General features: G+C 38.8%; 2 long non-coding RNA genes across 3 annotated transcripts; both read right to left on the bottom strand.

Annotated features, from left to right (window-relative positions):
* Positions 1–25030: 25030 nt before the first annotated feature.
* On the bottom strand, positions 25031–26053 carry LOC140803114 (uncharacterized). Its single transcript, XR_012111774.1, has 3 exons — positions 25925–26053; positions 25743–25783; positions 25031–25171 (listed from the first exon to the last, which is right to left on the bottom strand). It is a non-coding gene; the product is annotated as an uncharacterized lncRNA (long non-coding RNA).
* A 6659-nt stretch (positions 26054–32712) lies between these two features.
* Positions 32713–33759, bottom strand: LOC140803998 (uncharacterized). Of its 2 annotated transcripts, XR_012112007.1 has the most exons (4): positions 33702–33759; positions 33495–33565; positions 33128–33298; positions 32713–32964 (listed from the first exon to the last, which is right to left on the bottom strand). It is a non-coding gene; the product is annotated as an uncharacterized lncRNA (long non-coding RNA). The 2 variants fall into 2 exon arrangements; XR_012112008.1 differs by lacking the exon at positions 33128–33298.
* Between the last annotated feature and the right edge of the window lie 38330 nt (positions 33760–72089).

The raw sequence follows: 72089 nt of genomic DNA, 5'->3' as shown, positions 1-72089 counted from the left end.
TTTTATTGTTGTTCCCTTGTATAGTCGATTGATTTTTTTCATCAAGCACCTCATCCCTTCTTTGTGGTAGCGTGAATATCACTTGTCTTTGAACTTCCTGAACCTGTTCCTAGATTCTTGGGCTGGTCACTCCCTTGATTTATCTCTTTGTCATTAGCAGGGTAGTGAGATTGAACAATTGGTGTCACATGTCTTAGAATTCCCTACACATTTTTTTTTTTGTTTCCAAGTCCCTGCACTTCTTTCCCATGATTTTTCAATCTTTCACATCGTTGCACGTGGGATTCATGGTTAGTTGTGAGTCCAAATATTGGTCAATCTTTCAACCAATTATCCGCTCAATACCTTTTACCCTAATGAGCCTAAATATTTTCTTACTTGTTGGGCTTTCATTCACACTTTCTTGATCAATAACTTATTTTTAGTAAAAGTAAATGCATTTTAAGTTTCTATGCAGAGGAAGATACAATATATGTGCACATAAACACATACAAATGTGTGGATAATTTCACTTTTCTGATTGCATTCTATAATTTTTTTTTGTAATTAACCTCCTAATTTTTGAATGGATTTATTACTGAATGATGATGATTTCATCATTAGATTTGCTTGCATATTGTAATACAAATTAATGCTCAATAATTCATACAAATATGGATACAAATATAATTTAATGGCACTTATGAACAAAAAACCATTTTTCCACAAATAACATCCCATATACATTTTTATCTCTCAAGGCATTAGTCAAAAACCTTTTTAAAAAATTTAAATCCATTCTCAAATCCCAAACTACCCAGCATTGCATTTTTTTAAAGAGTATTTTGTTTTTGTTTTAAAAATGCTTTTGTGTTGAAGTATATTGAGTTGTGTGCCCTCAACAACGAGAACATTTATATTTATAAATTATATTATTAAGTTTGAGAAATATATAATAAATAAATTAGATGTCATGGTGAATTTTTAAAATACCAATGATATCTCTTTAAAATTATAAAATACATTATTTTCATTTAATAAAAATAGGGTAAAAAACTATTTTAGTAAATTTATATTCTCTTATTGTGAAGACCCGAAATCTTGAAACTGTAAGACATGTATATGTCATTTCAGCTTATGTCATAGGAAATTTCAGCTAATTCTGGCACATCATTTTCGAGTTACATACAATCATAATATTGGAAATTTGAATAATCATTTTCCTTTCATTATTGACTATTTATCACCATTTTAATGACTAATTTAAACCCCAATAAATCAACAATTAAACTACCTATATTAAGAACAAAATAATGATAATTAAGAGGAGGTTAATGATCATTAATAGATGTTTTTAATATGAGGTTAATGTCCATTAATACGTGTCATTAAAAGGAGGTTAATGACCATGAATAATGACATTTAATATGAGATAAATGACATTTAATTGAGTGATCCTTCACCTTACCCTTGAAGTCCTATAAATAGTGGCTTTGGTTCAGTGTAAAACCACACCAAAAATCATTCTAAATCACTCATAAATCTCGACCACTTCAATTAAAGAGAAGATGTTGCATTCAACCATTGTAGTGTTGTCCGAGTGTTGCCATATATCTTGTTCTTCATAAGTGTATCCAGATTTGCACAAAAATAAATTATTTATGTTTTATTGAAATTCGATCGACATATCTGGTTCCTTCGATTTTCTAAATGATATTTAAAAGCATGTTTGAAAAAAAAATTGAAGGCACTGTTATGATTTGAATTTGAAATGGTCAGGAAATTCCGACATTTGATTTGATTTGTTTTTTCCTTGATGTGGTGAGATATAATAACCGATATTATAACCTCGCCCCTTAAAGGATATAACTTAGGGAATTGATAAGTTAGCCACGTAAAATATGATTATTTTCAGTGCAATTTGTTATATTTAATATGATTTGAACATGTTGTCTGTATTCGAATGATATACAATATTATATAAATATATATATATTTATATATATATGCATTTTTTTTGTGAACTATGACCGATTGGCTCCCATTTGCTGAGTGTTTCCCAAACACTCACCCTTTACTCTAGTCTCTCAAGATAAGAACGAAGATCAAGTATACGAAGATGAATGAAACATGTTTTGGGGCTGATGATGAAGTTTCGAGATATGAAGATTAGTCGCTTATGTTCTTCCTAAGTTTTGATTCAAGTTGTACAACGCATTGCACATTTTATTTCGTTTTAGAATTTATCGTTGTAAGACAAGATTATTTTGAGTTAATTATGAAATAGACTGGTTTTTGTTTATACTGAACTACGAGGTTCGTTGTTTGGCGATTATGTGATTGTTGAACAATGTCGGTGTCGACTAACCTCGGTCTGGCGGCATAACATTTAAGTGGTATCAGAGCCACCAGGTTCATAATTCGACTGGGGATTTTGATAGACAAAATTTTACAAAGTCAGATTTTGGCAAAAACTTAGTCATTCATATATACCTCAATCTTAGATTTGGAACTCGTGACTTCCCGTAGGAAACTCAAGAATTCGATTCCATTAATTATTTGGAACTGATCTCGTCATATAATCTTCAAATCATATGTCAATTCTCGAATTTTGCTTCTTTGAGAAAATATCCAGAAAAACCTTTTCTGAATCAAATCTCGAACGAAATGACTGTAAATTTTACTGTTTGATGTTCATTCACGACCTTATCATTTTGTAAGCGTTCCATGATTTTTCAGGAAATGACTTCCTACGCCCCTTGTAACCACGCTCAGTTTTTGCCATTTTGGGAAACTCTCGTAGAACTTATAACTCCACGTAGAAAACTCGAAATCCAATTTCACGTGGTCGGAAAAAATTAAGATATGATTTTTGGAATTTATACGAAATCAATTTTGAGACTAGTCTTTATATTAAATGGTCAATAGAAAATTTGAGATTTTTATTTTTCGGATTTATGTTAGAATAATTATGGGACTATTATCTGTATTAAATCATCGATAGAAAGTTTTAAGTCCTGATTTTTTGGGTTTAATTTAGATTGATATTTAAGTGAGAAGATGATACTCATGACTAAATTTTCAATACAATTGATAAATTATATTTAGGATTTTAAGAAAATATATATACACATATGAATACATGTTCTTGACTTGAAAATATATGTTCTTAATTTTAAACTCATTATCGATTCTATTTTGTTAATGTCAAAATTTTAAAAGAATTTAGCCATCACATTCACCCATGTATTTTTTTTTCTGAAATTTTGAATCTTTCTTAGCCCAAATTTCGAAAATTTCATCCCATGATTTTCATGTGATTAAATGTTTCTTATTTAAAAATGCAAAAACATTCATTGACACAAAATTCAACACTCATTTAAGTACTAATTATAACAATTAAAATTGAATTAACGGCCTTAAAAAGGTTACCATACGTCTTCTCCAAAGAATCTATATGAATACCTTCTCATAGATGAAGAAAGTCACACCAAAAAAATCGACAATCATCTCATATTTTCGAGCCATCCTTCAAACAAGTCTCGAACAAACCTAAAGATTCTCAATGTTTTGTTCGCAAATGACAACACAAGCCAAGACCTTTAGGGACCTCGAGCTCAAAATAAAGCATCTCAAAGGTACCATTACAAGTTTACTTCATGACAAAGAGGAATTGAAGGAAGATAGGGATCACCTTCAAGTCAAAGTGGGATAACTCACTTTCGACAAGAAATTTGCGGAAAAACAACTCAAAGATTATAAAGAAGAGTTGCAAGAGTCATAAAAGTATGGTCAACAAATGTTTGCCACCTCTGAAGCTTGGTGCAACCACTATCACGCTAAGAAATGGTTTTATGACCAACTTCAACAATTAAGAGTTCAATGCATATCGTCATGAAATGGAAAACCATGTGCAATAACTTGAGCCCAGCAACCAAAACTTGAGTGCAGAAATCGCCAACCAACAAATTGCACTCGAGCATATGCCAGAACTACTAAATACACAAGGAGAAAATGCTAATAAGGAGTTAGGAGACGGAAACGTTACTAATTAGATTAAACTCTCATAAGCCTTTTGGAATAAGGACACCCTCGTCCATATTTTTTTTGAATTTCACTACTTTTTTTCAAAATCTACCATATTCGCATTATAGGATTCAATTTTACATTTTCCTTGAATCAATTGAACATGAACCATTTATCATTCAAAATATATTTAAATTTCGAATTTATCAATCCTTTTATATCTACATCGAGTTAACTCAAGTTTCGAGGACGAAACTTCTAATAAGGAGGGAGGGATGAGAAGACCCGAAATCTTGTAACGGGAAGACATGTATATGTCATAGGAAGTTTCAGTTTATGTCATAGGAAATTTCAGCTCATTTAGACACAATATTTTCGAGTTTTATGCAATCATAATCTTGGAAATTTAAATAACCATTTTCATTTATCAACATTTGAATGACTAATTTAAACCCCAATAAATCAGCCATTAAACTACCAATATTAAGATCAAAATAATGATAATTAAAAAGAGGTTAATGAGTTTGAATAGGTGTTTTTCATATGAGGTTAATGGTCATGAATAGGTGTCATTAAGAGGAAGTTAATTACCATGAATAATGACATTTAAGATGAGATAAATTATATTGAACTGAGTGACCAATCACCTTACCCTTGGAGGCCTATAAATAGAGGCTTTGGTTCATTGTAAAACCACAGCAAAAAACTTCCCAAATCACTCATAAGTCTCAACCACTTCAAGTAAAGAGAAGAGGCCGCATTCGACCATTGTAGTGTTTTCCGAGTGCTGCCCAAACCATGACCTAGGTGTGGACTAATTTCACCCGAATTGCTGCCCATGTTCGACCCAAGCTTTACCTAAGTATCTTAAGTTCTAATAATACATTTGAACCAAGAGTAACTAGGCTTTTGTTATCTATAATTCTTCGTAAGGGGATTTTTGCTATACTTTTATGTACACTTGCATTTCGTAAGTGTAATATATGATATATGATATATATATATATATATATATATATATATATATATATATATATATATATATATATATATATAACCATATTTGTTCTTCATAAGTGTGTCCAAGTTTGCATAAGAATAAATTATATATGTTTTATAGAAATTCGATTGACATATGTTATTCCTTCGATTTGCTAAATGATACTTGAAATCATGTTTGAGAAAAATATTTTTGAAGACACTCATATGATTTGCATTTGAAATGGTCAGAAAATTATGACATTTGATTTGATTTGGCCCTCATGCGGTGAGATATAATAACCGATACTATAGCCTCACCCTCTTAAAAGATATAACTTAGTGAACTAATCAGTTAGTCATGTAAAATAAGATGATTTCAGTGCCATTTGACCGATCGGCTCGCACATGCTCAGTGTTTCCTCACACACTCACTCTTTAATCTACCCTCTTCAGATAAGAAGGAAGATCAAGTATACGAGGATGAATAAAACATATTTTGGGGTTGGTGATGAATTTTCGAGACATGAAGATTACTCGCTTATGTTCTTCTTAAGTTTTGATTCAAGCTGTACAATGTTTTCGCACACTTTATTTCGTTTTGGAATTTATCGCTGTAAGACAAGATTATTTTGAGTTATTTATGAAATAGACTGGTTTTGATTTATACTGAACTACGAGGCTTGTTGTTTGGCGATTAAGTGATTGTTGAACAACGTTGATATCAACTAACCCCTGTCTCGGGGCTGGCAGTTATCACTGTTGTAGTGACCCGTTCCAGAATCACCTACTAATCAGAACTTAAGCATGCAAAATTATCATTTAAAACTGAATCAGGTAAACAGCGGAAAAACAATAATACAACCCAATCGAATCTGTAAGTACAAAATACTTAAACAACCAGATCGAACTAAATTCCAAGAACAAATACCAACAACTACAGGTCAACCTCTGCCAGCTCCCTGTCCACTCCCTCCTGGACCGTCTAACCTGAGACCTGCCCCATCGAATAGGGTGTCCAAAACAGAGATAAACCGAGGACGTGAGCATAAAACGCTCAGTACCGAAAGCATGAGTATACAAGACTATGACATGCATGTATGCAAAATGTACTGGATACCAGGATCTGGGTATAACGAAATACTGCTCAGACAAATGACGTCAAGGTATGTAGCACTCTGCGCCGTCGCACCAGGAGGTGGCTCCCATACCAAATGAACCTGTGGATATACCGGTGACCTGACCACCGTCGGCCAACGGGGTCCAACCATCCACAACAAATGAGGGCTGAGCACCCTCTCAACAGGCTATCTCAAAGATAATCAGGCTCAACATGATTATGCAAATGCCGCATAATAAACCATGCATCATATGACAGATAATAATGCAACATATAAACATGCAACACATAGTAAAGCATACTCAATCCTGCTATCTCGGATAGTACTTTCGTACCTCAAACCAGTAGATCCTAGCAATCAGCCCTAGAATCAAGCCTACAATCCAAGTGATACCATATCACTAAACCACATCTAAAAGCCTTAACTAGACTAATAGATACTCCCAAATCTCAAAGGGAACCCAGAACTATACCTGCGTCCGTAGTCAGCCCACTGATGCCGCTAGCCCCCAACTAGAGCACAGCTCCGCTACAAAACCAGTAGCTCCCCGCTAGTGCCCGAACCTCGGGAAAAGACTAGAAACCCATCAGAAACGACTAAAACGCTCTGGAACTCTCGGAATTGGCGAGTGAAAAGTGAAGCCTCGCGCTTCTATTTATAGACAACGATCGGACGATCCGATCCACTTCGGACGCTCCGATCCGGTACACTTCGGACGATCCGATCCACTTCGGACGATCCGAACATTGCATGTCTTCCACGTGTCCAGCCACCTGTCTTCGGACGATCCGAACCCTGATCGGACGATCCGAACTCTGACATGACATGACTCGTCTGACTCCGAACAGAACGGTCCATCCGAACCCACTTCGGACGATCCGAACCAACTTCGGACGATCCGAACTCGGTTCGGTCCTTCCGATCCCACCGAAATACAATTAATCCAATAATTAACTCAAATTAGGCATCGGGCTACTACATTCTCCCCCTCTAAAAAGGATTTCGTCCGCGAAATCGAGTCTGAAGAATGACAATTCTGAACAACAATACATTCAACTTAAGAATGAATTACAACTGAAAGCACAACTGAAATTACAATCATAACTGAAAATACTACAACTAGAACATCTCTGGATGCTCTGACCGCATGCGACTCTCTAGTTCCCAAGTAGCTTCTTCAGTACCTCGGCGCTGCCACTGCACTAAGACAAGAGGAATAGTCTTATTCCGCAGTACCTTATCCTTCCGGTCTAAGATCGAAACCGGTCTTTCCACAAAAGACAAATCCGGATTCAGCTGAACTTCTGTTGGATGCAAAACATGAGACTCATCCGCTACGTATCGTCTCAGCAAGGACACATGAAACACATTGTGAACACTAGACAGATACGGTGGCAAAGCTAATCTGTAGGCCAAATCTCCCACACATTCTAAGATCTCAAAAGGACCAATGAATCTCGGAGATAGCTTACCCTTGAGTCCAAATCTCAGAATCCTCCGAAAAGGTGATACCTTGAGAAACACTTTCTCGCCTGCATCAAAATGAAGAGGTCTGCGCTTGGTGTTCGCATAACTCGCTTGTCGATCCTGAGCAGTCTTGATCCGCTGTTTGATCACAAGAACTTTGTCCATGGCCTGCTGAATCAATTCTGGACCCTCGACCTGTCGTTCTCCGACTTCTTCCCAGAACAGGGGAGTACGACAACGTCGACCATACAATGCTTCAAACGGAGACATACCAATACTCCTATGAAAACTGTTGTTGTATGCAAACTCTATCAGTGGCAGATGATCCTGCCAAGCTGGCCCGAAATCCATCACACAAGATCTCAACATATCCTCAAGAGTACGAATAGTCCTCTCTGACTGACCGTCAGTCTCTGGGTGATATGCAGTACTCAAACTCAAGGTAGTGCCCAAAGCTTGCTGAAAGCTGCCCCAAAATCTAGATGTAAAACGAGGATCTCTGTCACTAACGATACTCACAGGCACACCATGAAACCGTACAATCTCCTGAATGTACAACCGTGCCATCCGATCGAAAGTGAAATCTCTGTTATACGGAAGAAAATGGGCAGACTTAGTAAGCCGATCCACTACCACCCAGATAGCATCTCTATTCCCCACAGACATAGGCAAGTGAGTCACGAAGTCCATCGTGATATGCTCCCACTTCCACTCCGGAATAGGAAGATTCTGTAACAAACCTCCGGGTCGTCGATACTCAGCCTTCACTTGCTGACAGACTAGGCACTTGGAGACATACTGATAAACATTACGTTTCATACCCTTCCACCAAAATCGAGTCCTCAAATCTTTATACATCTTGTTGCTCCCTGGATGAACACTCAACTTGCTACGATGAGCCTGGGACAAAATCTCCTCCCTCAAAGTGTCATCTTCCGGTACAACAACACGACCAGATAAGCACAAAAGACCCTCGGACTGATAGTGGAATCCAGAAGTATTATCTCCATCAGCCAACCGAGCTAATTTCTGAACCTTAGAATCAGACATCTGAGCATCTCTAATCCGAGAATACAAAACTGGCTCGGACAAAATAGTAGCTATACGGATACTCTCTGTTCCCTTCCGATGCTTACAATTGAATCCCATCGAACAGAAATCCTGAATAATCCCAGATACAGCACAAGTCTGAAGAGCAGATAACCTCACCTTGCGACTAAGAGCATCGGCCGTGAGATTCGCAGATCCTGGATGATACTTGATCTCACAATCGTAATCCTTGAGTAGATCCATCCAACGATGCTGACGCATGTTCAACTCAGCCTGAGTGAACAGATACTTCAAACTCTTATGATCAGTGAAGATCTCAAATCGCTCACCATACAGATAATGGCGCCAGATTTTCAAAGCAAAAACGATCGCTGCTAATTCCAGATCATGAACAGGATAGTTTTCCTCATGAGGCTTTAACTGTCTCGACGCATAAGCAATCACATGCTCATTCTGCATCAGAACACACCCTAGTCCCTGTAAAGAGGCATCGGTGTAAACACTGAAACCACCAGATCCAGACGGTAAAGTCAAAACAGGCGCAGATGTCAAACGTCTGCGAAGTTCCCAGAAACTCTCTTCGCACTCTGATGTCCACTCAAATGAAACATCTTTCCGAGTGAGCTGAGTGAGTGGCTTAGCAATCTGAGAGAAGTTGGCAATGAAACGGCGATAATACCCAGCCAACCCCAGAAAACTGCGGATCTCGGCTACTGTCGTCGGACGCGACCAGTTCAATACCGCTTCCACCTTGCTCGGGTCAACTGAAACTCCCTCGCTAGAAATGACATGACCAAGGAATACAACCCTGTCAATCCAAAACTCACATTTACTTAGCTTCGCATAAAGCTGATTCTCGCGAAGTGTCTGTAAAATAATCCTCAAGTGTTGTGCGTGTTCTTGCTGATCATGCGAATAGATTAAGATATCATCTATAAACACCACAACAAACTTATCCAAGAAATCCCGAAATACCCGATTCATCAGATCCATAAAAACTGCTGGTGCATTCGTCACCCCAAAAGGCATAACCAGAAACTCATAATGCCCATACCGGGTCCTGAATGCAGTCTTCGATATATCTCCCTGATGAACTCGAAGCTGATGATAACCAGACCTTAAATCAATCTTGGAATACACAGAGGTACCTTGCAGTTGATCAAATAAATCATCAATCCGTGGCAACGGATACTTATTCTTTATCGTCGCACGATTCAACTGCCGATAATCTATGCAGAGCCGCATAGAACCATCCTTCTTTTTGACAAAAAGAACTGGTGCTCCCCACGGGGACACACTGGGTCGAATATACCCCTTGTCAAGAAGATCCTGCAACTGCTGTTTCAATTCTTGCATCTCCGATGGAGCTAAACGATAAGGAGCTCTAGAGATTGGTGCCGTGCCTGGCACTAAATCAATGCCGAAATCTACTTCCCGAACAGGAGGAAAACCAGGAATCTCCTCGGGAAAAACATCCGGAAAATCGCAAACCACTGGAATGTCACCGACACCGATACTATCTGCGGACGAATCAATAGCATAGATAAGGTAGCCTTCCCCGCCCGACTCTAAAGCACGACAGGCTTTCAGAGCAGAAACCACAGGCATCGGGGGTCGCGCTCCCTCTCCATAGAAAAACCAACTGTCGCCCTCAACTGGACGAAACTGCACAAACTTCTGATAACAGTCCACAGTAGCTCTAAACACAGTCAGCACATCTATTCCCAGAATGCAATCAAAATCCTCCATCGCAAGAATCATCAAATTAGCAGTTAAAACATTACCCTCAAACTCTAGAGGACAACCCAAAACTAGACGTTTAGCTAGCACCGAATGACCCATCGGTGTGGAAACAGATACCACAACGTCCAAAGAAGTGAAAGGTAACGCATGACGCTTAGCAAATCTCGCCGATATGAATGAATGCGATGCACCAGTATCAATGAGAATGTAAGCAGGTAATCCACATAATAAAAACACACCTGCGATAACTCTCTCGTTCTCCTCAGCCGCCTGATCCTGGTTAAGAGCAAAGACCTGCCCTTGAGTACGCGGTCGGAGGTTAGAACCCTGAGTAGACTGTCCCTGCTGTGGCCTCTGATGAACTGAAGCCTGAGAACCAGATCCTGATCCTCCGCCCGTCTGTGGACAATCTCTCTTCATGTGGCCCATCTTACCGCACTTGTAACAAGTACCCGCAACCCTGCGACAACGCTCCGTCGGGTGATCCTTCCCGCAGTGCTGACACGGGCCCCTCTTCTTCCCAAAATGGTGAACTCCTCCAGATCCAGAGGAAGAAGAAGTAGATCCAGCCTTCTTAAATGCTTGGGCGCGGGGACCCAAAGAACTAGTAGGACGAGCAGACTGCATGGCTCGACCTCTCAACAAACTGCCCTCAGCCTGGCGACAACGATTTACAAGGCCCTCATACGATGTCGGATCATCGCAGACAACAACCCGATCATAAATCTCCTGATTGAGGCCCTGAAGAAAATGGTTATACTTGGCCATAGCATTGTCACTGACATGCGGAACATATGGAAGCAACTCAAAGAACTTCTGCTGATACTCATCAACAGACAAACTTCCCTGCTTCAGATTGATCAACTCAATCGCCTTGGTCTGCAGAAGAGCTGGCGGAAAGTAAAGCAACATGAAAGCGGCTCGGAAATCGGCCCAAATAACTCGACCCTGTCGCTGAACTATCGGTGCAGAGGTAGACCTCCACCACTTGCGCGCACCACCCTCCAGCAATAAATCAAGGGTATCAATCTGCTGCTCCGCCGAGCACTGAAAAGTCTTGAAGCAGCTCTCCATCCTCTCAAGCCAGTTCTCCGCAACATCCGGAGTCTCACCGCCCGAAAGAGGTTTCGGCCCCATCTGCAAGAACCGATGCATACTAAAACTCCGAGGCTCATCACGACGGTGTTGACGACGTTCTCGATGCTCTCGACGACGTTCCCGATCGTCGCGGTCTCCCCAGCGTCCAACGCTGCCATGACTACTAGCATCGTCGTCAAAACAAGACATCTCTTAGCTACAAAAGTTACCAGAGATTAAACCCAAAAGAATAGTTCTAAATCCCAAAATCTTAATGCATGCTCTGATACCATAAATGTAGTGACCCGTTCCAGAATCACCTACTAATCAGAACTTAAGCATGCAAAATTATCATTTAAAACTGAATCAGGTAAACAGCGGAAAAACAATAATACAACCCAATCGAATCTGTAAGTACAAAATACTTAAACAACCAGATCGAACTAAATTCCAAGAACAAATACCAACAACTACAGGTCAACCTCTGCCAGCTCCCTGTCCACTCCCTCCTGGACCGTCTAACCTGAGACCTGCCCCATCGAATAGGGTGTCCAAAACAGAGATAAACCGAGGACGTGAGCATAAAACGCTCAGTACCGAAAGCATGAGTATACAAGACTATGACATGCATGTATGCAAAATGTACTGGATACCAGGATCTGGGTATAACGAAATACTGCTCAGACAAATGACGTCAAGGTATGTAGCACTCTGCGCCGTCGCACCAGGAGGTGGCTCCCATACCAAATGAACCTGTGGATATACCGGTGACCTGACCACCGTCGGCCAACGGGGTCCAACCATCCACAACAAATGAGGGCTGAGCACCCTCTCAACAGGCTATCTCAAAGATAATCAGGCTCAACATGATTATGCAAATGCCGCATAATAAACCATGCATCATATGACAGATAATAATGCAACATATAAACATGCAACACATAGTAAAGCATACTCAATCCTGCTATCTCGGATAGTACTTTCGTACCTCAAACCAGTAGATCCTAGCAATCAGCCCTAGAATCAAGCCTACAATCCAAGTGATACCATATCACTAAACCACATCTAAAAGCCTTAACTAGACTAATAGATACTCCCAAATCTCAAAGGGAACCCAGAACTATACCTGCGTCCGTAGTCAGCCCACTGATGCCGCTAGCCCCCAACTAGAGCACAGCTCCGCTACAAAACCAGTAGCTCCCCGCTAGTGCCCGAACCTCGGGAAAAGACTAAAAACCCATCAGAAACGACTAAAACGCTCTGGAACTCTCGGAATTGGCGAGTGAAAAGTGAAGCCTCGCGCTTCTATTTATAGACAACGATCGGACGATCCGATCCACTTCGGACGCTCCGATCCGGTACACTTCGGACGATCCGATCCACTTCGGACGATCCGAACATTGCATGTCTTCCACGTGTCCAGCCACCTGTCTTCGGACGATCCGAACCCTGATCGGACGATCCGAACTCTGACATGACATGACTCGTCTGACTCCGAACAGAACGGTCCATCCGAACCCACTTCGGACGATCCGAACCAACTTCGGACGATCCGAACCCGGTTCGGTCCTTCCGATCCCACCGAAATACAATTAATCCAATAATTAACTCAAATTAGGCATCGGGATACTACAACTGTCGTATCTACTTTCTATAATTTTTATAACTACTAAAATATTTTCAATAACCTTTATCCAAATTTTTGAATTTTTTAAATGATTATATCATTCATAATATAAAACATTATCATTAAAAGTACTAAATTAAAAATAATTTTTTTTAAAAAAATATCATATATGTTAGATGTTTTTTGTTGGCTTTAGTTTTAAAATTATTTGTCAAGAAAATTTAAAATATTGATTTGGAATTTTTGAAGATAAGGAGATAATTAAAAAAGAATTGCTTGAACATGTTTTATGATATGTTGAAGATATGATTAATATATTAAATGACATTATTTTGAAAGATATAATGCAAAATTTAGAAAAAAATAATATTTAACTTGAACATGATGAGTTTTTTTTATATATAAAAATGAGTGTTCATTCATTTTGAAGATTGTCCAGTGTGACCATACATGGTCAAGGGACACCATGAGCTTTAAGTGTTATATTATTTTGAGAGAGTATCTGTAATGCCCGAGATTTAATTACTGTAATCAGACGTTGATTAATTGACAGAATTGAGGTTATAGGAACTCAAATGAAGAAGCAGGGCATCGTTACATTATAAGCCAATATGTTGGACCGAACATCTTGCGCCCGAGTGGTAGAAAAGAACCGCCCGAGCGCCAATGCACCATGAGTTTACTTCTTGGACAAAATGTTTGGCGCCTGAGCGGTAGAATATTACCGCCCGAGCACCAGTAGATGATCACCTGAGTATCTCGACAGAAACTTCCGCCCCGAGCGGTAACTTGTGACCGCCCGAGCGCGAGACGTGCAGAACATGCAACGAGCCACTTGTATCATTTCATGCAATATATATATATATATATATATATATATATATATACATATATATATATATATATATATATACACATACAATCGTTCCTTTCCCTCAGCAAACGAAAGAAGAAAAAGGAGAAAGAAAAGAAAAGCTCCAAGTCCGTACGTAGAGTTGAGAATACGCAGAATCCGCCCGTCTGATTTTGAATCCGAGTACAACCTCGTGTTCCTATCGACGCAGGCTACAATTGGACGTAAGTTTTATTAAGTTTTGACACGATTTGAAATTATGATACTGCCAGAATCAGATATGGTCCATATATGTTTTTCTTGCGATATCAAACATTGTATAATTGAAATCGGATCAAAGAACAGACTGTTTATACAATGGTTATGAATTTTCAGAGTTGATTTGATTGTGATTAGACCGATGTGATATCAGAATTGTGTTGTTATCGATTATGAGATGTGGGGATTGATATTTGATTGATATTGTATTGCTGGGTATATTGATATTATTTAGATTTAGATCAGATGAGTTGTTGATTCGAATATACTGATATTGTAATGCCGGTATTGCGAGACTGTACAGAATTGAGATTATGATTCGTATTGATATCGATTATAAATTGTATTATTATATATGTGATGTTGAGATTGACGGGGTTATCAAGATTGTATTGTTATGCCGTCGAAACATCAGTAGATTGACTTTGATTAGATTCAGTATTGATTTCGATTGTATCGTTATATTGTTGACATTGATCAGATTATGTCTCGAATTGAGTATTGATCAGAACAGGTCTTGAATGAGCTGTATATTGATATTGTGTCTATTCGATATTGTCATATCAGATTGTATATGGACAGATTTGACTTCGAGACTTCGACTTCGTCAGACCGAGAAGAGAAAAGTATAAATTGATGTTGATGAGAGATTGCACAACTCGAGTCCGATTGAATTCAGTTTCCCAAAATCACATACTTTACTTTATTGCATTGATATTTGAAATTGAATTAAATTGATATCTTTGATCTATTGATTCATGTATTGAGTCATAGGTGGACACGCCTAGGCAGAGACGATTGATCTCGTGACAGGGGTGCCTGATAGTGATGGAATCGTCACGGGTACATTGCACATTGTCACAAGATACTGAGTTGGCGAAAGTGCCAAAGTCTGTGACGGATAGGTCAAGACACCGGACGTTTGGTTATATCGAAGTGGATAAAATTGGAGTTTCTTCTATTACTGTTGTTCGATATGGAAAGAGCCAAAGTCCGTGAATAAGAACGTGCCACCACCCCGATCGGGAGTGTATGTGGGTGTATGTTCTTATTCAGATCGGGATCCCTAGATTAGGATGAGTCGAGTCAGAGTCTGTGAGTCACGGAGTGTGATTCAGAGTTTGTATGGATTTATGTTTCTCATTTGATACATGTTATGAATATCGATTTCATGATTTTATATCTGTTTATATGAAATGCATGTATACATGATTTATACGGGGAATATAATTCTCACCGGAGTTATCCGGCTGTTGTCTTGTTTGTATGTGTGCTTGACAGCAGATGGGACAGGACCAGGATCAGGAAGAGGATGAGAGATTATAGTTAGCGTGGAGATCCGGGCCCAGAAGCAGAATAGGATTCAGCACTGGATGTATAGATGTTGAACCTAGTTGAGATAGAGACATGTAGTACATGACTTGTACTTTTATATTCACATGTATATCCGATAGATTACTATTACGTTTCCGCATTTATATTTAAAAACAAAAAAAAACATTTAGTCCCACTTTTCTTAATTGTTATATTTGACTTTAATAATGATTAAGACATGAATTAGCGTCCGGGTCCCCACAGCAGGTGGTATCAGAGCAATAGGTCTAAAACTGTAGGTTCTTGAGATTGAAATAGAAGATAGTGAGCGGGGTAGAATGAGTTTTCTTTCCTTACATGTGATTGCTAGCATGTGATTACGATAATGTTGAATTACATTGTATATGGTAATATTACAGTATGTGTTTACTGTTTCTGAAGATACATGTTACCTGAATATCTCAGTTGATTTGGTAATATGTATTATTTGAGAATGGATCAGAACCGATTTTGATCAGAGGTAAGCTGATCAGAAAGGGACTGAGACGGATTTGTCTCATGTGATTGCTGACTTTTGTGATCATCAGATATCCCTCATCGAAGAATTCCAGAACGAGAAAGTAGGGTGACTGATCAGATGGATGTGTCAGAAACTCTGATGGAAACACAGATGATGAGGTTTTAGTCATTTCAACCGTTGATTCTGAGGGGTATTGAGACGACGAGTGAATGTGAGAGTTGGCTCGACGATATCGAGATGCTATTTTATTCACTTGATTATCCAGATGAACAAAGAGTTAAACTGATTGGGCACCAGTTACGGGAAGTCGCAAAGAGTTGGTGGATCGCAACCAAAGAAGTCCTAGAACAGCATGGTACAGTGATTACGTGGAAAATCTTTAAAGTTGAATTCTATAAAAGGTTATTCCCAGGTTCGTACCGAGAGGACAAGAGGGCAGAGTTTGAAAATTTGAAACAGGATCAGCTAAACATTGAAGAATATGTTGCTAAATTCTCTACTTTGCTAAGTTTTGCACCTCACGTGGCTGGAAATGATGAAGTTGTAACTGATCGGTTTATTAATGGATTGAATCCTGGAATACATGCGTTGGTAAATGTGTAGCGACCCTATACGTTTTCTGATGCCTTGAATAGAGCAAAGAGAGCCGAAGCAAGTTTGATTCGACAACAAGAAAGGCTGTATGTGATCCAATCTCAGAAACAACAACAATATCCAGACCAATTCCTACAATCCCCTTTGAAATTGGAGGTTGGTAGTAGTAGTATTGGGAAGAAAGAACAGTTAAAAGCTAGAAAGAAGCAGTTTAAGAAGTTAGGGAGCGGTTCATCTAGCTCCAGTAGTTCTAGCCCGAGTTATGCCGGGGTCTATTGTAGAACCTGTGGAGGAAGACATCTCACAAAGCAATGCCAAGGAGTGTATGGTAGTTGCAACATTTTCAAACAGCAAGGACACTTTGCTAGAGTTTGTCCACAGAAAGGTTCCCGAAGGTTCAAGGGAGCAGAGTCATCTGGATAGTGACTCAGATCGATAGATCATCTTCTGTTGTTCGCTCTTTCCAACCACCCTCTACTCAGTCTCAATTAGGGTCAGCAGGAAGCCAAAGTGGTGGTAGTAACCGAGGAATGAATCCAGGATGCACTTGATGATATAGTGGCAGGTAATTGATCTTTTATAATTATTCTGCGTACCTATATATTGAGAAATATTAGTACACACTGTATATATATGATTTTTGAATGAATTGCATTGATATATGCTTTGAGTATTGAGTTATTATATGCTGTAGTATTGATCTCTTTTCTGTTGGGGAGAGGTTTTGTATCCATGACATCTGTTAGATCTTGTATGCTACAGTATGACAGATATGAGATTGAGTTAGATGATATAGTACTTGGTGTCATTTGATTCTGACCGCATTATTGATATTGATGTGTTGGCCAAGTACAGAGCTATCGCAGATTATTTCCAGGAAATGGTAAGATTCGGACCTGAAATGGCCGAAGAATGAACATGCTATGGTAAGGATTCTGGATTTAGAATACCTTTGATATATGTGATGTTCATGACTAGATAATTATCGAAAGGAACAGAGTGATTCCTTATGCATTCAGTTGATTTACTGAGATGGAGCGTATCATTGACTGATTTGCAAGTGACATGAGCGTTGCTAAAGTCGTCTCAAATGAATCTTCCGGGTTTGCCTTTAATCAGGAAGATTGATTTCAATCTTGACTTGATACCAGGTACTGCTCTTATTTTAAAATTTCGTACAGAATGATATTGATTGAATTGAAAAGACTGGAAAGACCAGTTAGAAGATTTCTGCCTGCGAGTTACATCTGATTGAGTGTTTCTCGTTAGGGATGTATCAGCTATAGTGGTGACTTGATAAACTTTGTGTTCAGAATATTTTGATGATTCTCTGATTTTTTTTATCTATGATATTCTGGTATATTCGAAGGTTATGACTGATTCTGTTAAATATCTGAGTACTGTACTGAATATTCCGAGATGTGGTATACAAAAACTGTTGAATTGTGAATCTTGATTAAGGCAGATTGTATATAGGGCTTGTTATATCTGAAGATGATATATCTGTTGATTTTAGCAGAGTTAAGCCGTGATCAGTTGGCCTAGATTGACATCGGTGTCAGAAATTTATAGTTGCATGAGTTTAGCAGGCTATTATATCTGACTGTTGTTTAAATCCGATTGAGAATTGTTATTTTCTGGAGCAGTATTTGATACAGATTGTAGAAAGTTGAGACTTGATACCGTTCAAGCCGAACCAGAACTGATTTTGAGAGTTAAAACAGTTCAGAAAGTTGATCAGAATGGGCAGAACTTGAGTATCGATAGTCAGAGCAGGGTATCGATCAGAATAACAAGTTTGTGACAGTGTGTTATATGTTAATAATCGTATGTGTGCCGAATATTTCAGATCTTAAACGACAGGTATTGTTTGAAGTGCACAACAATTAATGCAATATTTATTCTTATGATCGAAAAGATAGTTTTAATTGAAACAAATGAGATTAGATATGGTTGAGTTTGTATTGAAATGTATGAATTGCTGACAAATGAAGACAGAAAGAAAGAAACCAGGAGATTGGTTATATAGCTTATCGATTCCTGAATGGAAATAGGATTACATTTCCAGGGATATTGTGATGAAGCTACCGCACTGCTCTCGGGATTAAGCATTGATTGAGTTAGGAGTGACAGACTGACCCAGTCGGCGAGTGCTAGCTCATACATGAAGACGTACAGATATGATGATATTACTGAGATTCTGTCTGAAAAGTGATCAGATTACACAGAATGTCGAGAGTTGATTATACCAAACCATGATTTTGGTTGACTTTGCATGTTTGGCGTAGTGTACAACAAGAGTAGGTACGAGATTATATATGATTATTGCATATTATTCACCGACTGACGGACAGTCAGAGTGGATTATCCAGATTTTGGAGAATATGCTTAGAGTTGTAGTGCTTGATTTTAGCACTAGTTGGCAGGATTTACGTCATGTCGTGAGTTTTCGTACAACAACAGCTATCAGACGAATATCGAGATGGCACCATTTGAAACGTTGTACGGAAAGAAATGCAGATTCCCTCTTTAGTGAGATGATATCTCTGAGGTTCCTGATATTGGACCTGATATGATTTGAGATGTGATTGAAAAGTGAAGCTGATCTAGAAGAAATGAAGACATCTTAGAATAGACAGACTAAATATACCAACGCCGGATGATGACCGGTGGTATTTGAGACAGAAGATTACATATTGAAATTGACTGGGATTGAATAGATTGATAGCAGATAATTGTGTTTATTTTTTATGAGCTGTTGATGGGTATATACGGATATTGTATAACCAGTATTTGAGATCGATTCTATCAGAATTATTTCAAGTGGTATTATGATATTATACTTCTTGAATTATTATTCCAGATTGAAATCAGAAATCCCTGAAAGAGAGATACTTCAGAATGAAGACTATTCTGCTGTTGGAAGTTGTAATGCCCGAGATTTTATTACCCTAATATGAAATTAATCTGAAATGATTTAGTGATTAATTGATGTGGTTATAGACGGAAAGGATCAGATCGGAAAAGACGAGAAAAGACACGAAATATGTGCGAGGGAGACGCAATTCGCGCACATGCACGATCTGGTGCGCACACATGCACGGATTTGGCAGAAGACCCCGTGCATATGCGCGGCGTGAGGGCGCGCATATGCGCAAGGTGTCTAGTAGCCAAAGTAAATGTCCAGAGGACCTCGCGCATATGCGCCGAGTGAAGGCGCGCATATGCGCGAGCTGCTGTGAGAAGTACGCACCCAGACTTAGTGTCTAGCGCATATGCGCCGAGGAGGGTCGCGCATATGCGCGAGACGTGTTGCACAAAGGTATGAGACACTTGTCCTTACATGCACGAGATGTATATATATATATATATATACACAAAGGCAAATTCCTCATAATAGAAAGGAAAGAAATGAAAGTTTGAAGAAAAGCTTACGAAGATTATAATTTGACTTGGTGAGAATCTGTTCGTCCGAATTTGAATCCGAGCACAGTTCTGTGATCTTCTCAGCGACAGCTACAACTGGACGTAAGTTTTGTTACGATTAGATCCGATTTGAAATTATGATATTGTCAGAATCGGATATGAATTATATATGGTGTTTCTTATATAGTAGACATCGTATAATTGAAATCAGATCGAAGAACATACTGTTTATGTAATTGTTATGATTTTCGGACTTAATTTGATTGAGATTCGATATCAGAACTGTATTGTTATTGATTATGAGTTCTGTTATTATATCTGTGATGTGAGACTGACGGGGTTAGCGAGACTGTATTGTTATGCCGTCGAAACATCAGTAGATTGATATTGATCAGATTCAGTATTGATTGAGACTGTATCATACTTTGTTGACATTGATCAGATTGTATTTTGATTTGAATATTGATCAGAACAGGTTCTGAATTGAGTTATATATTGATATTGTGCCTGTTCGATATTGTCATTGCCAGATTGGGTATGGGCAGAGTTGAATACGAGATTTCATTTTCATCAGATCAAGAAGATAAAGGCATAAATTAATGTTGAGTTGGGATTGCACAACTCGAGTGAGGTTTGACTCGAGTTTCCCTAAATCACATACCTTAGTTTATTGCAGTGATATTTGCAATTAAGGATATTGATGTGTGTGGTCTATTGATTCATAGACAATATATGTATTGAGTCATAGACTGATTCGTCTAGCTATCGACTGATTCGCCTAGTCACTGCCTGATTCTTCTAGTCTTTGGCTGATTCGTCAATTCTGTGGCCGATTCGCCCAGACACTGGATAAATGAATTATATCGATGACGTTTAGGAGTTGATTCATTTCTATCTACTGAGATTCGATATATTTGTCAATATCCAGACACCGGGATCTCTAGATTAGGACTGAGTAGAGTCAGAGTCGAAGAGTCACGGAGTGTGATTCAGAGTTTGATATCGAGTCATGTTTCTGATTTGCTACATGTTCAGAGTATGATATACTGTTGATATCGATTCATGTTTCTGACTGTGATACATGTTATAGATATTTGTTTATGCTTTTATATATGTGTATATGAAATGCATGTATACATGATTTATACTGGGAATGTAATTCTCACCGGAGTTATCCGGCTGTTGTCTTGTTTGTATGTGTGCATGACAACAGGTGAGACATGATCAGGGTCAAGAAGAGAACGAGACAGGACTAGATAGCGTGGAGATCCGGGCTCAGAAGTAAACTAGGATTCAACACTTGATATATAGTAATTGAACCCTAGTTGGACCAGAATTTATTTAGTACAGGACTTGTAATTTTAAATTTAATATGTATTTCGGATTGATTTACATTACGTTTCCGCATTGTATTTAAAAAAAAATTAGACCCTGTGTATTATAATCGATTGAACATTTCCAAGAATGATTAAAATTGGAATTAGCGTCCAGGTCCTTACAGAAGTACAACAAAGTCGTCAGAGCATTGAAGAAGCTAATTGAGAGACATAATCTAATATGATACAGCAAACTTCAGAATTGTTTCATTAGGGTGAGTTTTCTCTTGGCTTCTGTGTATCTCCTTCTTGTATCTGATTTGATATCTAATTTGATTGCCTGTGATTTCGGGGACAAAATCATATCTAAGGGGGGGGGGGGGGAGAAATGTAATGTCCGAGATTTAATTACTGTAATCAGACGTTGATTAATTGACATAATTGAGTTTATAGGAACTCAAATGAAGAAGCAGGGCATCGTTACATTATAAGCCAAGATGTTGGACCGAACATCTTGCGCCCGAGCGGTAGAAAAGAACCGCCCGAGCGCCAATGCACCATGAGTTTACTTCTTGGACAGAATTTTTGGCGCACGAGCGGTAGAATATTACCGCCCAAGCGCCAGTAGATGATCAGCTGAGTATCTCGACATAAACTTCCGCGCCCGAGCGGTAACTTGTGACCGCCCGAGCACGAGACGTTCAGAATACGCAAAGTTGAGAATACGCAGAATCCGCCCGTCTGATTTTGAATCCGAGTACAACATCTTGTTCCTATCGACGTAGGCTACAACTGGACGTACGTTTTATTAATTTTGACACGATTTGAAATTATGATACTGCCAGAAGATATGGTCCATATAAGTTGTTTCTGCGATATCAGACATTGTATAATTGAAATCGGATCGAAGAACAGACTGTTTATACAATTGTTATGAATTTTTAGAGTTGATTTGATTGTGATTAGACCGATGTGATATCAGAATTGTGTTGTTATCGATTATGAGGTGTGGGGATTGATATTTGATTGATATTGTATTGCTGGGTATATTGATATTATTTAGATTTAGATAAGAGGAGTTGTTGATTCGAATATACTGATATTGTATTGCTGGTATTGCGAGACTGTACAGAATTGAGATTATGATTCGTATTTATATCGATTTTAAGTTGTATTATTATATCTATGATGTTGAGATTGACGGGGTTATCAAGATTGTATTGTTATGCCGTCGAAACATCAGTAGATTGACTTTGATCAGATTCAGTATTGATTTCGATTGTATCGTTATATTGTTGACATTGATCAGATTATGTCTCGAATTGAGTATTGATCAGAACAACTCTTGAATGAGCTGTATATTGATATTGTGTCTATTCGATATTGCCATGTCAGATTGGGATATAGACAGATTTGACTTCGAGACTTCGACTTCGTCAGACCGAGAAGAGAAATGTATAAATTGATGTTGATGAGGGATTGCACAACTCGAGTCCGATTGACTTGAGTTTCCCAAAATCACATACTTTACTTTATTGCATTGATATTTGCAATTGAATTAAATTGATATCTTTGATCTATTGATTTATGTATTGAGTCATAGGTGGATACGCCTAGGCAGAGACGATTGATCTCGTGACAGGGGTGTCTGATAGTGATGGAATCATCACCGGCACATTGCACATTGTCACAAGATACTGAGTTGGCGAAAGTGCCAAAGTCTATGACGGATAGGTCAAGACACCGGACATTTGGTTATATCGAAGTGGATAGAATTGGAGTTTCTTCTATTACTGACGTTCGATATGAAAAGAGCCAAAGTCCGTGAATAAGAACGTGCCACCACCCCGATTGGGAGTGTAGGTGGGTGTATGTTCTTATTCAGATCGGGATCCCTAGATTAGGATGAGTCGAGTCAGAGTCTGTGAGTCACGGAGTGTGATTCAGAGTTTGTATGGATTTATGTTTCTCATTTGAGACATGTTATGAATTTCGATTTCATGCTTTTATATCTGTTTATATGAAATGCATGTATACATGATTTATACTGGGAATATAATTCTCACCGGAGTTATCCGGCTGTTGTCTTGTTTGTATGTGTGCTGACAACAGGTGGAACAGGACCAGGATCAGGAAGAGGATGAGAGATTATAATTAGCGTGGAGATCCGGGCCCAGAAGCAGAATAGGATTCAGCACTGGATCTATAGATGTTGAACCTAGTTGAGATAGAGACATGTAGTACATGACTTGTACTTTTATATTCACATGTATATCCGATAGATTACTATTACATTTCCGCATTTATATTTAAAAACAAAAAAAAAACATTTAGTCCCACTTTTCTTAATTGTTATATTTGACTTTAATAATGATTAAGACATGAATTAGCGTTCGGGTCCCCACAACATCAGTTGTTGTGAGCGACTTTTTGTGAAGAAAAACGAAGCTGTCAATTATATATCGTTGCACATGCTGAAACAAGCTACCGACATTTCCACCTTATCATTATGTTTTGAGATCTTTTAAATTGTTGGTGGTACACACATATTCCGAGTGCCACGCCCTGAAATCGAGGCGTCGGTCACATCCGGCATTGTTTAACAATTACTTGAAAAAAATTAAGCCTCGCAGCAAATGGTCAAAACCAATCTTTTTCATATAACAAAATATTGTCTTTACAATGAATGGAATAAAAATTACATCACAAATGCGGAAGCGAAATACAAAAAGAAATTGTAAATTCTTGATTCTCGTTCTTTTCATTCGATCACCATCCCCAAAAAGCTTCTTGTTCCTCCTCATTCATTTGCTCTTCATTCTTATCTGAAAGTTGTAAGGGGTGAATGTTTTGGGAAACACTCAGCAAGTGGGGCCGATCGATTTACAAAGATACATATAGAACTTAATTTTTAAAGCATCTCTTTAACAAACTTTCAAAACTTATTACTTTTGACTTATCATAACATAACCGAATCAAATACGAGACAAAATTAATAAGACGATTCAGAGCAAATCAGAACAAACATAACATTGTTACTCATCTTATTTTCCATGATTAAATTGTCCCAGATATGTTAGTCCTTTAAGGGGCGAGGCCAGAACAAAGTTTTATACCCACTGACGAGGGACAAAACACAGTTTTATACCCACTGATGGGGGCCGGACAAAATTACAATTATCGTCCCACATCAAATTCGAATTGTAACATTGTATCACAGAATTCATATTTATCGGAAAGAATTTATCAGAATTTTGAAAGGAATTCAGCGGAACCAAAGAATATCAAAATCAGAAAGAACATAACATTCATCGATCGATATTTTAAATTATATAAGCACTGATTTTCCAAAATAAGGACACACATACAAGCAAGTCATGTTATATTTACGCAAAGTTCAAATTATAAGAAAATACATAAAAAAAAACCCATTTACCAAAAGTTGAAGATGCAGTTCGAAACTTGCTTAAATTTGGGCGTACAAAGATTGCCGAATTCGGACCAGATGGTGACCAAAATTTGGACAGGGCCTCCCCACAGTGTAGACAATGATTTCCAGAATGAAAATGATGGCACATGTGACACCTCTGACCTCTTTAAATAAAATACGCAGCGGAATAAAAATTTTCTTTAAAATATGGAAGGAGTTTCAAAATACATTTTCTTTAAACATTTAACAACCAAAATAAATACATGATCATTCAAAAGGTATAATAAAATACAAAACATCAGTCCTATGATCATGCCATCAAAATCATCCTTCCAACGGTGCATGCATATGACTCCCTGTCCACAGTCAACGTCCCGGGCCTCCACTCTGATCTGCATCACAAGAAAATAACTGAAATGAGAATAAATCTCAGCAAGTGGAACTCTTACATAGCAATGATACATAGTATACTCTGTAAAACATGACTTTGAAATCATAAATACCATCAACTCTGAAAAATGAATACTGTAGCAATAACTGTAGCAATAGCAATAGCAATAGCAATAGATAGCAATACGATGGTATTTCTCTTTTCTCTGGTTGGATTGATATCAATAGTATCTCTGTCTGTGGTACTCGTATCCCAAATCGATATAAACCGATAACTCTGAGGGATACAAGCCTATGGGCGTTGATCAACTAATTGCATGCAATTCTCTGGCTATATATTTATCAATCCAATAGAAACATTTGAACTCTGAATAGCATTTAAAGCCGTCCTTTCACAATCTCATATTTTCTTTTGTATTCCCTTATTAACAATAGTGAGACATCAATGCCTCCAATAGATAATCAATGGAATCAATACATAACAATGAATCAATTGAAGGGAATATCACTTTGAAACCTTTAAAACACAATACATATATCATCATGTGAGCAAAGGGATGAAATTCCACTTACAACCCAATAGAACACCTCAAACTTAGCTCTTGGTTCACCACCTACAACAATAATCCATAAATAACACCAACATCAACTCAATATCCAAAAATACAAGTCAAATAATCCATTAAACCAACCAATACATCAACCTATAGCATCCCATTACCAAAAACCATGATAGAACTCAACCAAAAACTTACCTAAGCTTCCTAGCACCAAGGAGAACCTCGATCTCAAGTCGAAAATCGAACTAGATCCAAGAATCAAAGGTAGGAAATGAAATGAAATGAAGGAAACCCTTGTTTCTAGAGAGGAAAAACGAGAATGGAGGAAAGAAGAAGAGAAATGAAGTCAAATCATCCAAAAAGTTACTTTAAATCTCGACCATACCTCCAAAAAGCAAGACCGCGGGTGCGGCACTCCAAGGACCGCGGGTGCGCCAAGCCTACGACCAAAAACCATTTTCTGAACCACTGAGACCGCGGGTGCGGTCCTTACATGACCGCGGGTGCGCTCTACCTTCGGACCAAATCTTACTCTGCGCACAGCTTCTACAAAGATCGCCTCAGAAACGCCTCTTCCCGTCCGAATTGGAAAAAGTGGTAAACTACAAAGTTGTAGCTCTATGTCTTATCTTGACTCCCTCAAAATTTCAGATCATTTGGATGTCTGAGTAAAAAGTTATGCTAAATCTCCCAACCTGTGTCACTGGAGGAACGTCGAAACCCACAACACTCTTCGGGACACTTTTGGCTTACCTTCCGCAATGATTTGAACAAAACTCAAAATAAGAAAGTTATAGCCTTATGTCTTATCTAACCACTCCAATTGGCCTCACCGCATTTGGATCAATATACCATTTATCATGAATTTAATCGTAACGCCGCTACAAAAACACTGCACATCATCTATAACCAACCATACTAAAATCATAAATCGAAACTCTTAACATCCAAACTATACTTAAACTTACCCAAATAGCCAATAATCATACAAAATCTTAAACCATACCGTACACCGGGCTCGGCTATTACAATCTCCCCTCCTTAGAGGAATTTCGTCCGCGAAATTGACGTCACTACACGAACAACTCAGGATACCTCTCTCTCATCTCATCAATATCATCAATATTCAACTTAACCATGCTATCCACATCAACCATAGAAGCCAAAAACCCATCACAACCTCTACAGCTTTCCTCTTAGGTGGCATCCTCTACTCTACAATGTGCTCACAAAAGAAATATCAATAGATAACAATGGATAGATGCAAAGAAAACATACCCGGACAGTTGAAAGTAGACGAAGTCATATGCATTGGTCCGAAGAACACCGCTCTGATACCACTAAATGTGACACCTCTGACCTCTTTAAATAAAATGCACAGCGGAAATAAATTTTTCTTTAAAATATGGAAGGAGTTTCAAAATACATTTTCTTTAAACATTTAACAACCAAAATAAATACATGATCATTCAAAAGGTATAATAAAATACAAAACATCAGTCCTATGATCATGCCATCAAAATCATCCTTCCAATAGTGCATGCATATGACTCCCTGTCCACAGTCAACGTCCCGGGCCTCCACTCTAATCTGCATCACAAGAAAATAACTGAAATGAGAATAAATCTCAGCAAGTGGAACTCTTACATAGCAATGATACATAGTATACTCTGTAAAACATGACTTTGAAATCATAAATACCATCAACTCTGAAACATGAATACTGTAGCAATAACTGTAGCAATAGCAATAGCAATAGCAATAGATAGCAATACGATGGTATTTCTCTTTTCTCTGGTTGGATTGATATCAATAGTATCTCTGTCTGTGGTACTCGTATCCCAAATCGATATAAACCGATAACTCTGAGGGATACAAGCCTATGGGCGTTGATCAACTAATTGCATGCAATTCTCTGGCTATATATTTATCAATCCAATAGAAACATTTGAACTCTGAATAGCATTTAAAGCCGTCCTTTCACAATCTCATATTTTCTTTTGTATTCCCTTATTAACAATAGTGAGACATCAATGCCTCCAATAGATAATCAATGGAATCAATACATAACAATGAATCAATTGAAGGGAATATCACTTTGAAACCTTTAAAACACAATACATATATCATCATGTGAGCAAAGGGATGAAATTCCACTTACAACCCAATAGAACACCTCAAACTTAGCTCTTGGTTCACCACCTACAACAATAATCCATAAATAACACCAACATCAACTCAATATCCAAAAATACAAGTCAAATAATCCATTAAACCAACCAATACATCAACCTATAGCATCTCATTACCAAAAACCATGATAGAACTCAACCAAAAACTTACCTAAGCTTCCTAGCACCAAGGAGAACCTCGATCTCAAGTCGAAAATCGAACTAGATCCAAGAATCAAAGGTAGGAAATGAAATGAAATGAAGGAAACCCTTGTTTCTAGAGAGGAAAAACGAGAATGGAGGAAAGAAGAAGAGAAATGAAGTCAAATCATCCAAAAAGTTACTTTAAATCTCGACCATACCTCCAAAAAGCAAGACCGCGGGTGCGGCACTCCAAGGACCGCGGGTGCGCCAAGCCTACGACCAAAAACCATTTTCTGAACCACTGAGACCGCGGGTGCGGTCCTTACATGACCGCGGGTGCGCTCTACCTTCGGACCAAATCTTACTCTGCGCACAGCTTCTACAAAGATCGCCTCAGAAACGCCTCTTCCCGTCCGAATTGGAAAACGTGGTAAACTACAAAGTTGTAGCTCTATGTCTTATCTTGACTCCCTCAAAATTTCAGATCATTTGGATGTCTGAGTAAAAAGTTATGCTAAATCTCCCAACCTGTGTCACTGGAGGAACGTCGAAACCCACAACACTCTTCGGGACACTTTTGGCTTACCTTCCGCAATGATTTGAACAAAACTCAAAATAAGAAAGTTATAGCCTTATGTCTTATCTAACCACTCCAATTGGCCTCACCGCATTTGGATCAATATACCATTTATCATGAATTTAATCGTAACGCCGCTACAAAAACACTGCACATCATCTATAACCAACCATACTAAAATCATAAATCGAAACTCTTAACATCCAAACTATACTTAAACTTACCCAAATAGCCAATAATCATACAAAATCTTAAACCATACCGTACACCGGGCTCGGCTATTACAGCACAAGCTTTCCTTCTTCTCTCTTTCCTAGCGGCAGTCGAGGGCTTTTTGGTGAGGTGAAGGCCGAATTTTCTTGAGGCTTTTTGGTATGATTTCCTTCAGCATTGCATGCCCTATTTATAGGTGAATTTTTTCCCCTCGAACTACCCTTGGTTTTCCCTTTGCTCCCCAAAAAATCATTCACTTTGGTCAAAGATCCATCTAAGCATTAAGAGTCACCTTGGTTTTCTAAAGGACAATTCTTGCACCATCAATTTGTCTAAGTCTCCTTGCTCTTCCCTTAGCTCCATTTTTATTATTTTAGGACAAGGAGAGATGAGCTTCTTTGAGCTAAAAGATTGAGTCCTTGAGATGGGGGTTTTCTCTTCTAGTGAGGGCTCTTCGATTGATGTGGTTCCATATGGCGTAGATCTCTTTTTAATTCATCTCCGAGCTTTTGAACTAATTCATCGAGCTGTGTTAGCTGAAAAATTTAAGTTTTTAATTGAATTTTATAATTAAGCTTAATTTTTTTAGCTTAATTTCGAGTCTTTTTTTTCTTACATGATTGTTTTGGAAATTCCGGGTTCTCACATCCCACACTCTTTATTGGAAGTTTCATCCTCGAAACTTGGTTCAGCTAGATCTTTTAAAGAGGTGAGGATATTGAGTGCGCATCCTTTCTTCTAGTTCCCAAGTTGCTTCCTGTTCAGTATGATTTGACTACTGTATTTTTACGTATGGGATTGTTCGGTGTCTCAGCACTTGTTCTTTGGTGTCCACTATTCGAATTGGGATCTCTTCATATTTCAGCTCTTCGTTCAAGTGTCCTTCGATCATTAGTGGTGCAACTTTAAGGATGTGACTCAAATCTGAGACATATTTCCTTAGTTGTGAGATGTGGAAAACGTTGTGAATTCTGGACATGTCTGGTGGTAAGGCTAGTCGGTATGCTAGAGTTCCCACTTTATCCAATATTTTGAAGGGTCCAACATATCTTGGATTTAGCTTTCTGGACTTGCTGAACCGAACCACTCTTTTCATAGGTGAGACTTTTGCATAAGCTTTTTCACCGATCTACAATTCCAACGGTCTTCTCTTTAGATCAGCCCAGCTCTTTTGTCGATCGAGATGTCTTGAGTCTCTCTCTTATTATGGCTACTTTGTCAATGTTTACTCTAACATGCTCAGGTCCAGTGATAGTCTTTTCTCCGACTTCATCCCAATACAGAGGTGATCTACACTTTCGACCATACAGTGCCTCATACAGAACCATTTCTATATTGTTGTGATAGCTGTTATTATAGGCAAATTATATCAAAGGTAACCGTTCGATCCAATTCCCATGAAAGTCCAGAGCACATTCCCGCAACATGTCCTCGAGGGTTTGAATTGTCCTTTCAGTTTGGCCATCATTCTGTGGATGATAGGTCGTGCTGAGAGTTACTTTGCTTCCCATAGCTTTTTTAAATTTTTTCCAAAATCGTGATAAGAATCTTGGATCTTTTTCAGATAATATACTTGTCGGAACGCCGTGTAATCTCACTATGCTATCCATGTACAAGTTGGCTAATTTATCCAGGTTTTAATTCATTCGAACTGGTAAGAAATGGGCATATTTGGTCAATGATTACCCAAATTCCATCGTGACTTTGCCTTGATTTTGGTAGCCCAATTACGAAGTCCATGGAGATGTTTTCCCACTTCCACTTTGATATTTCTAATGGTTGTAGGAGTCCTCCAGGCCGTTGATGTTCCTCCTTGACTTTTTGACTGGTTAAACACTGGGAAACAAAGACAACTACGTCTTTCTTCATTCCATTCCACCAGTAATTATTTTTCAGATCTCGGTACATCTTGGTGCTTCCAGGATGAACTGGAAATTTTGATTTATGAGCTTCGGCATTTACTTCTTCCCGAATCCTATTGACGTCTGGAACACACAACCGTCCTTTCATCCAGAGGACACCATTTTCACCAGTCTGGAATTCTTGGGTCTTTCCTTCTTGAATTTGTTGCTTAATCTTCGTGATAGAAGGATCCTGGCTTTGTTTTAATTTGATTGATTCTTTAATGCATGGTTGCGATGATAGAGAAGATAAGCTTACTTTCCCAACATTCATCCAGCTCAAATAATCGGCTACTTTATTTGCTTTACCCCAATGGTAATTGATTGATAAATCATAATCTTTCAGAATTTCAATCCACCTTATTTGTCTCGTGTTTAGTTCCTTTAGGGTGAATATGTATTTGAGGATCTGGTGATTAGTAAATACTTCGCATCTTACCACATAAAGGTAATGTCTCCAGATCTTTAGCAGAAATACGATTGCCGCTAACTCAAGATCATGAGTTGGGTAATTTTGCTCATAAGGTTTTAATTGCCTTAATGCATAGGCAATTATCTGACCTTCCTGCATAAGCACACACCCTAATCCTCCCCTTGAAGTGTCACTATATATTGTGAAGTTCTTGCCATTCTCGGGAAGAACTAGTACTAGTGTAGATGCGAGTTTTGTCTTCAGGGTTTCGAAACTCTTCTCACACGCTTCATTCCAAATGAATTTTGAATTCTTCTGAGTGAGTTTGGTGAGAAGAATGGCTATCAAAGAAAATCCTTCCACAAATTTTCTATAGTAGCCAGCTAAACTCAGAAAACTCCTTACTTCAGTTACTTTTTTCGGTTGTGGCGAGTCCCTGATCTCCTATATTTTCTTAAGGTCCACCGACACCCCTAGTTCAGAGATTATATGGCCTAATAATGCAACACGTTTTAGCCAAAATTCACACTTTTTGAATTTTTCATAGAGTTCATTTTCTTGCAGTGTCTGCAAGGTGAGACGCAGATATTCTCGATGGTCTTCCTCACTTGGTTAGTACACAAGGATATCATCTATGAAAACTACCACAAACTTATCAAGGTATGGCTTGAATACTTGGTTCATAAGGTTCATGAATGCTTCTGGAGCATTTGTTAGACCAAAAGACATTACCGTGAATTCGTAGTGCCCATATCTTGTCCTAAAAGCCGTTTTGGGGATCCTCTGCTTTGACTTTCAGCTGATGTAACCTGATCTTAGATCAAGTTTTGGGAAAAAATTGCCTCCTTTTAGCTGATCGAAAAGATCATCTATTCTTGGGAGCGGGTATTTATTCTTTATTGTGATTTTTTTTAACTCTCTATAATCAATGCATAGCCTCATGCTTCCTTCCTTTTTCTTTACAAACAGGACTGGGGCTCCCCACAGGGATGCACTCGGCCAGATTTGTTTCTTATCCAATAACTCCTGAAGTTGCTCCTTTAACTCCTTTAGTTAATCTGGAGCCATTCGTATGCTGCCTTGAAATTGATGCGGCACACGAGACAAAATTAATTCCAAATTCCACTTCTCTATCGGGTATTACACCTGGTAATTCATCGGGAAAAACGTCTGGAAATTCTTGCAGACTGGAATTTCTTCCAACTTTGGAGCAGTTTCTTCTTTGACTTCGCTGATCATTTCCAGGTAGATTTCTTCACTGCATTTTATGGCCTTCCAGGTTTGAGAGACAGATATCAAAGATTTTCGTTCCTTGGACTTTCCATGGTATATGATTTCCTTTTGAGTCGGAGTTTGAAGTTTAACATTTTTCTTTTGGCAGTCTACCATGGTGTAAGGGCCCGTGCACTTAATTAATATTTAATTACAAAACAACAAGGATTAAATGATGTAAACAGTGAAAACGAGTTTAAAACGTTCATTTGGGCCTACAGAAATTTCGCATTACCTCCCCGTAAGTAGGACATCCCAAAAATTTCAAAACACAACAACAATATACGCTCGAAAATAACATCAAGTTCACAATCAACCCAAATAAATATCCTATAGCAGCACTGGCCAGAACTAGACGTAACAGACCACAGATAAAATCCAAAACAACATAAAAACATCATCATACAGCTACACAGGACATCTCCCTGGCAAATGTATCAACCCAGTATAACATATAAATATCTGAGACTTCTGACACAAACCAACTGACTACTGGGTACCACTCGCTGACGCTCCACCAGACGCGTCAAATCCCCTGGAATGACCTGCTACGGCATCAAAAACAACCACAACATAAAAAGAAAATAGGGGTCGGACCCCAGTACGACAAAACAAGTAAAATCAAGACGTATATAAAAGACATATAATAATACCAAGTAATTGCAATGGCATGCGATGCATGAATGGTAACAATGGAATAATGGATACCAAATGGAGTCCAAAAGAATACCATCATCAACAGTAACAGTGGCCACCTGTACCAGGAATACAGTATCAAATCGTCGCTCGTCCATGCACGTAGTATCGAGAATGCGAGTAGCTAAGTTGCTCGTCCCTAGCTGTCATCTGGGAATGTGGCTAATCCTAACTCACTCGTCTCTCCGATGACTCAATATATCTCAACATAATCAACATAAATCACCGTCAAAGGAGTCAAGGCTCAATATGTTATGCCAACACAATTTATGCATGAATGCAACAGAATGAACATTCGAGACACATAATAGCAAACAACATCCATCAAATATTCTTATACGCCAATATAAGCGTCATAATGATATAGGTTTGACTGTACCTCAACTACAACTTACAATACCAGAATAATTTCTTAAGGACTTCCTGATGAAACTCATCCAACGATATAATCTACAATATAAATTCGCTATCTCTATCAATATAATACATTCCAACTGACTAAAAAAAATTAATTCGAAGCGGTTAAAATTCGAATTCCGGGCAGCCAACAAAGCCTGTTTAGAATATGAAATTCCAAGCTTAATACCTCAAAAATCAAGGCTAAAATGCACAAAGGTGATCTTGCGAAGGTGGCTCGCCGGAAACACTATTCACACGCCTGAAACCTAGCTGAAAATTAGCTGGAAATCGGCTGAAAACAGGGAATTATAAAGGGCTTCTACTCCTTGCTAAACAAACCCACATATCAAGAAGAAAAATTGAAGCTAGAAGCTCACCAAATCGGACAAAGAACGAAACATAGCTGCTGCCCGAACGCGAAGGATGGAGCTCTGATTTCTACCGATTCATGGCAGGAAAGAAGTTAATAGAAGGAGGGAGAAGATTTCTAATCTACTGCACTAAAAAATCCGGCTGCTGGCGGCGTTGCTCGATGGCTGTAGGAACAGGAGAGAAGCAACGAGGTGCAAGGCAGGGGAAAGCTTCCTTCTGAATTTTGAGTGATCCGATATCCTTCTTCTATCAAATGGGTTAAATAAAATAGAAATGGGTTGGGCCTAGTTTATTGGGCCTCACACATGGAATAGTGTTTAGCTAACCTGTCCATTCCAAGAATGATGTCGAACTCAATCATATTGAGTTGAATCAATTCTGCCTTAAAGTTCTGTTTACCAATGCAAATTTTATAGTTCCGATATACCTTATGGGTCTCAATAGTTTTGCTAGCAGGTTTTGCAACTCTTAATGGTTCAGTAAGAGTTTCATGCTCAAGTTTCATCTTTTTAGCAAATCTTCTAGACACAAATGAGCGTGTAGCACCACAATCAAATAAGGCATAAACATGCATTTTACTGAGTAAAACTGTACCTGCCATGACATTGTTGGCGTTATCAGCTTCTTCCTGGGTTATAGCATATACTAGAGCGTTAGTCTTGTTTTCATTTGGTTTGCTGAGTCCAGTCCCTTTATCTTTGTTTACAGGACAATCTTTAATATGATGTCTTATTTTTCCACATTTGAAACAAGCGCCTGTTTTCCTATAACATTCCCCAATGTGATTCTGCTGACAAGTAGAGCACCATTTTCCTTCCTTGTTGACAACATTGTTAAAGGTTCTCTTTGAAGGACCACTTGATTGATTTGGTCTTTTGAACTTGGGGCCACCTTGAGCAGACTGGTAGATGAAGGGCCCCTTGTTCTCATTTTCTTCTTCCCGATGCCTGATGTCTGTTTCTGTGCTCATAGCTGCGCTCATTAAATCTGCAAAATCTTTTGGTCTGAATATGGCCAAAGCATATTGAATTCGGTTGTTCAGCCCTTTCTTGAAATGGTGCATTTTCAGAGTTTCATCTTACATGATTGTTGGAACATAGGTTCCAAGATCATTGAACATATATGTGTATTTAATTACTGTCGTGCCCGATGTTTGTTTAAAGTTTTCAAATATACTTAGCTTTTGTAGACAAAATTCTGCCTGGTAATATTGTTTCAAAAATTCCCTTCGGAAGATTTCCATGAGATTTGCTCAACCTCAGCCAATGATGGCGATATTGTCTCCCACCACTTTCGTTTCCGATCCTCCAAAAACAGATTCACCACTTTCACTTTAAGCTCTTCAGGTATTTCCAACAAATGAAGTTGGGTTTCAACATTCTTAAGCCAGTTATAACTGACTTCTGGATCAGGATTCCCATCAAAGGTTGGGACTCGATTCCTTCGGAGGAATTCATAGTGATACTTGATGCCACGAGGTTGTGGTTCTGGCGGTGGCTAGATGACATTGGCAATTGGGTTCACAATTCCTTGCAGTGTGGCGGCTACTATAGTAGCTATTGCCATTATGTCTTCTCGACTGAGATTCACCCTCGGTGGTGATGGTGGATTTTTGTTTTCGTTTTGATTAACTCCATGAGGGTTACAGTTGTTTCTGGGTGGTCTGCCTGTGATTTCCTATAAACATGTATTTTATTAATTTGTTTGAAAAAATACATAATCAAATAAATACTTTCATTATTTTTTTTTGAAATGCATACACTCAGTCTTTTAATATCAAAATGATTAACCTAATTGACCTAAATACAATCAATACTTATCCTAGGAATCATTTGAATCGTCCAGTACTTCACCATCACCTACAGCTCCGTCAATTTCTTCTTCCATGGGATTTCCTCCTTGGTCTTCTTCAAGTTCGCCCATGAGATCTCCCATATTTATCTTATCATTTTGAAGTTGATTGATGTGATGTTCCAAGAGAGCGTTGTGATTTGTCAATGTTCCACTCCCTCTTGCAGCTATTGAATCGTGGACTGTTCACATTTTCATTGACTTCATGCTCTTTGATTTGTTCTTAGAGGTAGCGTTACGTTTTGAGACGACTGTCATCCCGAATCTGGAGCGTAAAAATCCTATCTTGCTCTTTGTTCAAATCTCGTTTGGTGATCTCTTGTTGCCATTCTGATTCTTGATGGTAGGCGGTGTAGCGTCTAACGTCCTCTCGTAATTTCCTTGCTTCTTCGTGTGCCTCGTAAATGTCATTATCCATGCATTTATTATTTCCATCTAATTGATAATTATCCCTCTCAAGCTTGTCATTTTTCATCTTCAGCGTTTCTGTTTCTGTTTTTGCTTCTTTTGCTTGAAGTTGTTTTTGGAGTTCGGCTATAATGATTTGAGGGTCCATGTTTGTTTTCCTATAAAGGTTAAAAGAAATGAATTTTATTGACAGGTTGATAAAATTCTCCTAAAATTTGCTATGTAAAGCGACAATTTAAGGCTAATAATAATGTTTTTATTCATAAATAAGTTATTACACTTGGTGCTTTTCAAAACATATTTTTATTACAATCATAATCTCAGACTAGCCTAGTATATCATATCTCCATCGTCAGTATCTCTATCATCGTTGACCACTTCCATCGGTGCTTCCTCCTCCTCTTCCATATTTTCTACCACCAAATGAAAATAATTATTCTGGTCTTGAAGCCTATCCATGGTGCTATGAAGTTTGGAGATGAATCGTTCTTGCTTGTTGTTGAACTCTTCTTGACGCTGACGAGAACGAGTAGCACCGTACCTCGCAGTCTCCACTCTTTCTAGTCCCTGTTCATTGTAGCTAGGTGCTCGATACGGACTGAATCCGTTGGTACAAGAATGAGTGAGTTGATGCACGTCCGTCTCGAGTATGTTCTTGATCTCTATAAGCTCCTGTTTCTCCCTAGCGAGTTGAGCCTTCAATGTCGCGATTTATCTAGTTTGATTGTCAATAGCAAGCTATCGCATGCGAAGGGCAGCTTGAGCACTGGTTCGTGGAGAAGCCATTTCCTAACATAAATTGAGGGAAAATTTCAGAACAATAACAAAGGATAGAAAGGCACAAAAATGGAAATAAAGTTGTCGTGGAATTTTTCGATACTAAGAATTTACAAAATGATTGAAGGAGATATGATTTGAATATCTTGAAGAATTTTGGAAGGATGAGAGTTTGTTTAGTAATGCACCAGGCTTTTGCCTTCGTCAAATTTTGTCTGTCAAAATATCAGCGGGATTATGAATCTAGCGGCTTTGATACCACTTAAATGTCACGCCTCGAAATCGAGGCATCGGTGACATCCGACATTGTTTAACAATTACTTAAAAACAATTAAGTCTCGTAGCAAATGACCAAAACCAGTCTTTTTCATTGTAAAAAAATATTTTTTTTACAATGACAACGGATTACATCAAAAATGTGGAAGCGAAATACAAAAAGAATTTGTAAATGCTTGATTCTCGTTCTTTTCATTCGATCACCATCCCCAGAAAGCTTCTTGTTCCTCCTTATTCATTTGCTCTTCATTCTTATCTGAAAGTTGTAAGAGGTGAGTGTTTTGAGAAACACTCAGCATGTGGGGGTCGATCGATTTCCAAAGATACATATAGAACTTAATTTTTAAAGCATCTCTTTAACAAACTTTCAAAACTTATTATTTTTGACTTATCATAACAGAACCGAATCATATGAGACAAATATAATCAGACGATTAAGAGCAAATTAGAACAAACACAACACTGTTACTCATCTCATTTTCCATGGTCAAATTGTCCCCAATATATTAGTCTTCTAAGGGCATCTCCAACCGTCCTCCATAATGGAAGAATCCTCCATTATGGAGGATGAAATTTTCTCCAACCGTGCTCTATTTGTTTCCTCCATTTTATAGTATGCCACAGTTATCCCCTATTTATGAAGTATCATTGTTCATATAGAGGATTGAAAAGGAGTGAGAAATAATTACAAAATAGAAGAAAGGATCGACACTTTTTGCTTTTGGGTCGACCTTGTTGATTAAACATTGTTTTAATTTTTTAATGAATTAGACATAATTTACTATTTATAATAGTTACCAAATTGAACTAATGAACAATTTAATGACAAATAAATACATAACACAATTTATTACAAACACATACTGTCAACTCAATTTAAATTGATAAACATGTGATATTTTTAGACATAAAAACGTAGACAATACCCAAAGTGACATATCAACATTAAAAAAAAAACACACACACACACCCAAATAAAGATAAACATATTTTTAGTTCATTGCAATCATGAGAGTAAATTAGTACGGTGGAAGGTCGGACTCGGATGGTGAAGTTCCTCCGAGGAACTCCCCAAACGGTGTAGAAGTCCCGTTAGAGCCATCCCCGTATCCATTCTTTTCTGCAAAATTTTTTGTTGTTCTTTTATCAAGTATGCACGGACTGATTCATAAACCCACATAGGGTTCATCCTTAGTATTTTATTTTCTTCCTTAAAATCCATTATCGCATTCCTTTGTTTCTCAATATCAATGAGCTGTTGTCTATGTAACTCAGCATTCTCAATCACAGCCACCATTTTCTCAGTACATTTAGCAATGGTGGAGATGTCCTTCAAGTGTTCTTCAGTATCTTTTCTTTTGGCTTTGGCCTTTTTTATGCCAATTGGACGCTCAGAAAACCCTCCTGACGGATTATCTTCATCTAGGTTTATAGCAAACCCAGATAGCCCTGGAGAATCGGGTGTCGGTGATTTAGTGTTGGGAGAATAGTCAGACTGGGATGAGTCGATACCCCCGTGGTTTGGTATGAAATTAGGTAAAATAGCGTTTGATAACCTAAACTTCTCTTGGTCCTTAAGTAAAGACCATACATGATCCAACCGCCAAGTCGACCCAGTTGATTGCTTAAATAAAGCTTTTGCTAGATCCAACTATAAAAAGGTATGAATTGTATCTTAGTTACAGAATGTAAAAAATATAATTTCACAGAAATATGATAAATAAAATTAATTACTCACAATGTCTTTCTCAAAAGCACCACTTGTGTTGGAAACTTAATTCCGGTGTTTTGACAAAAAGACTTACCAACTGAACTAAGCAATTGAACTGATCATCAACTGAACACGTCATCTGCTGAACTCAGTCAACTGTTCGATACAACTGAAGTTCACTCTCGGCAACTGATTCTCTACCAGCTGATCTCTCAACTGAACACGTCATCAGTTGAAAGCGACAACTGACAAATAGTACATTTACCTGCAACTAGTAGTGGAACGCCGCATTATAGAATGAACAGTGTACGATTGTCAGAATATATCGACGTGGCAATCAACGGTTAGAATATTCAAACATTCTTTAATGTTACCTTTGAGAGGAGAGCCTATAAATAGTCGAAGACAGCAACTGAAAAAACACCGACTTTCAGTTATCTCATTCTACTTGTTGTTACGCTGCAAAATATCTACTCACAATCAAAAATCAAAGCTCACGCTTATTAGTCATATCAGTAGTATTCAAGACTACATTCTCGAGCTTAAATAGCACTTTGTAATCGTTGATAGATTTTCTAAGTTGTGCTAAAGATCAGTTACGATCTATAAAAGTGTTGTATGCTAAGAGTTTCAGTTTTGGCAAAGTGATAAGTCCAAACTGAAGTGGGTCAGTACAGTGTCTTGTATTTGATCAAAGTCTTTTAGTGAATATCCTATCTTCGTGATAGAAGGGGTGACGTAGGATTTATTCAATTCTCCGAACATCCAAAAACAAATTGTGGTGTCATTAATTCAGTTACCATTTTCAGTTAGATACTCTATCTTTCAGTCAGTTAGTTTTCCGCAACTGTTTTATTCAGTTTAACTGATTGTTATTGATCAACGGGATATTCAGTTTCCGTTTGTAACAAAACTGAATTTATATTGTCGAAGAATATTTTAAATTCGAGCAGTGTTTATTCAACCCCCCTTCTAAACACTCTTTATTCGATTAACCGATCCTATCAAGTGGTATCAGAGCGAGTCATATCCTATCAAAGATTATCTATACTTAAATTGTTCACTATGTCTTCATTCAACAAGATTCCTATGTTCTCAAGAGAAGACTTTGACGATTGGAAGATCAGGATGCAGGCTCATCTAGCTGCACAAGATGATGACATGTGGTACGTTATAACTGACGGACCCATGAAGATTTTGAAAGCCAATACAGCAGTTGCAATCACAGATGGGGCACCGCACAGAATTGAAAAGCCTAGAGATGAGTGGACTACTGAGGACAAGAGGAAAGCAAATCTAGATAATGTAGTAAAGGACATATTGTACAAAAGACTGGACAAAGTAACGTTCAGTAAAATCAAGATGTGCAAGACATCCAAAGAGATTTGGGAGAAGTTAATTCAGCTTTGCGAAGGCAACGAACAAACCAAAGAAAACAAACTTTCTGTTGCCGTTCAGAAGTTCGACAACATCAGAATGAAAGTTGGAGAAACAATGCATGAATATGACGAAAGAACCAGTTGCATCATCAATGAACTAAATGCACTTGGAAAGATGTATTCAAACAAAGAAGTTGCATTGAAAATAATCAGAGGTCTTCCCTAGGAATGGGATGTGAAAACCATGGCAATGAGGGAGTCTAAAGATCTGAACAAAGTTGTCCATGACCTATTCGCTGACTTGAAAGAATATGCGTTTGAACTGCAAACTCGAGAGGGAGAACCATCTACCCCAGCAGCTACTACTGCCTTAACTGCTGTAAGAATAGAACCAACTGGTTCAGTTGAGAAATCTACTGATCAACTAAGCAATGATGCCATGTCATTGTTCATTAAGAAGTTTGGAAGATTCATGAGGAAAAATTAAGGGAATTTTCAGAAGCACTACCAAAGAAACAATTCCAGAGAAGAGTCAAATGCTTGCTACAACTGTGGCAAACCAGGTCATTTTATTGCTGACTGTCCCAAGCCTAAGAAGGACAGTCAAGTTTCAACTGAAAGAAAGAAGAAAGTGTATGAGCACAAGAGGAGATCTAAGGAGACAAGAAGCCTTACAGAAAGAAACATGAAGTACTCCTAGCTGAAGATAGCAAAGCCAAATGGGCAGACACTGACAGCGAGGAATCAGAACCAGAAACTTCATGCAGTTCTAGCGACAATGAAGAAGAAGTAAAATGTCTGATGGTTGCTGATACAGAACTAGAGTCCAGCAGTCAACAGGTATTTGATTTTAGTTCAACTGATTTTACCAGAGAAGAACTTATTTCGACATTGCATGACATGGTTAATGATTATCAAAAGCTTGCATTATCGTTTGAAAAAGCCAGAGCGAAGCAAAATGATACCAAAGACGATAAAACAAAAACGGATGAATCAGTTGATATGTTGAGTTTGAAAAGGGAAATTGCTGAGCTCAGAAATGAAAGAAGCAGGGATCAATTAATGATTCAAAAGTTGTTGCTTGAAAATTCAAAGCACACTGAGCTTATTCAGGCTTAGAACAAATCGTCTGATGCTTTAACTGATATACAGAATTCTCAGAAATAAGTTACTGATAAAACTTGTTTAGGATTCTGTAGTAAAGATGATTTGTCTTCCAATGATACTCAGCCAAAACTGAATATAAACAAAGGGAAATACATTCACTTTGTAAAATCAGTTATGGTACAAGAACAAGCTGAGCCGAGTAAACTGATTGAACAGCAAACTCAAAGTATGAACAAGGGCAAAAGATGTGGAATTGGTTATACCCAAATGTTGTGACTGACTCTCGAAGTCAGCAACCAAAAACTTTCAGCAAAAATTACTCGAATGACTACTCAAATTACTACAACAGTAAGCCTGTTTAGAAAAAATACTGGCTGAACAATCAGTTGAAAAAAGGGCAAATCACATGTTGTATCTCCTGCACACTATACATCAAGCACACACAAACAGGGAAAGACCATCTGGAATACAGCAACTGGACGGTCAGTTAGACTGATCCAAGTCTGGATTCCTAAAGGACTAATCAACTTTGGACCCAAATGGAAAAAGGGGTACCAGAATCTTATCTTGTATGTGATTGCAGGTAACAGGTACAAGCATTGAATCTACATGGTACTTGGATAGTGGATGTTCACGCCACATGACAGAAGATTCAAATTTATTATCTCAACTGGTCAAATACACTGGAACAAACATCAGTTTTGGAGATAATTCTAAAGGTAAAACTGTGGGTAAGGGTAAGCTTATCCATGGTAACTTCACCATTAATGATGTATTATAGTTGAGAATCTTATGTATAATCTGATCAGTATCAGTCAGTTATGCGATAATGGATTCTCAGTTCAGTTTGACAAAAATTCTTGTTCAGTAAAAAACTCAACTGAAGAGATCATCCTAACTGGCAAAAGGTGTGGAAACACTTACAAAGTCAGTTGGAATGATCAACCTTATGCACCAGTATGTTTTATTGCTTCAAAATCTTCTAAAAACTGGTTGTGGCATAAGAGATTAAACCACCTGAATTTCAAGTCTATTGCATATTTGAGTAACCACGATCTTGTTACTAGACTGCCCAAAATGGATTTTATCAAAGACAAAATTTGCTCAGCATGTCAGTTTGGTAAAAAAATCAAATCTTCTTTTAAGAACAAGGGTCGTAAATCTTCTTCCCGATGCTTAGAGCTGTTACATATGGATATATTTGGTCCAATACCAGTCATGAGCTTAGGGGGAATGAAATACACTTTGGTGGTTGTAGATGATTTTTCAAGATTCACTTGGGTTATATTTCTCAAGTCCAAAGACCAAACTGCTACTCAACTGATTAAGCTTTTCAAAAGATTATTAAATGAAAAATCAGTTGGAATTGATAGAATCAGATCTGATCGAGGAACTGAGTTTATCAATCAAATTCTTTCAAATTATTTAGAGAATGCCGGAATTAAGCATGAGCTCTCAGCAGCTAGAACTCCTCAGCAAAATGGTGTAGCTGAAAGGAGAAATCGGACCCTCAAAGAGGCTGCTAGAACAATGCTTGCTGATTCTGGTATCTCTCAAAGGTTTTGGGCAGAGGCAGTGAACACTGTGTGTTACACTCAAAACAGATCAATGATTAATAAGAATCATATGAAAACACCTTATGAGATTTGGCATGGAAGAAAAAGTGTGGTTTCCTACTTTAAAATATTTGGCTGCAGATGTTTTATACTTGTCAATGGTAAAACTAATTTAAAAGCCTTTAATGCTAATTCTGCATAGGGAATATTTCTTGGTTATTTTTCAGTGAGTAAAGCTTATAGAGTCTTCAACAAAAATACTTTAAATGTTGAGGAATCTATTCATGTTGTTTTTGATGAAACTGTACTAACTGATAAGCCAACTGATCAAGTTGAGCTAGCTGATAGATTTACAGATATAAGCTTGGATGATGATAATGAAGAAGACGTCTCAATCAAAGCAACCTCCAAACACCCGAACCAGAAGTATTGGATCAACCAAAAGCTGTTCCTAATGATCAGTTAATAGAGCAACCAAATGACATTCAGTTACCAACTGAAACTGCTCCAACTGAAACTGAAAATGTTCAGTTACCCACAGAAGCAGTTGCTGATTCAGAAGCAATAAATGCTGAACTCAGATGGAAGAAATCACATCCTCCAGAGTTGGTAATAGGTAAACCATCAGATCCAGTAAGAACAAGAAATCAGATGCTCAATCTATTTATTCATTCAGCTTTCGTATCACAACTAGAACCCAAAAAGACTGATGAAGCTCTTGCTGATCCAAACTGGATAAATGCAATGCAATAATAGCTAAATCAGTTTATCCATAACAATGTCTGGAACTTAGTTCCAAGACCAATTTCGAAAACTGTTATAGGTACAAAATGGGTGTACATGAACAAACTGAACGAAGATGGTCCAGTTGTGCATAACAAAGCAAGGCTAGTAGCACAAGGCTATAGGCAGGAAGAAGGAATTGATTATGATGAGACATATGCACCAGTTGCAAGACTGGAGGCAATCAGGATATTTCTCGCCTATGCTTCATTCAAAAACTTCAAAGTCTATGAAATGGATGTGAAGAGTGCATTTCTGAATGGCCAGTTGCAGGAAGAAGTCTACGTTGAAAAACCTCCATGTTTTATCAATCATCACCTTTCTGATCATGTATATCATTTGAATAAAGCCTTATATAGTCTTAAACAAGCTCCAAGAGCTTGGTACAAAACTCTTTCAAAATTTCTAACTGATCACGATTTTTCGGTTGGATCAGTTGATAAGACCTTGTTCAAATTTTCCAAGAATGATCATATTCTACTCGTTCAAATTTATGTTGATGACATTATTTTTGGGTCAAATAACCCCAAATTATGCGAGAAATTTGCTAAGTTAATGCAGGATAAGTTCGAAATGAGCATGATGGGTGAACTGACATTCTTTCTTGGTTTACAAGTGAAACAACTGGATTCAGGAACTTTTATCAGTCAAACTAAATACACTAAGGAATTGCTGAAAAAATTTGGTATGGAATCATGTTCAGCTGCAAGCACTCCCATGAGCTCATCAGTTAAATTAGACACTGATCAAGGGGGAATATCAGTTGAGACGACACTTTACAGAGGTTTAATAGGTTCATTATTGTACCTAACTGCCAGTCGTCCTGATATTGTATTTGTTGTATGCATGTGTGCTAGATTTCAAGCAAATCCTATGCAATCACATTTTACTGCTGCCAAGCGTATTTTGAAATATCTTAAGGGCACACAAAATGTTGGATTATGGTATTCTAATGATTCATCTTTCAATTTAGTTTGATATTCAGATGCAGATTATGCAGGATGCAAACTTGATCGAAAAAGTACAAGTGGATCATGTCAGTTTCTTGGAGACAGACTGATATCTTGGTTTAGTAAGAAGCAAACATCCATAGCAACTTCCACAACTGAAGCAGAATATCTTGCTGCTGGAAGCTGCTGTGCTCAATTGCTCTGGATTCAGCAGCAACTGAAAGATTATGGTGTTGATGCAAAGGAATCTCCTATATTCTGTGACAACACAAGCACATTTGCTATTACCTATAATCCAGTTCTTCACTCCAGGACTAAGCACATAGATGTCAGACATCACTTCATCAGAGATCATGCCCTGAAGAAGAACATCAGATTGGAATACATATCAACTGAGCAGCAAGCGGCTGATATCTTCACCAAACCACTGGCTGAGACTAAGTTTTCTCATTTTCGCAATATACTTGGATGAATTGATTTATCCTAATTAGTTGTTATTGCTATTTATAACTCGTAATTCACATGTCAGCTTTACTGTTTTTACTGATTATTCAGTGAGTTGTTTATTCATATGACTTTTAACTAATATCAGTTCTTTCTGAGCAGTTAGTTTGTTAAGCTTCTTTTGCTTCAACTGATGACAGTCTATCGTCTATCAGTTAGCGTTTCATCAGCTCATCTGTTTGTATAGTATCTCACAAAGCTCATTACGTGCAGGAACAAGAAAAACGACGTTAAAACAAATGAAACATTTATTTAACCATAAATATTGACCAGGACTACATTTTCATATTTTTCTTCTACATCAGCTATCCATATCCTCAACCAAACAGCTAGAGCTGAGGAAGATGTCTTGCAAAAGCTGTGCGAAGAAGCTATGCGATTAAGAGTCTCCAGCTCCTTTCGAAGCATCAGCTGGTAGAGATGACCATCGTTGAAGACGTCCACCCTCGCAGAAATGTTTAAGTGCTCCCGCACTTCTCTCAGGTGTGCCAGCCGCTTGAAAGTGGTAGCCTTTCCAGAGTTGTACAGGAGCTCAAGCTCCTGTAACTCTTCCCAGTAGGGAAGACTAGCATAGAAGACCTCGTCTTCAATGGCAGATTTTCTGGCCTGCAGAGAAAATGGAGAAACGTTTGAGCTACTTGCCCCTTCTATTTTTTTTTATATTATCTGCTGATATACTTGTGACTAACTCTTTAACTCTTATTTATAGACCAGGTCGAGGAAGATGAAAGGACAATTTTTTAATGACGATTACTCTACCAAGCATCAGGATTTCCTTAATTATTCGTGCTTATATTATCATCATTTTCTTTAATGCATTTATTAAGGGGGAATATTGGTTTTTAAGAGGTTAACTGAGAAGGCAATTGATTAGTCAGCTCTCAACTGAAAGGACAGAGTCTGACAACTGATCGTTCAGTTGAGCGTCTCACTAATCTTCTCATATAAGTTAACTAATTAAACCTATTATATTCAAAATCAAGCGACGTGACTCTCTTTCAAGCATTAAATGCTGTTTTTCAGTAAATGATTAGTTTCAACGTGGACACCTTTGGAACCGTTCAAATACACATGCATTTGGCACACGTACACGCGTTGTAATTCAGAATTTCTATGGACTGACACGTGTCCAGAATTTGAATAGTCACGTACATATGTACCATTCCCCGCTTCATTTCAGTTTTACTTTCCGTTTATCCACAGATTTTTGAGAGCAAGAACAAGTTTCATCCTTCAACTTTTCTTTCAGGAATTCACTCAGTTCGAAATGGCAACTCAAATTCCCGCTTATATTCTAAATGCCATGGCTATCAATTTTGGGTCAATCCCATCTTTCGGTGATGATGATGTCAAGAAAGTTTTTCAAAAACTTGAGACTGCTGGATTACGGACGTTCTTGGGTAAATCATCTCAAGAAATCTACCCAAAAGAACTTCAGGATTTCTATTCCACCGGTAAGGTCGACTCTGATGGAAACATAATTTCTACTGTCAATGATCAGTCTCTGACCATTTCTGAAGACTCCTTTGGAGAAATTTTCTCTCTACCTGCTGATGGATTGGCACAACTCTCGGATGTTAAGGCGTCTGATATTGAAGAGATGCAAACCGCACTCTCTGCTGATGGACGTAAGATCAAAGTCTCCGATCCAAAGAAAGAACTGAAGTATGAAGTTCAGTTACTTGCTGATGTTGTAGCCAAAGGGCTTTTGGCAAAAGCTGGATCATTTGCTGCCCTTACTTTGGAGAAATTTCAAGCCATTTCAGTTCTTATGGCTGATCGTCAATTCAACTGGAAGCATCTCATATTTAATATTCTGAAGAATATGTTCCTGTCTTCTAAACAATCAAAGGGGTTTGCTGTGCAACTTAGCTATCTGCTGAAATTGAAAGGGTTAGTGGCTGATGACTCAGAAAGATCATCTAGGTTTAAAGTTTTTAATGCGAAGAACACCATGCCACTGAGAACCAAACTGGAAATTTCTCCTGCTCAGTTAGTTAAAGTCAAACAGGAGATTGGGACTGATAAAGCATCCCCAAAATCAGTGAAGAAGGCCAAAACTTTGGCTCAACTGAAGGTGGCTAAGAGGAAATTAATTTTGAGTACTTCTGACTCAGAGAAAACTCCATCTCCACAATTTGCCAAGAAACCAAGAACCCAAAGGGTTAAATCAACAACTGCCGAGGTATCCATTCCTATTGATATGATTATTTCTTCGGATGCTCAACAACCAATAGAAGCAGTTCCTTTGAAAATCATTCCACCAGAAGCTTCAGTTGGTGCCAAAAGGGAATCAGTCAGGACCAAAGCGCCTCTGATTCAAATCACTCGCCCTGCCAGTGTGGCACCTGCTCGACCTAAAGGGATAAAATTTATAGAGGTGGTGGAATCAACTCGAACAGGATTGGAAATCCCTCACATTCTGAGCATTGATAAAGGCAAGGGTAAACTGATTGAAGAGCCCAGGCCTTCCAATGCCATCCAGACACACATTGACTTTGTTTGGGCAAAGGTTAATAGCTATGCAGCTTCAAAAATTCATTCCTACGATGCTTGGACAGCTTTTCGCACACAAGTTTTTGCCAAGCAACTGAAGAAGAAATCTCAGCTGAACACCTTCATCAAACTGGAAGCTTATGTTCTAAAACCGGTGAAAGCTGCCACAATTGCTCAGGCAATGGAAAGGAAATCTTATTTGTTTGATCAGGTGAGAGCAAAGAAGTTGGCTCAAATTGTCAGCAAATTGAAAGACAACTACGTTCCAACTAATCCTACTGCGTTTGCTGATCAAGCAGTAATTACTCAGCTTGATACCGATTTGCTTGGGTTACAATCTCAGATCAAAATTTGGGAAATGGATCAGGAGTTGGTTCTTCATCAAGGAAATTCAGACAGTGATGAAGAGGATACAGTTGAAAAACCATCCTCAGAACAGGCTTTGGTTCCAACTGAAAATTCAGTTCAGGATATGCCTCAACCATCTCCTGCTGAACAGCAACTGTACACTGAAGCCGAGCTTTCTTTTGCAAACATTGAAGAAATTATCCAAGCAGTGGTGCAGGATACTAATTTGAGTGAACCTATGTCTAATCCAGTTGATCACTCTGCTGATCAAATCCATCCAGAGGTCACCATCTCTTCAGAAGAACCAGTTTAGCAAGATCTATTTGCTGACCAAGCTATTTCGACTGATGTGCCGATTGATTCTCAAATTCATTCTTTAGAGGCACCAGTTTTGGTATCATCACCATCTGCCATTCATCTAGCCAGTTCTTCTGCTGATCAAAATCTACCATCACCATCTCCAGTTCAAGGAGAAATTATTGTAACTGATGTTCCAGTTCAGAATGTTGCTGATACAGTCTCCACTGAACAAGCTTTAGTCATTTCTGAACACACAACAAGAGAACCAGGAACATCTCATAAGTCTCCTCCTCCATCTTTATCAGATTTTGATCTCATTTTTGAAGAAGTTCAGCACATGCAGGAAAGTATGCAACAAATAATCACTGCCATATCGAAGATTCAGAACACTCAGCTGTCACACACTCTGAAGTTGGACTCTTCCCATCAGTTCAACTTAGAAAAACTAAACGCCATACAAGCAGCTGTTACCTCTCTGACCTTTGCAGTTGAAGATATACAGAAAAACAGAGGGATATTTTCCAGTTTCACTGCGCCACTCAAGACTCTATCAACAAACGAGTCGACGGTGTAGAATCTCTTGTTTCAAGAAAAATCGACTTGCTTCAAGTTGCAATGACTATTGCTATCAGCAATATTTCCGACTCTGTCCATCTCCTATCTATTGATGTTAGAAAATTATCTTCTAAAATGGAGCTGTTTGACAAAAGGGGGAAGAGACTTAAACTGATTTTACAGAAGCAGAAGTAATCTTAAATTCTTGTATCTATGAAGAATATGAGTTCTGTTGAATCTACATCTTATTTTATCTACAAGAGTTCAGTTATTCAGTTATATTTTATCCTAAGTTTTGTCAAACACCATAAAGGGGGAAATTGTTGGAAACTTAATTCCGGTGTTTTGACAAAAAGACTTACCAACTGAACTAAGCAACTGAACTGATCATCAACTGAACACATCATCTGTTGAACTCAGTCAACTGTTCGATACAACTGAAGTTCACTATCGGTAACTGATTCACTCCCAGCTGATCTCTCAGCTGAACACGTCATCAGTTGAAAGCGACAACCGACAAATAGTACAGTTACCTACAACTAGTAGTGGAACGCCGCATTACAGAATGAACAGTGTAAGATTGTCAGAATATATCGACATGTCAATCAACGGTTAGAATATTCAAACATTCTTTAATGTTACCATTGAGAGGAGAGCCTATAAATAGTCGAAGACAGCAACTGAAAAAACACCGAATTTCAGTTATCTCATTCTACTTGTTGTTACGCTGAAAATTATCTACTCACAATCAGAAATCAAAGCTCACGCTTATTAGTCATATCAGTAGTATTCAAGACTACATTCTCGAGCTTAAATAGCACTTTGTAATCGTTGATAGATTTTCTAAGTTGTGCTAAAGATCAGTTACGATCTATAAAAGTGTTGTATGCTAAGAGTTTCAGTTTTGGCAAAGTGATAAGTCCAAACTGAAGTGGGTCAGTACAGTGTCGTGTATTTGATCAAAGTCTTTTAGTGGATATCCTATCTTCGTGATAGAAGGGGTGACGTAGGAGTTATTCAATTCTCCGAACATCCAGAAACAAATTTTGGTGTCATTACTTCAATTACCATTTTCAGTTAGATACTCTATCTTTCAGTCTGTTAGTTTTCCACAACTGTTTTATTCAGTTTAACTGATTGTTATTGAGCGACGAGATATTCAGTTTCGGTTTGTAACAAAACTTAATTTATATTGTCGAAGAATATTTTAAATTCGAGCAGTGTTTATTCAACCCTCCCTTCTAAACACTCTTTATTCGATTAACCGATCTTATCAACTTGGACGGCTAAGTTCCACCTAGCTAACACATGAACTAAAGTTTTAGACAATTTTGTTTATGTTGAACCAGCGACATTGGAGGGCCATAATAGTTCGAGGCTCTGTTGATTTACCAGTGAGTTGTTCGTTGTATGTAACTGCCACTCGTGACCATAACATATTGCGTGATTGGTTTATACCAATTATTGGACTTTGGGAGACATCAAGATAAGCCACCATGAGTAGTTTGTCCTCCTCGATTGAAAATGCAACACCACGTTTAGATGAAGTCATTTGATCGTAAATAATTATTCAATTTTTAGGAGTGGTGACATTGCTTTGAATGATACTTCAATTTATAGCCAAAACAATTTGGATAATAAATCTGGATCAACGGTCTAAATTAAATTATATCTGATCTGATGGTAAAAATTAAAATTAATTAGATTGATTTGTTTTGTGATTCGAAATTTGACTGCAACGTGACAACTGGCTTTTAGTGGAAATACATAGCTCGTGACAACTGGTATATAGATAAGAGTTGACAGCTGAGTCGTCTCTGATTGCGACTAAACACCCGTGCCAGCTGACTGCAACGTGACAACCCTTCAGTTGGCTTTTAGTGGAAATGCATAGCTCGTGACAGCTGTTATATAGACAAGAGCTGACAGATGAGTTGTCTCTGATTGTGACTAGACTACACGTGACAGCTGACTGCAACTAGACAACTCTTAGTTGGCTTTTAGTGGAAATGCATAGCCCGTGACAAAAAATGTGGAAATGCATAGCTCGTGGCTTTATTGAAATGCTTTTAGTGGAAATGCTTAGCCCGTGGCTTTATTGAAATACACAACCCGTGACAAAAAAAATGAGTTGGATTTTATTCCATATAATATTTAAAAGAAACTAAAATAACTAAAATAAAAAATGTCATCACTTATTTAAAGACCAATGGCTTCTTCATAATTTACTCATCTTGCTCAAAAATGAATTTTTATGAGGGAGGTCCTTCAAGTTTTTCTTTCTACGCGTCTTCGTCTTCATCTGACGACGAAGATCAACCCAATGCCAACATAAAGAATGAGTTAAATCACATTGACGAACAACAAAAGGTTTTAAGCCAACTCATAAACAATGCTACCGTTGTCTCCAATTACTTCCAAGAATGTCATAATTTGCACCGTCGAGCCTCGATCCCTGGCCATGTTGTGATTAATCGAGACAGATTAGCCGCTGAACAACACTTGTACAATGACTATTTTTCTGAGTCTCCAATGTACAATGAATCAATGTTCAAGCGACGTTTTCGAATCTCTCGTCGGATATTCTTGCGAATTATGGATCCATTCAACAACATGATAATTACTTCGTATAGAAAGTAGATGCGTAGATAACAGCCGCAATGCGTATCTTAGCATACGGTGTGGAAGCAGATTCAACGGATGAGTATATTAAAATCAGGGAGTCTACTGCGGTTGAAAGTTTAAAAATATTTTTCCGGGCTGTGGTGGAGGTGTTTGGTGACTGGTATCTTCGGTCTCCCAATGCAAGACATTGAAAGGATTCTCCTTATTGGAAAACAACGTGGATTCCCGGGGATGCTGGGAAGCCTAGATTGTATGCATTGGAAGTGAAAAAACTGTCCAACAAGTTGGGCTGGACAATATGCTGCTCGTAGCGGAAAACCAACAATCATTTTGGAGGTCGTAGTAGATTACGAGTTGTGGATACGACATGCATACTTTGGTTTGCCAGGTTCAAACAATGACATTAACGTGTTGTCAAAATCTCATCTCTTTGTTAATTTGGCCAATGGGGTAGCTCGTGCCACTAAATATGTCATACAAGGAAAATAAAACACCATGGGATAATACTTAGCAGATGGTATATATCAAAAGTGGGCCACTCTAGTGCAAACAATTCACAATCCACAAAGTCCAAAGAATAAATATTTTGCAGCACGACAAGAAATTTGCAGAAAAGATGTTGAACGAGCATTTGAAGTACTGCAATCAAAGTGGGCGATAATCACTGGACCTGCACGAGTTTGGAGCAAACAAGTGCTGCATGATATCATGACAACATGCATTATATTGCATAATATGATTATTGAAGATGAAAGAGAATTGAATGTGTCAGTCACAGATTATCGCGAGGCACCCATACTAGATGTTGAAATGGCACGTAATGAGCATGCCCGATTTCAAGAGTTTCTTGCACGCCATCATAAAATAAAAGATACATCTGCTCACTATGCACTCCGAGATGCTCTTATTGACCATTTGTGGGAGGATTACCGTAATTCGGAATATTAGTAATTTTAATGGTCAATTTTTGTGTTGTTCTTTAAATCATATGTGTCATTTATATTTGTCTTGATATCTAATTTATGTCCGTATGATGAATGTTGTCTCTTGTTTTCAATTTGATGAAAAAATAAATGTATTGTTTTAAATATATCGAGTCGAATACACATGTAGTTGTGTCATGTTTAGCGAATTAATTAAGTTTATTTAAATAATATATCATGAAATTAATTAATTATGTGTATGTATGTGTATTCGAAAATTAAATAAAATTAAAAAAAAAGAAAGTATTTGGTAATAAGAGGATATGTGTTGAAAATGAAATAAATAGAGTATTTGGTAATATTTAGAGGATATGGGTTGAAAATGAAATAAATTAAATAAATAGAATATTCGTTAATATTTAGAGTGTAATGCCAGGAAATTTAATCCTAGTAATCTGTAATTATTGAATTATAATTTAATATGATTATGAAAGGATTAATCGGGACACGATTTGAGATAACGTGTAAAAAAGATGTATGTGCGAGGAAGAGCTCTCGCGCATATGCGCGACCAGCCGGGTGCATATGCGCGAAACATCCAGAGAGCCTCGCGCATATGCCCGACGTGTATCCGCGCATATGCACGAGACAACCCGAGAGTTGTGAATAATTCCTCGCGCATATGCGCCGATCAGGGGCGCGCATATGCGCGAGGCAACATGCAAACACGCGCTGAGACTTAGTGTCTCGCGCATATGCGCCAGTTGAGGTCGCGCATATGCGCGAGACGTGCTGCATGAAGGGTGCGCCACTTGCCTTTGTGCATGTAGGTGGATGTATATATATATATATATATACATGCAACTTAATTCCCTCAGAAAGAAGACCGAGGGTTTCCGGGGAAATTTAGCTTTTTGTGCTTCAAACTTCAACCGTGTAAAATCCGTCCGTCCAAATTTTAATCCGACTTCAGTACTGTACTCCTATCGACGTAGGCTACAACTGGACGTAAGTTTTGCTACGTTTTGACATGTTTGAATTTATGCTATTGTCAGAATTGAATAGAATTCATATATGATGTTCTTGATATGTTAGACATCGTAAAATCGAAATATTGAGAAACATACTGATTATGGAATTGTTATGAATTTTTAGAGTATATTGAGTTATACCGGACAGATTTGAATTACGATTGGATTACGAATTGTATTGGATATTGGTTATGGATTGTAACTGTTATCTGGTGATGTTGTATTGACGGGGATATTGAGATTGTACCGTTGCACCGTTGATTTTGAATTAAATCCAGATTGATCAGATTGTTATTGATTTGAAAGGTATATTTACATGAGATTATTGATATTGTCATTGCCAGACAGACTCTGAACTCAGGACTTCGACTGAGCCAGAAACCGACGAAAGAAAGGTATAAGTCAATGTGGTATTGGGAGATCGACTTGAGTCGGTTTAGACTTGAGTTTCCCTAAATCACATACTTTACTTTATCGCATTGATATTTGCATTGATTGGACTGATGTACTTGTGTTCTTGAATTATTGATAACAGGTATCAGACAAGTAATCTTGTGACAGAAGTGCCTGATAGTGGCGGGATCGCCACGGGCACATTGCACGATGTCACAAGATAGTATAGAAATCTTGTAGACGGAAGTGCCTGATAGTGGCGGGATTGCCACGGGCACATTGCACGATGTTTCAAGATAGTATATTAGCAATAACGCTACAGTCTATGACGGTTAGGTCAGGACACCGGATGTTTGGTTATATCGAGTAAATAGAATCAGAATTTCTTCTATTACGGAATTCGATATAGGAACACCATATTTGGTTATATCGTAATTCGATATAGGAACACCATATTTGGTTATATCGAGTAAATAAAATCACTATTCCTTCTATTACGGAATTCGATATAGGAACACCAGATCTGGAAACCGGGATCCCTAGACTAGGATTGAGTCTAGTCTGAATTTTAGAATTGTGATTATGTTTCAGATTGTGATACATATTATGGTTACCTGATTACAGGCTTTATATTTGTTTATATGATTGCATGTTTCGTTGATTTATAATGGGATTATATTCTCACCGGAATTATCCGGCTGTTGTCTTGTTTGTATGTGTACATGACAACAGGTGGGACATGATCAGGGTCCAGGAGATGAGGAGAGATCGTGATATAGTGGAGACTTCGGACTTGGATGTATATAGGGTTTTGACACTTGATATTTAGATGTTGAACCTTAGTTTTACTGATTTGTAGACAGTACATGACTTGTACTTTCTTTTATACTGAGTGGTATATTAGTTGATTTCACTACGTTCCGTATTTTAAAAAAAAAAAATTTAGACCCTGTTTTATAATTGATTAATTAGTCCCAATGATGATTAAGAACTTGATTAGCGTCCGGGTCCCCACAACAGGTGTTATCAGAGCGATAGATCCTTGAGACCGAGATAGAAGCTAGTGAACGGGGTAGATTGAGATTTTCTTTCCTGCTTTTGATTGCTAGCATGATTTACTGCTTTAATACATGTTTACCTGAATTATCTGATTTTGATATGGTAATATGTATTATTGAATATGGATCAGAATCGATTCTTGATCAGAGGTAGGATGATCAGAAAGGGGCTGAGACATATTTGCTATATGATTGCTAATTTTTTTGATATTCAGACATGCCTCCCCGACGTATACCAGAGCAGGGTAGCACCTCGAATCCTCCCATGGACGTTACAGCCACTCCAATGGAGAAATTGTTAAAAAGATTTCAGTCATTCCATCCACCGACTTTGAAGGGTACGGAGAATTCCGTGGAGTGTGAGAGTTGGTTGGACGATATTGAAATGATGTTCGAATCAGTTGGAATATACTGATGAGAAGAGGGTGAAACTGATAGGACACCAGCTGCATGACATTGCCAAAAACTGGTGGATTACAACCAAACGGGCATTGGAACAACGAGGTACGGCCATTACCTGGAATGTGTTTAAGGCTGAATTTTATCAAAGGTTCTTTCCAATATCGTATAGGAAGGACAAAGGAGCCGAATTTGCAAACTTGAGACAGGGCCAGTTAAACATTGAGGACTATGTGGCCAAGTTCTCTACAATGTTGAGATTTGCTCCCCATGTAGCTGAGCATGATGAGGCTGTTGCGGACCAGTTCATAAATGGCCTAAATCCGGAGATATTTACGTTGGTAAACACTGGGAGACCGAACAATTTTACCGACGCACTGAACCGAGCTAAAGAAGCTGAAGCCGGTTTATTGAGATAGAGAGAAGCTTTGTTTGTGCCTCCAGCACTGGCACCACAGCAACCACCCCCCATATTCGAGAGTGGTAGTGGTAGCAGGAAGAAGGATTTCTTGAAGGCTAGAGGAAAGCAATTCAAGAAATCGGGAACTAGCTCGTCCAGTTCAAGCGGCTCGAGACAGATCAGTCAGGGCCAGAGTTATACAGGACCATACTGTAGCACTTGTGGAGGGAGGCATTTCACAGAGCAGTTCCGAGGAGTGGTTGGTAGTTGTCGTATCTGTAGACAGTAGGGACACTTTGCCCGAGTGTGTCCTCAGAGGAGTGCCCAGGGATCACATGCAGCTGAGTCATCGGGATCAGTGGCTCAGGCAGGTAGACGACCATCTGCCGTTCATTCTTTTCAGCCAGCACCGTCTACTCAGTCACAGCAGAGGCTCGGAGGAAGCCAGACAGTGAGCCAGCCTCCGAGACAGCATGCCTGAGTGTTTGCATTGACTGAGGAGCAGGCACAGGATGCACCTGACGATGTAGTTGCAGGTAACTATTTTATTTCTGGTTATCCTGCATATGTATTGATTGATACTGGTGCATCACATACTTTTATTTCTGAGAGGTTTGCATTGAGTCGTGCATTACCTATTGAGCCATTGTTTGCGTTAGTGTCTGTTTCTTCCCCGTTAGGAACAGGTTTGATATCAGTGAAGTCTGTGAAATCTTGTATACTGCAGTACGATGGGCATACGATTGAGTTAGACTGTATCGTGCTTGGTTTATCTGATTTTGATTGTATTTTCGGTATCGATATGCTAACCAAGTACCGAGCTACAGTTGATTGTTTCCACAAGATTGTTCGATTCAGACCTGAAATGGCAGAGGAGTGGAAATTTTATGGTACGGGTTCTCGAGCTCGAATCCCTTTGATATCTGCAATGAATATGACTCGACTATTGCAGAACGGAGCGGAGGGATTCCTGGTATATTCAGTTGATTTACTGAAGACGAGCCCATCATTGGCAGACTTGCCAGTGGTGTGTGAATTTGCTGATGTCTTTCCAGATGAGATTCCTGGATTGCCTCCGATTCGAGAAATGGACTTCAGCAGTTAATGCCAGGAACAGTTCCGATTTCGAGGGCTCCATACAGGATGGCACCGATCGAGTTGAAAGAGTTGAAAGAACAGTTGGAGGATTTACTGGCCAAGGGGTATATTAGACCGAGTGTATCTCCTTGGGGTGCTCCAGTACTGTTCGTAAGAAAGAAGGATGGGTCGATGAGACTTTGTATCGACTACAGGCAACTGAACAAGGCAACGGTAAAGAATAAATATCCATTGCCTCGTATTGATGATTTATTTGATCAGTTGCAGGGTTCTTCGGTGTATTCCAAGATCGACTTGAGATCTGGATACCATCAATTGAGAGTTAGGGACTCTGATATCTCTAAGACTGTATTCAGAACCAGGTATGGACACTATGAATTTATTTTCATGCCATTTGCTTTGACGAATGCACCAGCGGTATTTATGGGATTGATGAATCGCATCTTTCAGAGATATATGGATGATTTTGTTATCATATTCATTGATGATATCTTGATTAATTCAACGAATGTGATGGAGCATGCTGAGCACTTAAGAACTGTGTTGATAATTTTGAGGGCGGAGAAGTTATATGCTAAACTGTCGAAATGCGAGTTTTGGTTGAAACAAGTGATATTTTTGGGACATATTATATCCGGAGACGGGATATCAGTTGATCCCAGTAAGGTTGAGACAGTGATTTCTTGGCCGAGACCGACATCAGTACCCGAGATTCGCAGTTTTATGGGTTTGGCAGAATATTATCGCCGATTCATTAAATATTTTTCGAGTATTGCTAAACCAATTACACAGTTGACTCAGAAAAATGCTCCATTTATTTGGTCAGAAGACTGTGAATCCAGTTTTCTGGAATTGAAAAAGAGATTGACCAGTGCGCCTGTATTGACGATTCCTTCAGGTACTGGTGATTTTGTCGTTTATTGTGATGAATCTCACCGCGGATTGGGTTGTGTTTTGATGCAGCGGGGGCATGTGATTGCTTATGCCTCGAGACAACTGAAGCCCCATGAATCTCGTTATCCAATCCATGATCTGGAATTAGCAGCCATAGTCTTTGCATTGAAGATATGGCGGCATTATCTGTACGGTGAAAAATTTGAAATATATTCTGATCACAAAAGCTTGAAATATCTGTTTTCACAATCAAAATTAAATATGAGACAGCGAATATGGCTGGACTTATTGAAAGACTTTGATTGTGAGATTAAATACTATCCGGGAAAGTCCAATGCAGCAGCAGATGCACTAAGTCGAAAGGTATGTTCGTTATCCTTATCGACTATGGGAGTTTCCAATTTGATAGAAGACTGCTGTTTGTCTGGATTAGCTTTTGAAACAGATTGTCAGCCTCTGAGATTATGTACGATTCGAGTTGAACCAGAATTGATAGTGAGAATCAAAGAGGCACAGAAGATTGATCAGAACGTACAAAATTCGATTGCAATGGTCAGAGCTGGTCATCAATCGGAATATCAAGTTTGTGACGGTATTTTGTATGTGAATAATCGTCTTTTTGTGCCGAATGTTTCGGATCTAAGACAACGAATACTGACAGAAGTGCATAACAGTCGTTTTAGCATTCATCCTGGTGGCAGGAAGATGTATAATGATTTGAGGACACAGTATTGGTGGAAACAAATGAAATCTGATGTTATTGAATTTGTAGCCAAGTGTCTGAATTGCCAATAGGTGAAGGATGAAAGGAAGAAACCTGGAGGACTGTTGCAGAGTTTGTCGATTCCTGAATGGAAATGGGATCACATTTCCATGGATTTTGTGACACAGTTACCGAGATCCTCCCGAGGTTGTGATGCAATTTGAGTCGTGATTGATCGATTGACCAAATCAGCATGCTTTATTCCATACAAAATGACGTAGAGATATGATCAGATGGCCGATATTTATGTTAAGGAAGTTGTCAGATTGCACGGAGTGCCGAAGTCGATTGTTTCAGACCGTGATACTCGGTTTACTTCGCACTTCTGGCAGAGTTTGCAGCAAGCTCTCGGTACGAAATTACATCTGTACCGCATATCATCCACATACTGACGGACAGTCAGAGCGGACGATTCAGACATTGGAAGATATGCTGAGAGCTGTAGTGCTTGATTTTAGCACTAGCTGGCAAGATGCATTGCCACTTTGCGAGTTTTCGTACAACAACAGCTATTAGACAAGCATTGAGATGGCACCTTTTGAAGCGTTGTACGGAAAGAAATGCAGATCCCCTCTTTATTGGGATGATATCTGTAAGGCTCAAAGATTTAGTTATCATAATCAGATGGATTCGTTGATAATTAAGATGATTGTAGATGTATTTCATTGGACTAGAAAAGAAAGGGGAATGTATAATAAAGATGTGAAAGATAGTCAAAAGAATAAGTAAGGCCGAAGCTATGGCGCATATGCGCGAAGGAATGCGCGCATATGCATGAGAATTCCAGTAGCATTGGCGCATATGCGCGGAAAGAGTGGCGCATATGCGCGACATGTACAGTAGCCTTGGCGCATATGCGCGAGAGTAGTGGCGCATATGCGCGGAGCGTCCAGAACCATTGGCGCATATGCGCGAGTTTAGTGGCGCATATGCGCGAGTACTAAAATTTCCGAGACAGTAGGTTCGGCGCATATGCGTGAGTAATGCCGCGCATATGCGCGAGACGTGTAATGCAAATGATTAGCCATGTGTTCGAAACATGCAAAGTATATATACAATTTGCCTCGATTATTTCTTCATTTCAGCAGAAAGGCTCGAGAATTCATAGGAGAGAAGCTTCATTTCTTAGACTTTATAATTGTGATTTTGCAAGATTTAGCAATCCAAATTCAAATCCGACTTCGGTTTTGAACTCCTCTCCGTATTAGCTACGAGGTGATGTATTTTTCTTTCAGTTTCAACATGATTTGAGATATGGTGATTGGGGAAATTGTGAATTACACTAGATTATGTATTCTTGTGATGATTATGAATATATATTCGTAACCGGATCGAAGAACGGATGTCATATGCAATTGTTACGATTTTTATAGCATGTTTAGAACTAAATATGCAGATTTTGGGTACTATGACATGTTTAGGATGATGATTATGAGTTGATGAGTTTAGATTGATAATGTGTTGATATCTGTTGAGAATTTGATTGACCGGTATCGAGAATTACGTCGTTATGCCGTCGAAATGAATTGAGATCACGTAGTGACTTGGATATATGTTGATTTAGATTAGAAATTGATAGAGTGCGTATCCACATTTCCATTTCAGATTTGTATTGGCGACCGTGACAGCGATTCTACGACGAAAGGTATAGTACATGTTTTGTTTGGGGAATCACGACTCAAATGAGATCACATTTGAGTTTCCCAACCAAAATCACATACTTGTTTTATTGTTCATACCTTGATATGATTATTATTGTTATCGATTGGTTTATAGAACTTGTATGCAGATCTTGCCATGCTTTGTTTACAGATCGTGTAGCATTGCATTATGCTTGTTTACAGATTTTGTATTCATGCATTAAGATAGGGCAGTCTGGAGATCAGGCAGACTACTAGATGTTCGGCGATATCTCAGCTTAGGGGAAGATCACCGCCCCTATTGTAGATGCGGATACAGATCAGGCCGAAGTCTAGGAATAAGACGTACAGCACCTCGATTGGTAGGGTAGGTGACAGCCAGTGACGTCTTATTCACAACGGGATCCCTAGAGTTTTAGTCGAGTCGCATCTAGACATGATTAGGCTCGCATTGCATGATTATATATGAATGACATTCATATTAGCATGTTTCATGTTTTAGATTGTTGTATTGCATGTATACATGTTTATACTGGGATTTGTTCTCACCGTTTTCCGGCTGTTGTTATGTCTGTATGTGTGCATAACAACAGGTGGGGCAGGATCTGGGTCACGACAGAGATGAGCGATGGACATAGCGTGGTGATCTCGGGCGCAGCAGAGAACTAGTGGTTCTTTTGGCTAGATTTGTACTACCGTTTGTTTATAGATTGTAGGGAACACTAGTTGTATATAGAATAAGACATGTATCTTTTGTTGTATGTTGTACAATAAATAAAGAACTTATGCTTGTTTAGTTACATTTGATTTGATGTAAAAAGCGAAAAATTGACCCACATTTTAGAATAATGATCCATTTAATCCCAAGACAAAGAATTAGAGCCCGGGTCCCCACAATATCTCTGAAGTTCCTGAGACTGGACCTGATTATGATCAGAGATATGACTGAAAAAGTGAAATTGATTCAGAAAAAAATGAAGGCAGCTCATGACCGACAAGCCAAATATGCCAACCTCAGACAACGACCGTTGGTATTTGAGGTAGAAGACCTAGTATTCCTGAAAATTTCTCCTTTCAGAGGTGTTGTCAGATTTTGCAAGAAAGGGAAATTGTCTCCAAGATATGTGGGTCCTTATGAAATTCTAGAAAAGATAGGAGATCGTGCCTATCGACTTGCCTTGCCGCCTTCATTATCAGGAATAGATGATGTTTTTCATGTATCTATGCTGCGGAAGTATCTCCCTGATGATTCTCACGTGATGCAGCCAGACGAGACCGAGCTGGATGAGACATTGAGTTATGTCGAAAAACCGATTCGGATTATCGATCGTAAAGAAAAACAGCTCAGAACAAAGACAATTCCTCTGGTGAAAGTTCAATGGACTCGTCACGGTATTGAAGAAGCGACTTGGGAGACAGAATCTGATATGAGACAAGAATTCCCAGCATTATTTCACTGATGAAAATTTGTATTCGACTTTAATTACATTTCTTCTTAATGAGATGTTTCGACTACCTGTGATTTCGAGGACGAAATCATATCTTAGGGGGGGAGAAATGTAATGTAATGCTCGAGATTTTAATTAGATTAATATGAGATTATGGATTATGACTTAATGTGGTTATAGCCGGGCCAGTCCGAGATTTTATTGGACCAAGAAATAGGAAGAGCCAAGATGTGGGCCGAAAGTGTCTCGCCCGGGCGGAAGTTTTTGTCCCCTCGAGCGAGACAGAATTATGCAAGAGGGCCGAGAGTTACTCGCCCGGGCGGAAGTTTGTGCTCGCCCGAGCGAGACTGAATCGCGCAGAAGGGCCGAGAGTTGCTCGCCTGGGCGGAAATTTATGTCCGCCCGAGCGAGAGACATGTTTTGAAAAGGAAGAGGCCACGTTTCTTGTTCATGCAATTGGATATATATATAAGCATTGTTCCTTCTGATTTCTTCAAAGGAAAGAAAAATAAATCGAGAAAGGCTCCTGTGATAGTGTTGAAAATCCTTACGCCTTTATATTTCAATCCGTCCGTCAGATTTTAAATCCGACTTCGGTACCGAGTTCCTATCGACGTAGGCTACAACTGGACATTGAACAGTGACAGACTTTGAATCGAGACTTCGATTGTATCAGAGCGACAGCAAGAAAGGTATAAATAAATGTTGATTCGGGATTGCACAACTCGAGTTGGGTTTGACTTGAGTTTCCCTAAATCACATACTTTATTTTATTGCATTGATATTTGCAGATTATCAGATTGATATGTTATTGTATTGACTTGGAACAGAGTCAGAGTCCGAGTCTTGGGCAGACAGCCTAGTTAGGGCAGAACCGCCGAGTCTTTCTCAGAACCGATAAGACTCTAGACTTACGGTGTATCGAAGAGCCTTAGATGTAGATCGACGTCTATCTCAGACACTCGATACAGAATACCAAAGTCTAATTTAGATTGGGATCCCTAGATTTGAGATAAGATAAGATTAGATCACGAGTCATTAATTCATGTAGTCAGATTAGATACATGTTTTGATGTTTGTTTATGCTTTTATATATGTTTTATATGATTGCATTTAATACATTGTTTATACTGGGATATTTATATCTCACCGGAGTTATCCGGCTGTTGTCTTGTTTGTATGTGTGCATGACAACAGGTGGGACAGGTACAGGGTCACAGAGATGAAGACAGACTGAGATTAGAGTGGTGATACCGGACTTGGACTAGAGCTAGGGTTTAAACACTTGATTGTAGTTGTTGAACCTGAGCATGTATGATTGTATATTTTATCAGAGTGATACGTTTATACTGATATGTATAGTAGTTGATTCCATTACCTTCCGCATTTGAAAAAAAAAAAAATTTAGACCCTGTTTATTATAATTGATTTAGTCCCAATGACGATTAAGAACATGATTAGCGTCCGGGTCCCCACAACAGGTGGTATCAGAGCGATAGTTCCTTTAGATTGAGATAGAAGAGGCTAGTGAGCGGGGTAGATTGAGGTTTTCTTTCCTGCTTTTGAATGCTAGCATGTCTTACTGCTTTATTACATGTTACTTCTTTATCTGATTTGATATAGTAATATGTTTTATTGAGATTGGATCAGTACTGATTCTAGATCAGCAGTAAGATGAGCAGAGGAGGTTGCAACAGAATTGTTGTATCTGTTACTAATCTATTTGATTATTAGATATGCCTCCGAGACGAGTACCAGAACAGAGAAGTATATCAAATCCTCCAATGAATGTCACACCGACTCCAATTGAAACGTTACTGAAACGATTTCAGTCATTTCATCCGCCAACCTTGAAAGGCACAGAGAACGCTGTGGAATGTGAGAGTTGGCTCGATGATATAGAGATGTTGTTCGAATCCTTGGAGTATACCGATGAGAAGAGGGTGAAATTAATTGGACACCAGCTGCACGATGTGGCCAAGGACTGGTGGATTACGAGGAAGAGAGCCATGGAGCATAGAGGTACGATGATTACCTGGAATATATTTAGAACTGAATTCTACCAACGTTTCTTTCCAGTGTCGTACCGGAAGGACAAGGGGGCGGAGTTTGCTAACCTCAAGCAGGGACAGATGAACATAGAGGAGTACGTGTCAAAGTTCTCCTCCTTGTTGAAATTTGCTCCACATGTGGCTGATAGCGAGGAAGCTACTGCTGACCAGTTCATCAATGGCCTGAACCCCGACGTTTTCACATTGGTGAACACAGGGCGACCCGATAATTTTACTGATGCCCTGAATAGAGCCAAGGGAGCAGAAGCCGGTCTGATGAGACAGAAAGGAGCTTCATTTGTGCCTCCAGCACCGAGACCACAGCAACCACCTTCCAGATTTGAGAGTGGCAGCAGTAGTGGAGGAAAGAAAGAATTTTTGAAAGCCAGGGGAAAGCAATTCAAGAAATCTGGCAGTAGTTCTTCCAGCTCCGGTGGTTCCAGACTGAGCCAGAGTTACAATGGATTTTATTGCAAGACTTGCGGAGGAAGACATGTTACTGAGCAATGCCAGGGAGTTACTGGTAGTTGCAATTTCTGTAAACAGCCGGGGCACTTTGCTAAAGTGTGTCCCCAGAAAGGTTCCCAAAGATCGCAGGGGGCCGAGTCATCAGGATCAGCAGCACAGACTGAGAGACGATCAGCTGCTGTTCATACATTCCAGCCAGCGCCAGCTCAGTCACAGCAGAGGCCAGGAGGAAGCCAGACAGTTGGCCAGCCTCCGAGACAGCAGGCCAGAGTCTTCGCTTTGACAGAGGAGCAGGCCCAGGAAGCCCCAGATGACGTTGTAGCAGGTAACTGTTCTTTATGTGGTTACTCTGCTTACGTATTAATTGATACCGGTGCTTCACACACATTTATTTCTGAGCGATTTGCATTGAGTCATGCATTGCCTGTAGAGTCTTTAGCTACTGTAGTGTCTGTCTCTTCTCCGTTGGGGATGGGTTTGATATCCGTGAATTCGGTTAACCATTGTGTACTACAGTATGACGGGCATGAGATTGAGTTAGATTGCATCGTACTTGGGTTGTCAGATTTTGATTGTATTATCGGTGTTGATATGCTAACCAAGTACAGAGCAACAGTTGATTGTTTCCACAAGATAGTAAGATTCAGACCAGACATGGCTGAGGAGTGGAAATTTTACGGGAAGGGTTCTAGATCGAGAATTCCTTTAGTATCCGTATTATCTATGACTCGATTGTTACAGAAAGGAGCAGAAGGATTCCTTATTTACTGAAGTCGAGTCCAGCATTGGCAGATCTGCCAGTGGTGCGTGAGTTTGCTGACGTCTTCCCAGATGAGATCCCTGGATTACCTCCAGTTAGAGAGATAGACTTCAGCATTGAACTGATGCCAGGTACAGTACCGATTTCTAGAGCTCCGTACAGAATGGCACCAGTTGAATTGAAAGAACTGAAGGAACAATTGGAAGATTTACTGGCCAAGGGGTACATCAGACCGAGTGTTTCTCCTTGGGGTGCTCCAGTACTGTTTGTAAGAAAGAAAGATGGTTCGATGAGACTCTGCATAGACTATCGGCAACTGAACAAGGCAACGATAAAGAATAAATATCCCTTGCCTCGTATAGATGATTTATTCGATCAGTTGCAGGGTTCTTCAGTATATTCCAAGATTGATTTAAGATCGGGATATCATCAGCTGAGAGTCAGAGATTCTGATATCTCAAAGACGGCATTTAGAACCAGGTATGGACACTATGAATTTATTGTCATGCCGTTTGGTCTGACGAATGCTCCAGCTGTATTCATGGGATTGATGAACCGTATCTTCCAGAAATATCTCGATGATTTTGTGATTATTTTCATCGATTATATTTTGATTTATTCAAAGAATATGAGTGAGCATGCTGAGCATTTAAGAACTGTGTTGCGAATTCTAAGGGCTGAGAAATTATATGCTAAACTGTCGAAATGTGAGTTTTGGCTAAGACAGGTAGTATTTCTGGGTCATATTATATCTGGAGATGGTATATCTGTTGATCCCAGTAAAGTGGAAGCCGTGATTTCTTGGCCAAGACCGACATCAGTACCTGAAATTCGCAGTTTTATGGGTTTAGCCGGATATTACCGTCGTTTTATTAAAGATTTCTCGAGTATAGCTAAATCAATTACTCAGCTGACTCAAAAGAATGCTCTATTTTTTTGGTCTGAAGAATGTGAGACCAGTTTTCTGGAGTTGAAGAAGAGGTTGACCAGTGCACCGGTGTTGACTATTCCATCCGGTACTGGTGATTTTGTCGTTTATTGCGACGCTTCTCACAGAGGGTTGGGATGTGTGCTGATGCAACGAGGGCATGTTATCGCTTATGCCTCAAGACAGCTTTAACCACATGAGACTCGTTATCTAATTCACGATCTAGAATTGGCAGCCATTGTCTTTGCATTAAAGATATGGTGACATTACCTTTACGGTGAGAAGTTTGAGATATATTCTGATAATAAGAGTTTGAAATATCTGTTTTCACAATCTGAACTGAATATGAGACAGCGAAGATGGCTTGATTTGCTTAAAGATTTTGATTGTGAAATCAAATACTATCCAGGAAAGTCTAATGCAGCAGCTGATGCACTAAGTCGAAAGGTATGTTCTTTATCCTTATCGATGATTGGTGTTTCAAATTTGATCAAAGACTGCTGTTTGTCTGGATTAGAATTTAAAACCGATTACAAACCGTTGAGACTTTATACGGTGCGAGTAGAACCAGAGCTGATTATGAGAATTAAGGCAGCTCAGCGAGGTGATCAGAATGTACAAAATCAGTATCGATGGTTAGAGCAGGACATCGATCAGAGTATCAGGTACGTGATAACGTTTTGTATGTGAATAATCGTCTGGTTGTGCCGATTGTTTCAGATTTGAGACGACAGATATTGTCAGAAGCGCACAACAGTCGGTTCAGTATTCATCCTGGTGGCAGAAAGATGTATAACGATTTGAAAAGACAGTTCTGGTGGAAACAAATGAAGACTGACATTGCCGAATTTGTTTCCAAATGTCTGAATTGCCAACAGGTGAAAGCAGAAAGAAAGAAACCAGGAGGTTTATTACAGAGCTTGTCCATTCCTGAATGGAAATGGGATCACATTTCCATGGACTTTGTGACGCAGTTGCCGCGTTCCTCCCGAGGTTGTGATGCGATTTGGGTCGTGATTGACAGATTGACCAAATCCGCATGTTTTATTCCGTACAAGATGACGTACAGATTTGACCAGATGGCAGAGATCTATGTCAGAGAAGTGGTCAGATTGCATGGAGTGCCGAAGTCGATGGTATCAGATCGTGATCCTCGATTTACTTCGCACTTCTGGCAGAGTTTGCAGCAGGCTCTCGGTACGAAGTTACATCTGAGTACCGCATATCATCCACAGACCGACGGACAGTCAGAGCGGACTATCCAGACACTGGAGGATATTCTGAGAGCAGTAGTGCTAGATTTTAGCACTAATTGGCAAGATGCATTGCCTCTTTGTGAGTTTTCGTACAACAATAGCTATCAGACGAGTATTGAGATGGCACCATTCGAAGCGTTGTACGGAAAGAAGTGTAGATCCCCTCTCTATTGGGATGATATCTCTGAAGTGCCTGAAATTGGACCAGATATGATCAGAGATATGACCGAAAAAGTGAAGCTAATTCAAAAGAAGATAAAGGCAGCACAAGACAGACAGGCCAAGTATGCCAATGTGCGACGTAGACCATTGGTATTTGAGGTTGGAGATAGAGTATTCTTAAAGATTTCACCTTTCAGAGGAGTTGTCAGATTTGGCAAGAAAGGAAAATTATCTCCACGATATATTGGGCCTTATGAGATTCTCGAAAAGATAGGAGATCGTGCCTATCGACTAGCCTTACCGCCTTCATTATCCGGAATACATGATGTTTTTCATGTATCGTTACTAAGGAAGTATCTTCCTGATGCTTCACATGCTATTCCACCAGACGAGGCCGAACTGGATGAGACGTTGAGCTATATTGAAAAACCGATTCAGATTATTGATCGCAAAGAAAAACAGCTCAGAACGAAGACTATTCCACTTGTAAAAGTTCAATGGACTCGTCATGGTGTTGAAGAAGCAACCTGGGAAACTGAATCAGATATGAGACAAGAATTCCCAGAGTTATTTCGATGATGTAAATTTGCATACAGTTTTGTATATATACTCCTTAGTGATACGAATAAAATACCTGTGATTTCGAGGGCGAAATCGTATCTTAGGAGGGGAGAAATGTAATGCCCGAGATTTTAATTAGATTAATATGAGATTATGGATTATGACTTAATGTAGTTATAGCCGGGCCAGTCCGAGATTTTATTGGACCAAGAAATAGGAAGAGCCAAGATGTGGGCCGAAAGTGTCTCGCCCGGGCGGAAGTTTTTGTCCCCTCGAGCGAGACAGAATTATGCAAGAGGGCCGAGAGTTACTCGCCCGGGCGGAAGTTTGTGCTCGCCCGAGCGAGACTGAATCGCGCAGAAGGGCCGAGAGTTGCTCGCCCAGGCGGAAATTTATGTCCGCCCGAGCGAGAGACGTGTTTTGAAAAAGAAGAGGCCACGTTTCTTGTTCATGCAATTGGATATATATATAAGCGTTGTTCCTTCAGATTTCTTCAAAGGAAAGAAAAATAAATCGAGAAAGGCTCCTGTGATAGTGTTGAAAATCCTTACGCCTTTATATTTCAATCCGTCCGTCAGATTTTAAATCCGACTTCGGTACCGAGTTCCTATCGACGTAGGCTACAACTGGACATTGAACAGTGACAGACTTTGAATCGAGACTTCGATTGTATCAGAGCGACAGCAAGAAAGGTATAAATAAATGTTGATTCGGGATTGCACAACTCGAGTTGGGTTTGACTTGAGTTTCCCTAAATCACATACTTTATTTTATTGCATTGATATTTGCAGATTATCAGATTGATATGTTATTGTATTGACTTGGAACAGAGTCAGAGTCCGAGTCTAGGGCAGACAGCCTAGTTAGGGCAGAACCGCCGAGTCTTTCTCAGAACCGATAAGACTCTAGACTTACGGTATATCGAAGAGCCTTAGATGTAGATCGACGTCTATCTCAGACACTCGATACAGAATACCAAAGTCTAATTTAGATTGGGATCCCTAGATTTGAGATAAGATAAGATTAGATCACGAGTCATTAATTCATGTAGTCAAATTAGATACATGTTTTGATGTTTGTTTATGCTTTTATATATGTTTTATATGATTGCATTTAATACATTGTTTATACTGGGATATTTATATCTCACCGGAGTTATCCGGCTGTTGTCTTGTTTGTATGTGTGCATGACAACAGGTGGGACAGGTACAGGGTCACAGAGATGAAGACAGACTGAGATTAGAGTGGTGATACCGGACTTGGACTAGAGCTAGGGTTTAAACACTTGATTGTAGTTGTTGAACCTGAGCATGTATGATTGTATATTTTATCAGAGTGATACGTTTATACTGATATGTATAGTAGTTGATTCCATTACCTTCCGCATTTGAAAAAAAAAAAATTTAGACCCTGTTTATTATAATTGATTTAGTCCCAATGACGATTAAGAACATGATTAGCGTCCGGGTCCCCACATGTAATGCCCGGAAATTTAATCCTAGTAATCTGTAATTATTGAATTATAATTTAATATGATTATGAAAGGATTAATCGGGACACGATTTGAGATAACGTGTAAAAAAGATGTATGTGCAAGGAAGAGCTCTCGCGCATATGCGCGACCAGCCGGGCCCATATGCGCGAAACATCCAGAGAGCCTCGCTTATATGCGCGACGTGTATCCGCGCATATGCGCGAGACAACCCGAGAGTTGTGAAGAATTCCTCGCGCATATGCGCGAGGCAACGTGCAGACACGTGCTGAGACTTAGTGTTTCGCGCATATGCGCCGGTTGAAGTCGCGCATATGCGCGAGACGTGCTGCATGAAGGGTGCGCCACTTGCCTTTGTGCAAGTAGGTGGATGTATATATATATATATATATATATATATATATTCATGCAACTTAATTCCCTCAGAAAGAAGACCGAGGGTTTCCGGGGAAATTTAGCTTTTTGTGCTTCAAACTTCAACCGTGTAAAATCTGTCCGTCCAAATTGTAATCCGACTTCAGTACTGTACTCCTATCGACGTAGGCTACATCTGGACGTAAGTTTTGCTACGTTTTGACATGTTTTGAATTTATGCTATTGTCAGAATTGAATAGAATTCATATATGATGTTCTTGATATGTTAGACATCGTAAAATCGAAGTCAGATTGAGAAACAGACTGATTATGGAATTTTTATGAATTTTTAGAGTATATTGAGTTATACCGGACAGATTTGAATTACGATTGGATTACGAATTGTATTGGATATTGGTTATGGATTGTAACCGGTATTTGGTGATGTTGTATTGACGGAGATATTGAGATTGTACCGTTGCACCGTTGATTTTGAATTAAATCCAGATTGATCAGATTGTTATTGATTGGAAATGTATATTGACATGAGATTATTGATATTGTCATTGCCAGACAGACTGTGAACTCAGGACTTCGACTGAGCCAAAAAACCGACGAAAGAAAGGTATAAGTCAATGTGGTATTGGGAGATCGACTTGAGTCGGTTTAGACTTGATTTTCCCTAAATCACATACTTACTTTATCGCATTGATATTTGCATTGATTGGACTGATGTACTTGTGTTCTTGAATTATAGATAACAGGTATCAGACAAGTAATCTTGTGACAGAAGTGCCTGATAGTGGCAGGATCGCCACGGGCACATTGCACGATGTCACAAGATAGTATAGAAATCTTGTAGACGGAAGTGCCTGATAGTGGCGGGATCGCCACGGGCACATTGCACGATGTCTCAAGATAGGATATTAGCAATAACGCTACAGTCTATGACGGTTAGGTCAGGACACCGGATGTTTGGTTATATCGAGTAAATAGAATCGGAATTTCTTCTATTACGGAATTCGATATAGGAACACCATATTTGGTTATATCGTAATTCGATATAGGAACACCATATTTGGTTATATCGTAATTCGATATAGGAACACCATATTTGGTTATATCGAGTAAATAGAATCACTATTCTTTCTATTACGGAATTCGATATAGGAACACCACATCTGGAAACCGGGATCCCTAGACTAGGATTGAGTCTAGTCTGAATTGTAGAATTGTGATTATGTTTCAGATTGTGATACATATTATGGTTACCTGATTACAAGCCTTATATTTGTTTATATGATTGTATGTTTCGTTGATTTATACTGGGATTATATTCTCACCGGAATTATCCGGCTGTTGTCTTGTTTGTATGTGTGTATGACAACAGGTGGGACATGATCAGGGTCCAGGAGATGAGGAGAGATCGTGATAGAGTGGAGACTTCGGACTTGGATGTATATAGGGTTTTGACACTTAATATTTAGATGTTGAACCTTAGTTTTACTGATTTGCAGACAGTACATGACTTGTACTTTCTTTTATACTGAGTGGTATATTAGTTGATTTCACTACGTTCCGCATTTTTAAAAAAAAAAAAATTAGACCCTGTTTTATAATTGATTAATTAGTCCCAATGATGATTAAGAACTTGATTAGCGTCCGGGTCCCCACATAGAGGATATGAGTTGGAGAAGGTTTTTGAAAATAGAGATAATGGATCTCTATTTTTTATGATAGAGGATGAAAAATAGAAGATATGGATTGGAGATGGCCTAAGGAGCGAGACCAGAACACAGTTTTATACCACTGATGGAGGCCATACAAAATTACAATTATCGTCTCACATCAAATTCGAATTGTAACATGTATCACAGAATTCAGATTTATCGGACAGAACTTATCAGAATTTTGAAAGAAATTCATCGGAATCAAAGAATATCGAAATCAGAAAAAACATAACATTCATCGATCGATATTTTAAATTAGGGAAGTGGTGTCAAGAAACAGTGAATAAATAAGTTCAAAAACATTGTGTAGGGACGAAATATCAAAGTTTTTCTACATGCCAATAACACAAGCAGCGAAGGAAATGAATATAGGTCTGACCCTTTTGAAGAAAACGTGAAGAGATTTGGGAATCAGAAGGTGGCCACACAGGAAACTCATCAGCCTGCAGACGCTGATCAAGAATGTACAGGTCATATATATATGCTTAAATTTATGTGCATATATCAATAATTCACAGTTGTGAGTTCTTTCACTAATAGAACAGGAATTGGGGAAGTACGAGGAAGAAGAGAAACTGAAGCAGTCCATATGTTTTCTGGAAGAGGAGATGAAGTTAATGGTGAAGATTCCGGACATGAAAATAGAGTGCAAAACTAAGAGACTGAGGCAGGCTAGTTTCAAGGCTAATTACAAGAAGAGGAAACTTGTAATGGGAACCCCACAGTCTGCAAATCATCAACATAATCTTGAGGAAGATGATTAGAAAG

The sequence above is a fragment of the Primulina eburnea genome, chromosome 10 (genome assembly GCF_022965805.1).
Source record: "Primulina eburnea isolate SZY01 chromosome 10, ASM2296580v1, whole genome shotgun sequence".
In the NCBI taxonomy this organism is placed as follows: domain Eukaryota; kingdom Viridiplantae; phylum Streptophyta; class Magnoliopsida; order Lamiales; family Gesneriaceae; genus Primulina; species Primulina eburnea.
Note: the sequence above shows the minus strand (reverse complement) of the source record. Positions and strands in the feature narration are given on the sequence as shown.